The sequence below is a fragment of the Orbicella franksi genome, chromosome 7 (assembly GCF_964199315.1).
Source record: "Orbicella franksi chromosome 7, jaOrbFran1.1, whole genome shotgun sequence".
NCBI lineage: Eukaryota > Metazoa > Cnidaria > Anthozoa > Scleractinia > Merulinidae > Orbicella > Orbicella franksi.
This window is the reverse complement of record NC_138151.1, coordinates 13,157,288-13,229,376: the sequence shown is the minus strand read 5'-3', so window position 1 is coordinate 13,229,376 and position 72,089 is coordinate 13,157,288. Positions and strand designations below refer to the sequence as shown.

At 39.8% G+C, this 72,089-nt stretch overlaps 4 protein-coding genes and 2 pseudogenes across 4 annotated transcripts; 3 read left to right on the top strand and 3 right to left on the bottom strand.

Moving 5' to 3' along the window:
• Positions 1-7,105: 7,105 nt before the first annotated feature.
• LOC145493429 (QRFP-like peptide receptor) lies at positions 7,106-8,077 on the bottom strand. Its single transcript, XM_081472897.1, has one exon. The coding sequence runs from the start codon at positions 8,075-8,077 to the stop codon at positions 7,106-7,108; it is 972 nt and encodes a 323-aa protein (XP_081329023.1).
• Positions 8,078-14,299: 6,222 nt separating this feature from the next.
• On the top strand, positions 14,300-14,924 carry LOC145493813 (uncharacterized; annotated as a pseudogene).
• Positions 14,925-31,028: 16,104 nt separating this feature from the next.
• On the top strand, positions 31,029-32,243 carry LOC145493586 (uncharacterized). Its single transcript, XM_081473077.1, has 2 exons — positions 31,029-31,751; positions 31,944-32,243. The coding sequence occupies exons 1-2, from the start codon at positions 31,029-31,031 to the stop codon at positions 32,241-32,243; spliced, it is 1,023 nt and encodes a 340-aa protein (XP_081329203.1).
• A 12,420-nt stretch (positions 32,244-44,663) lies between these two features.
• Positions 44,664-45,872, top strand: LOC145492186 (QRFP-like peptide receptor). The gene has a single exon (XM_081471527.1). It carries the CDS (start codon positions 44,904-44,906, stop codon positions 45,870-45,872), a length of 969 nt encoding a protein of 322 aa, XP_081327653.1. The 5' UTR covers positions 44,664-44,903.
• Positions 45,873-58,157: 12,285 nt separating this feature from the next.
• LOC145493066 (QRFP-like peptide receptor) lies at positions 58,158-59,354 on the bottom strand. The gene has a single exon (XM_081472470.1). It carries the CDS (start codon positions 59,121-59,123, stop codon positions 58,158-58,160), a length of 966 nt encoding a protein of 321 aa, XP_081328596.1. The 5' UTR covers positions 59,124-59,354.
• Positions 59,355-67,561: 8,207 nt separating this feature from the next.
• Positions 67,562-69,146, bottom strand: LOC145492929 (QRFP-like peptide receptor; annotated as a pseudogene).
• Positions 69,147-72,089: the final 2,943 nt, after the last annotated feature.

The window sequence follows — 72,089 nt, the reverse complement described above, 5'->3', positions numbered from 1 at the left end:
TATCATGATGTCTTGTGACTTCGAATATCTTACGTCGTATGCTTTTCTAATGGTCAGCGCAAATTGTGCCATAAATCCTTGTATCTGTTTTATTTTCAGTAGCAATTATCGTGAAGGACTTAAGAATCTCGTTAGATAATTGTCGTTTGAACAATGTATTACCCTTCTGTATAGTCTGTCGAGAGTTTCAGTGGACCGAAAACTTATATAATCTGTTTTGCATTTGATTCAATGTACCGGCACTACATTGCTTTAGAGAACATTTGCAGATCTGTTTTATTCTTTTTTTGGACACTGAATTGGCTACCATCATTTTGTAGTTATACTACAGAGCCATTTTTAACTCGTGAATTACGTATGCGCAAGAACGAGTTGAAGTGATAATGGGAAAAATGGCACACGCCCACTCGATTGGTCGTCGATTCCTATAAACCTTCTTTCTTTTTGATTTTTTAGGTTTTTTGCGTGTATTTGATAATTTTGGCGGGTAATAAACAAACGAAATGGCTTTGTTGCTGAGAATAGTGGAGTGTTGAAAAAGAAGCCGATGATAATCTCTCAAACTAAATAACCGTTTTTCATACTTGATTATTTTTCCACAAATTATTTCAAATCTCCATATTTTCGCATTTTCTTACATAATTACATTTACTTTTATGGCTTGGACATTTCTATTTCCCAATGCCGATATGAAAAAGGTAAACGCAAAGCATCCCGTAGTAGCTCGGGAAGATTCGTCTTGATTCCAACTGGAGACTTCGCCAACCTGCAACCTATGAACAAGTGTCGAAGAAAAACTATTTTCAACTATGTTCTCTTTGTCTCACTCAACAGTATTTATGAGCTAAATAGGTACATAATTTTACAATGAACCGTCATATTTTGAACGTAAATCTCAAGATGTTCAGCCTTACAACCACAAGCCTTGCATATTCGATAGCTTGCATATTCGAAAATTAAAACTTTCTGGTTTTGGCCTCTGCTAAGCTCATTAAATGTGTATTTGTGTTCCAGCTGTGAAATTTGGGATTTACCGTTCCTGGATGTGACAGAGTAAATAAATTTCTCTTATCCTATAATTTGACATCTCCCTGGGCCTCCCAGACCGGCCATTCGTAAATTAATGTAAGACAACACATATGTAAGACAATAAAAATGTCTTCAAAGGCCCATTTTTTTGTCTTTGTTATTCTTTATCTTCCGTCATTACCTGGTTTCCAGGGTTGCTACAAGAAGATCGCCACAATGGATTTCAACGTTCTTTCGTAGCCTTGTAGCTAGAAACAGTGCGAAATTCAAATGATATCCTGCTATACCTTCTCTAATGATTGTACTTCGAATTAACCCTATTGCCTGGTCTGTCACTTTTTGTTCCTACTACATTTTAGCGTCCTGTTTAGCGTCCGGACCAGCTAGGGCTATATGTACGTGGGAAACACCTCGCGTACGACTCTTGCAAAGAGGTCCCGGAAAGGAGATACGTTAAAAACCATTTTTCAAGTATATATTGTTATTAGCCGGCTGGGTGGTCCGTATAGTGAAAAACTGTGACCGAGGTCTCCAAAATGCTGCCGGAGGCCGCAAGCCGAAGGTAGCATTTTCAAGCCCGAGGTCACAGTTTTTCACTATACGGACCGACCTAAGCTGGACAATAACATGTTTATCTTTTTTTCTCGGAGTGAACTGGCTTACAAGTGGGTTTGTTGACGCAACTTTGTCATTGAATTGGCTTCCGCGCCGTCTACAAACCATTCGTAAAAAACCTAACAAGCGAACGAGCGAGTAACTCAGATACTAGACAAAGAAAGACGTATTAAAGAACAGATTTATTTCGAACTACTTTATGTTAGTTGCATTTAACTCACCAGTTAAGTTCTCCGAAAGTGTTTATCCGGTGTGAAATTTCGTGCAGATTAAAGTTGTACTTCTGAAAACAATTTCTGCCAGTCGTTGCGAATAATTCGAAATCAGAGTTTTCTACCGTAAATTGAGTGGCAGATAGCGAGGAAACTCGTTAAGTGTATTCCACAGAAATTCTCTCAAATACAGCAACGATCCGAGAGGTAAACTCGATTAAAATTGACTCATTTTTTACTTATATATAAAATTTTACAGAGACACTCAGGATTGCGCGCCATTACAGCGCCGAGCTACAAACAACCAAACAAACTCTTACAACTTCAAAAAACTCAATTGAATTTACTTACAGTGAGTTTCCTTGCCATTTAAAGGTGAATAGAGATACACTTGCGTTGATAAATCGTCGACGGAAGTTTAAAAAGGGCGAAAGATTGACGATTACCGCTAATTCGTTCAAGAAAATAGATCAACACGACGGTCCGGATGAGAAAATTCCGCCCGCTCCAGGAACCAATCAGATTGCAGGATTTGTTGAATTCCGCCCGCTCACGAGCTGAGAAAAAGATAACATTAGTAGTTACTGCACTGCTCAAAAATAACTTTTTTGCATTCTTCCCCGCAGGTTTTCGAGCAACTGAACAAAAGAAATGCTCGCATTCTTTTTCAAACAAATGTCGTTTAATTTAAACGCTGTTTCCAAAGAAGGGTTCGAAACCGTTCTGCGATTAAATACAAAGCAGTTTGGTTAGATATTTTTTATTGTTATACTATATATAAAAGCGTTTAAAAAATGGAAAATTCGAAACGATTTTCCCCGAGAAAGAAAGCAATTGTGATAAGGTGTGTAGAATGTGCCAGGTAAATCACAGACGTTGTAAACTCGCTGTGGGCGCCTCTGGGTTAATCCTAACCTTACTTTTGGCAACTATACAACAAAGCCTTGCGTGAATTTGTTCAATTTGTTCAGAATCCTTCTTCAGCAATTGGAGCATTCAGTAACACAGGCAGAGAAATTCATTGCCCAATTTCGACAATCTGGTCGTTTAGAATTCTGGTTAGTGGCGTTATCACCAAAAGAAATGTAAAGCTTCCAGCTTCGGCTATACTCTTAACCAACGCGTGCAGCTAGATCAGGGTGGAAACGGGAGACGAAAATGCGTTTAGCTTGTTTCCTCAAAATGAAGAAGCAACAATAAACACAGTTCTTGATGTCAAATAAAGAACCACTCTATCACTTTCCTAGTGATCCCTTTTCCAAAACATAGATCCGAGTTGCATACACGTGCGGCTTACGAGTTAAAATGTAATTTTTTTCCACAAGAACATGCGGTAATAGTAAATGCCGCTGTATTGAAAATGCATTCGATAATTTGACGAATATTTGAGATTTATTGCCATAGCCTATAACTCTAAAAATTAATCGGGATCTATAAACGTATCGCAGTCCAAACTTAAAAACAAGAATGATTTTTTATCGCCATCGCACCCTACCTGTGGAAGTCAGCAAAAGCAGGAATACTTGCAAAAGATTATCTGATTCATTGCATTATACAGAAGCATTTATTGCTCCAAAAAAATATCATTAAAATGATGGTAATCGGTTAGTTGGGCTAGTTAATGAATGACAATTTTTTGGTGACTGGAGAGTAAGTATCATCCTTCAGGAATCAATCAATCGATCACTCGATCGATTGATCAATCGATCACTCAGTCAGTCAGTCAGTCATTCAGTCAGTCAGTCAGTCAGTCAGTCAGTCAGTCAGTCAAACAATCAATCATTCAATGAATAATGTTTTTTAGCTTCACTACCACCATAAATTACAAGTTTACTATATTAAAGCAGAATCACAATAGCTGTAAATTGAGTGGATTCCCAAGAAAGCCTAGCCCTTGTTTTGAAGCCCGCAAAAGATACTGATGATATTTATGACAAATAATATGTACAAGAGCTTTCCTGCGTAAAGAACCCTACCGATGCAAATATGCATTTCACAACCTTAGTCAGGTAAATGAGATGGCTGATGTTTCTCACTCAAGAAAGAGTCGCGCGCCCGAATGTAAACTGGCGAGATTTTGCTGTAGCTCGCTGTGTTCGTAAATAATCTATGAAACAAGATAAATTTTAAAAGCAAATTGTTGCTTCTCAGATATAGAAGATCTTAACAAAATCGTTGTAATAAGACTAAGATCGTAAATCGCCGGCTCGATTCAATGCTGTTAATTTACATGATAGCCTTGTCGCAATTTGTAATAAAATAAGCTGTCGCGCTTTGTAATAACAAGTTGTCGCACTTTGTAATAAGCTTTCAAATTTCTTTTGAATACAATGTTTATTGGAAAACGTACCTCCAATGCACAAATACGTTTTTATTTTGCATACTAAACTCAGAGAACGTAAAAGAAACACGTGATCCGCGCCTCTCGGAATTATTTTTTTGGAGATCACACTGCAGCTTGTTTAACAATCAGAATGCAATTTTTCTTGAATACGATGTTTGGTGGCAGAAAGACCTTATCTTCCCGAGTAATGACAATTACAAATCGGGTTTTTAGCCGCCCCCTTGGCTAGGTACTAGTCTAGTTTATCTTTCAAATGACCATATTGCATACTTAATTTGTAAAATAAAATAAGTATATATTTATTTATTATGGGATCTTAAGATCTTAAAAAAAGATTTGAATTTTGAATTCACTGGCATCTCCTGCGGATGAATGGGCGTGGTGTATATTCCAGAGGGGCAAGGTGTCTTAATGATGTCTTACTTTAAATTTACTTCTTTTCAGTAAAAAAAAAAAAGGTATCTAAGGGGCTTGGGCACACAAACTTGGTCGAACAAACTGAAAAGCAACTTGCAGGGACATGCTCTATAAAAGAGTAAAGGGCACATCATGCAGGTATTGAAAGCAGCTGCGCAAAGTGGTACGATCCGGAAGTAATTCTCCTATTCCTTGACCAACATTTGCGTCTTCTAAGAAGGTACTGCAAAGTATAATTGAATAGAATAATTGTGAAATAGTATCGTATTTGAATTCAAAAATTGCATATGCTTAAAACATAAGCTAGAACATGGAAAAGCAACCATCATTTAAGAAATAGAAAACATGTACCGTGTTTCTATCGAGTTATAGAAACACGAGTGGAAGTTTGAGAGAACGAGAAATGCTGTGGGAACACGAGCCACAGGTGAGTGTTTCCATAGCTTTTTCGAGTTCTCCCAAACTTTCATGAGTGTTTCTACAACTCGATAGAAACACGGAGAACATGTTTTTTATTTCTTCTGGAAAATACCGCCACGAAAAAAAGGGGAACAACTTGTTTACTTTGATCATCAAAATGTAAATTCTCTTTGCTCGGGCCGTCATCACGTCAACAGCTTCTGCTAGTTCTTTGTTTCTATCGAGTTTTAATAGAAACACACTTTTTAACGCGTAAGAATATCACGTAGTTCACGCGATTTTAATACGTATTGGTGCATCGAATTCATGAAAGGAAAAACCAGAATAATATCAAAATAAAAGGACATTTCAACCTTGAACTAGAACATGAAACAGAAACAATTATGGCGTAATTATTTTAGATGGCCTTTCTACTAACGTATTGAATTCATGAAAAGAAAAACCGCAGGAATGTATTAAGACACCATGAATAAACCTCAACTGAACGAACACAATATTCTCCTCCCTTTCAGTTTAAGGAACGGTTTTTCCTTTTCGGGGACAATTCATAAGAAGACCATGGGTGGTTCTATTGATTGTAATGCTTTTTTTTTTTTTTTGTATCATAAAGGCAAAGCTAATAAAATAAAATAATATAACATAAATAAAATATTTTAGACGACTATACAGAGAATAAGTTATCCATGAGATTGTAGTTCCAGCCACGCTAAGCATTTGCCCAATTTGGACTGGCAACTAGTGACCTTACCTCTAGCACGACACCACTCGATGGAACATCCAGACTTTTGGTGGGCTTATGTATTATAAATGCATAAAGCCCGCTAAGTTAGGGCAAATCTTGTGGATATGTATGTATACGGGATGACAAGTGACAGACCTCTGGGAGCATATTTTGAAGTATAGGTAGACTGGTTACTAGTAATTTCGAGTGATCCTTCGCCAGGTCGTTCATTCGCTTTGAAAAATTATCAAGGAAAATAATATGTCGTTGGATTTCCAAATTACAGGCATTTCTTGTGAAATAAAAATTATCAAAGTATATGGGTGTCTCTCAAACGTTTGTTTACTTTCACAAAAAATAAGGCAACATCTTCTCTCCTTCGGCGGCTTTTATGAAAAAAAGTGTGAAAAAAGCAGGGAAGCGTTTTTCAGACAAACAAATTTTCTACCACCAATCCTAAAATCTATATCACCAAACTCATTTAATATTGTACCTTTATTCTTCTAGTAATTACCAACTCGTAAGATTACAATACTTCAACCCAATGGTATAACACTGGCCATAAACTCACAAATACGTATTGCGGACCCAATTTTAATAAGCTTCTGACGCTGACGCTGCCTAGTTCAGTAAATATTCGGCAGCATCGATCGCGATTGATATCATGAAAGCGGAAATTGACTTTACATAGGTTATTAAACATCCGCATACATGGTTACACCACCAAAAACCTGAAGATAATAATGCCTCGGAAATGATTGTCTCTAAAATTTCATTTGGGAGCCCATTTGCGGTGGTGGTAGCGTCGTTCATGCATGGAAACGATCCTAACGGATGGAAAAAGGAAATCGGGAATTTGCATACGGCATCGATCTTGTTTAAACATCTTTGGTTCCTTTTCTATGTACTGGCCGTGTGTGTCATTCTCCTGAGTGGATGCCAAATCTCGGAAAATATCAATGAAGAGCGAAACATCGTATTCGAAAAACATCGTATTCAAAAGAAATTTGGAAGCTTATTACAACATGCAAAAACTTGTTATTTACAAGGTGCGACAGGTATTACGAAGTGCGACAGAACAGGTGTTCCGATGAAAAACTTCCCTGCATGAAGATAACTTAGATAATTAGAAAAGAGGTCTGCAGAATAACTAAAAAATGATTGTAAACTTAGTGTCCAAATGAAAGTTTTAAACCGATCTCCAAAGTTTCATAAAACCATTATATTGTACATTGAATCGAATGCAATTCAGTTTTAAATTAACGTTTCTTACAAGTTTTCAGTACACTGAACCTCTCGTCAGACTATGCAGAAGTAACATCAGCTACTGCACTGTTTAAAAGTCAACTATCTAAGTAGAGTTTTTAGTCCCTCGCGATAATTCCTATTGAAAGTAAAACAGATACAAGGATTCATGGCACAATTTGTGTTGACCATTAAAAAAGCAACGGAGGAAAAATATTGGAATCCACAAGATCTAATCATATCCGATGCAAAGAAGTCGAGAAAATACCTGATAATAAGGGGCAACCAGCAAATTCCAAACCCTAACACTATAGCAATGGCCATCTTTAACACATTTCGTTCCCTTTGCCGGCGTTGCTCAGCTTCAGCGTAGGTCGATTGCTCGCCAGGAATCTTCTGCGACTTGAGCTTGCAATAGATGATAATGTATAGTATGGCTATCATCACCAACGGGAAACAAAGGAATACGACCAAAATTGCCGCGAGGTAGTTTTTAAAAGACGAAGACTCTCCAAATACTTCGTTCCAATGCATCCGACACTTCAACCCTTCTCGATATTCAAAGGTTTTCATGGCGAAGAGATATGGGGAGAGTACAGCCATCGCAGCGATCCAAGTGGCGAGAATGAAGAACGGGCACAGCTTTGAACTGATGAGTGGGTAACGGAGGGGAAATACCACAGCTCCAAAACGATCCACGGTTATTAGAACCAGGCTCTGGATAGACACAAAAACGGAAACATCTGGTAAGAAGTCTCCCAGCTTACATAAGGCCTGGCCAAGAGGACCACCGATTAGCCAGGAGTCTATGTAGAGCATTTGTATCTGGCGAGGCGTTGTAAAAATCGGATACAGCAGATCGGACATGGCCATGTTTACAATGAAAAAGTTGATGGGTTTTCTCATGGCTTTCGTCTTGTAAACAATTATTCCGATGACGGTGTTCCCAGCCAGCGAAACAAGAAAAATCAAGCAGTAAACAAAGGTTTTTCCGATTTTTTCTGCTGAAGTATCACGAAGGGAGCAACTGGATGGCTCCGTTACATTCGTGGTCGTATTTACGCTTTCCGACATTCCGTCGTTCAGTTTCTTAATTCTGCTCTTGCGCTCACGAACGAGTTTTCTCTTTGATTCGTTATAAGTTCGTTTTTGTACTTGTGTTCTGGGAAAGGCGGGACTATTGTTTCGCAAAATGTCATCATTTACGTGTTGAATGATAGGCAGATCTATTTTCCGCCTTCCGCCGCATGTTCAGTTGTGACAATGGTTAGGGTTTCTTATTTTGTCGGAGAAGCTCAACACAATTACGTGAGGTAGTGGGTAGCAGCTTGTGCCTCAATTTTGTTTTCAGCTAACATCTGAGTAAGATCAACCTAAATTAAAAGGGAATAGATCGTTTGGTATCCCTAGTGTCTTAAGCTGTAATTAGATAAAGTATTTGTAGTTGCATTTATTTTTCAGTTCTGCCTCAAAAATCGGTTGCCAGTACTAAACATTTTATTACTTTTATATATCATGATCTAACGAATAATGACTGATTTTATGTTAGGGGCTTTCTCAAATTTCCCGCGGCTTTGTTCCCCGCATCGGCTTTTTTTCCGCTGTAAGCTACACCATCCATGAGAAACGATTGTTCTTAGTCTAGAGTTTAGAGTTCTTGATCATGTTATGCTCTGAAAACAAAATTTCCTGAAACTAACGAGACTGTGTAAACATCATTTGTATGCAGGCTCATTTTGTAGAATAAGTAAAATCATTTTGGAACCTTGCATAGAATAGGTGATTGCTATTGACTGATATAAAAAAGTGTTTTATTTGCAGTGATTTTATACTCTGTTGGGCTTTTAAAGTCTCGTATGTATGCTTAACAAGAAATTATGAGTTCTTCTTGAACAAGAATGCGTACGTAACACTTCAGGTTCTCGAGATAAAGTGGTAGATTTTTTTGCTTTCCACTGGGCTTTTACTTCAGAGTAGTTTTTTCTTCTTCATTCAACAATATCGCAATTCAAGCTTCATGTTGTATGCAAAGCAGGGGTCCGTGAAGTGAAAACATTTGAGCATCCCACTGACGTGATAACATCGTGCAAATGATTGACAGAAGCTTCCTATTCATGGATCCCACACAGTCAATAAACACGGAGTTAAATAAGGGGTCATTTTTAATAAATATTCTCCGTTTCTATCTAAGATAACTAAACCGACGGAAACATCACCGCAATTGGCTGTTATATATGATGAAACAATATAACATATATCTAGAGTAGTTCCTTAATATCACTCAACATTGCAGACTATGTTATTTCAATTCATAAAGTTCTCAACACAACTGCTATCACATGAATTCCCTAGCGTTAAAACATTGTTTATTTTTCTGTTCCTGTTAAGATTTCGACAGCTGCTTTTCAGGTTCAAAGATATTAAAATTTTCATTTTAACCTTAACATAGTTTATTCAACTAGAACTTCGCGAACCGTTTTATTATCAATTAAGTTCTCCTCTTTATGAACTTTTTCATCATTTGTTTAGTTAACGCCGGCCGTTTAAACGCTGTCATTTTATTTTGTATTAAAAGCGGAATTTCCCTCTCGCTTTCGCAGGTTTAATCACAAATTAATTATTAAAAACGGCAATCCTTTGCTTGTCAAAAAGCTTATACGCGTCGATTTACACTCGGCCACATTTATTTGCCATTAGTTAATTAAACCGGGAGGTGGAAGAAGAAGGGATGTTTACGTTTTGACGCCTCCAAACTGTCGACAAAGTGGAACTGTCAAATAAAACTGCTAGACACCTGTATCTACTCATAATTAAAACCAAATACCAATAATAATCATGTATAATTGTTTTTAATTGATACTAAGCCATCATATAGCGCATTGGGATGGGCTTAGGGCCCTAGCTTTACTACGATAGAGCTACATTCAGATTCATTGCTGCTGTCACACTATTTCAATTGAGCGGGTCTGTCACGAAGCTGTTTAGCTGTCGGTGAAAAGGATTGCCAGTCAGCTGGGGCCTTGGGTATATTACAACTTGAAGAGAGACGTGAAAAACTTGGTACTAGAGGGTATTAAGGTTATTTCTCGACACTTTGAGTGGGGGCTCGCCGCCCGCTGTCTGATTCGCACATTTATTGGCGGGCCTTTATTTACATCTAAATATATGATTTTCCACTGCTTTTAAGATAAGTAAGAACGGACTATGGCAATGACAGTATCTACCATCTTATGTTTTTCTTTAATCGAGCTTGGAGCTTAAAATCACCATCGTTCCAAGCTCTTCCAGTCGAACAAATTTAAGATGGCGGTCTGAGATTCCAGCGACCCTGACGAGGTTGCCCTGAGACTATTACACATATGTGTAGAGTAGTTCTTTAATATAGCTCAACATTGGAGATTTTACGATTTCAATTCATAAAGTTCCCAACACTTTAACAATTGCTTCCTCGCTGTTTAACAATTGCTTCCTCGCTGTTTAACAATTGCTTCCTCGCTGTTTAACAATTGCTTCCTCGCTGTTAGTCAGTCAGCAATCCCACGGCTACCCAGTTGAGCTACAACAGACGGGCCCTTTAGCGTTTCCCAGTCACGGCTTCAATTTTCGCGCCGTGAGTGAAAACGACGTTTTCAGGCCTCTACGAGCCATGGACATATTTAAGGCCACAGGTGCAAACACCATTCCAGCTAAAGTCATTAGGACTGCTGCACCATACATCAGCAATGTTGTAGCTAAGTTATTCAATACATCTTTCAGATGCGGCCGCTTTCCGTCCATCTGGAAAACGGCAAGAGTAACTCCCTTGTTTAAAGGGGGGCACCAGACCGAACGTGATAATTATAGACCAATTTTCATTCTTCCCTGTATCTCAAAAGTGCTTGAATCGTTTGCCAACACTGATCTTCAAGGTTTTGCAGCAGACACTGGCCTCATCAGTGACCATCAATTTGCATATACCAGGTATCCGTCTACCACGGTTGCGCTTATTGCAGCCGTTGATTCATGGAAATTTGCCATTGACAGGGGTGAAAAAGTTGTCTGTACTTTCTTGGACCTAAGAAAAGCTTTTGACGTAATTGAACACAACATCTTGATCAGCAAACTGTCAAAATGCGGAGTGACTGGAAACGAACTTGAATGGTTCAAAAGCTACTTACAGGAAAGAAACCAATTCGTGTCATACGGAAGTGTCGAGTCTGAACGTCCTTTAATCACGCACGGAGTTCCGCAAGGTTCGGTTCTCGGACCTACTTTATTCAACATCCATATCAGCGGTATCACCGACACTTGCACAGATAGCGAAGTAGTACTATACGCCGACGACACGGAAATCCACGCCAGCGCAAAAGATGTTAGTGCAGCAGAAAAACGTGTCAACAAAGATCTAAAAAGTACTGCAACATGGTGGAATCAGAATGGTTTAATCAGTAATCATAAGAAATGTAGGCTATGTTGATTGGATCAAAGCACGCTGTTAAAAACAGACTACTTTAAATACTTAGGAATATACCTCGATCATTGTCTGACCTGGAGCAAACATGTAACCTATATACAATCTAGGGTTTACCCTAAACTAAAACTGCTTAACAGAATTTCATCTTTTCTTAGTCGCGATATTTTGCTCAGAATCTACAAGCAGACTGTGCTACCTTTATTAGAGTAAGGTTGAGTTGTATGGGGCGAATGCAGCAAAGAGAACGCCCAACGTTTAGAGCGCCTGCAAAACCAAGCAATGCGAATACATGTAATATTGCATGCTGACCGTAAGACATGTACTCAGGAGATGCGCGCTAAATTACAGCTATTATCTCTTCACAGTAGACGCCTTTTCATCAAGCTACAATATGTTTACAAGATAATTAACAACATTAACTGCCCTAAGCAGTTGACAGGTTACTTAATGAAACGATCACAGAGACATTGCCGATCCTTTAGAGATCCAACATTATTAAATCTACCACAAGTTAAGACCAAATGTGGACAGACCTCGTTTTCGTTTTCGGCTGCGAGTGCCTGGAACAAACTGCCAAGAGAGATTCGCGAGCTCACAACACTTGCACAATTTAAAGGCAAAACATTCACTTACCTAATAAACATGGATAGTGCAAATCACACGTACAATTTAAATTTAAATTTTTGTACATAATTTATACTTTTTAGATTTGTAATGGTAAATTCTATGCCTGTAATGCTTTATTGACTTTTTTTGATGCTTTTTATACTGGTCACCGATTAATACCAGTCAATCTATATCTTGATCGACTGACCGGTCTTTACCAGGATAAATAAAGATATTATTATTATTATTATTATTATTATTATTATTATTATTACCACAACTACTATCACATGAATGGTCAGCGTAAAACAGTGTTTATTTAACTGTTCCTGTAAAGATTTCGACAGCTGCTACTGCTCGTGAAAGTTTGGGAGAACTCGAAAAAGCTGTGGAAACACTCGCCTGCGGCTCGTGTTCCCACAGCATTTCTCGTTTTCCCAAACTTCACTCGTGTTTCTATAACTCGATAGAAACACGGTAAATGTTTTGTATTTCTTTTAAGAAATAAAATTAAAATTACTGCCCTACTAAAAATTGATTTTTTTTGCATTCTTCCCCGCAGATTTTTGGGTAAAAGAAAAAATGCTCGCATTCTATTTCAAACAAATGTCGTTCCCTTAACAGGCATTGCTCCAATCCTTTAGCGTTGGCTGTTAACTCGAATAGATCGATTGCTAGCTTTATTATTCAATACTGCATTGACATTTTAACGCATTTTATTCCTTCCTATTCAGAAAATTGACTGAGAAATAACAACTAATGATGGGAAACACTGACAAAAGAACGACCAGAAACTGTTCTGTAAAATGTCTTAAGGGTGCATTGAAGGAAATAGAAATTTGATTTACACAGCTAGGGACGACGGAAAACATGCCGTAAATTTAAAACTCATAAATTGACTAATCAATGGAAAATATGAAGAAGTCGTGGATACATTGCCTATATACATTTACTTGATCTATATAATTAGTTTCTGGTTGATAATATTTGAAATGACTTTTTGAAAGCCTTTTTGCAAGCTGAGGTAGTACATGTGCAGTGTAACTAGGCAAGTAAACAAAAATCAAATTACAGGCTGTTTATTCAGACTGCTTATAATTTTGATTGGTATATTGGAACAAAATTATTTTTACATATATTACCTTGTACATGTAGTATCAATTGACTTCTACAGTCTGTTGCACAAAGCCATTAAATAAAAGTTCACCATAATCACCAGTCCCAAATTAACACCCAGTAAGAGTTGTGGGTCATAATTTATATAATATTAGTGAGTCAGCAGTGCATTTTGGGTCAAGATAATTTGGTTGTGGTGCTTCTTCAGTTAACATTTGAGTGTTGCATTGTGAAAAGGCTGTATTGCAATTATGCAGAAAGTATGCCACAGGGTTTCAACATTCATAATTTTAAGGCAATCAGCTTCAGAATTCCAAGAATGTTTTGCACTATTTTACTTTAGCGGGAGACAGATCCACTGTAATTGGCTAGGCTGTAGTGGTCTCCCTGTCTAACAATAAAAATTTTATGTATATAGGTATTTTAATTAGTTAGGCAAAATTGAAGAAATAGATAAAAGATATTGCAAACATGAACAATTTGATTTTAGCTAGCTGGTAAATGGGAACAGAGAGAAAAGTATTTCTGCAAATATTATAAGAATCATTCCAAACATTTCAGCATTCCTCCCAGAAAGGGCTACTTGAAAAAGCTTGGCTGTAAATGATACTCTGCCATGAAATCCCCTGCTACATCTTGTACCAAAAAAGTTCAATTTTGTATTCAAATTTGAACCCAAACTGAAGGGGATGTTTTTATTTACAGTTACATAAGTTTTCTCCATGTAACTATGCCCCGGGAGAGGGAGGAGGGACCTAAACAAGTTTTACACAAGGAGGCTCCGCCCCAAGGTCATTATACTTTCTCTTTTGTATAGTGTTTTTTCCAGAAAAGGTTACCCTTTTATATACATGTAGCTTTAAACTTGAAACCCCTTTCACATATGTTCAGTAGACCCATTAATGCTTAGAGAAGATGCCAAGATGCTTAGAGAATAAAGTTGTTGTGTTGAGCAAGCCTAGTCAACTTGTGTTGTTATGTCACCGAGCCATACTTTAGCTAGTATGTTTCATTTTGGCGACGAGGATGGGATCCTCTACATGCACGAAGACGCATGAGAAATCCAGTGAAGTTTTGATTTTCCCTGTGTGAGGAAAAAGGTTTGTTTTCGACAGAGGCAACTTGATCAAAGTTTGAGCACGTGCTATCAAAATGGCGGGAATTGGATTGTTTGGTCGTGTTGGCGAGTTCAGCCCTGAGCGAGAGACTTTTCGTTCCTATGTGGAAAGAATGGAAATGTTCTTCATGGCAAATAATATCATAGAAGAAACAGGCGAGGGTAAAGAGGAAGCCAATCTCGCAGTTGCAAATAGAAAACGTGCTATCTTTCTGACTGAGATTGGACCCGAAGCATATTCTACCCTGAGCAATCTGCTGGCACCAGTGAAACCAAAAGACACTCCTTTTGCGGACATTGTCAAAGCATTGGAGAAACATTGCAATCCAGCGCCATTGGAGATAGCAGAGAGTTTTCATTTTGGAACTCGCTATCAAAAACAAGACGAATCCATCAGTGACTTTATTATGGCCTTGAAGAAGTTATCGATTCATTGTAACTATGGAGAGTTTCTCAACCGAGCTCTGAGAGACCGTTTTGTGTGCGGATTGAACAATCCCAAAATACAGAATAAACTTTTGAACACCGAGGATCTTTCTTTTGAGAAAGCGTGCCAGATTGCCAAGTCAATGGAAATGGCAGAGAAGAACACCCAAGAATTCCGTCCTGTCAGTGCAAGTGATGACAGCCAAGGCATAGCAAATAAACTGTAAACTGTAAACACTAAGGAACCCTCATGTTACCGGTGTGGTGGTAAGTATGCTGCACCTAAGTGTAAATTTAAGTCAGCAAAATGCTACAAATGTAGCAAAGTAGGTCACCTTGCATCAGTTTGTCGCAGTAAAGATGTTGAGTCTAGCTTGAAAACAAAACAACCAGGAGCTAAAGGTACTGTTCATAGTGTCTTAGAATCAAACACAGAAGGTTATGATGATAATGATGAGTTAGGTATTTATTCCATGTATGCAGTTGGTACAGATAACCCTACCAACAAAAGTTATACTGTAGAAATGACCACAAATGGTTCACCATGTGCAATGGAAGTAGACACTGCAGCTGATTACTCAATAATGAGTAAGAGCACACATTCTCAGAAATTCAGTAATTTTCCACTTCGTCCATCAAAAGTTGAATTGAAAACCCATACGGGTGGAACCCTTACAGTGTGTGGTGAAATGCTGTGTGATGTAGTGTACAAGGGCCATGAATATACATTGCCAATTATTGTAGCTGATTATGAGAAGAAGCCTACTTTGCTGGGAAGAAATTGGTTAAACCATATAAGGCTTGAGTGGGGTGAAATATTTAGTTTAACAAGATCCGAGTTGGAAAGTGCCAAAAGTCAACTTGATGGATTACTAGTTAAACACAGTGAGTTGTTCAAAGATAGCTATGAGGGCATGAAAGGGTTGGAAGCACACATCACCATGAAAGATGGTGCAAAGCCCATATTTATTAAGCCACGTAGGGTTCCATATGCACTGAAAGATGAAGTTGAAAAGGAGTTGGATAAATTAGAGAAAAATGGGGTAATCGTTAAAACTGACAGATCAGACTGGGCAAGCCCAATAGTAGTTGTGCCAAAGGCTGACAAATCGGTTAGAATTTGTGGGGACTACAAAGTAACCATCAACTCAGCTGTTGAAGATGAGCAGTATCCCCTTCCCACCCTACAGGACTTGTATGCTGCCCTCTCGGGATCAAAATTTTTCAGCAAACTTGTTTTGTCGCATGCATATGCTCAGCTAAGTGTTGATAAAGCAAGTCGTGAGTACCTGACAATTAGCACACACAAGGGACTCTATTCCTACACCAAATTACCATATGGGGTTAAATCAGCACCTAAAATATTCCAAGCTAAAATGGATATGATTTTGCAAGGAGTAGAAAAATGTGTGTGTAAGCAGGATGACATTCTTATTGGTGGTGTCAGTTGGCAGGAGAATATCAAAATCCTGGCTGAGGTATTGGAGAGGTTGCATAAATATAACCTGCATTTGAAGATGGCAAAGTGTGAATTTCTGAAGAGGGAAGTTGTCTATTTGGGTTTGAAGATAGATGCTGAAGGTTTGCATCCAGTTGAGGAAAAAGTAGATGCTGTAAAAAGGGCACCAGTACCACAAAACGTCAGTGAGTTGAGATCTTTTTTGGGCGTGGTCCAGCACTATCACCCATTTCTACCGGGTTTAGCAACCACACTAGCACCATTACATGAGCTCCTCAAAAAGGGTGTCCAGTGGACATGGACAAAAGAGTGTCAGTAAGCATACGAAGCTTGTAAACAAGGTCTCACCAGTGATACACTGTTGGTGCATTATGATGGGGACCGTGAACTGAGACTTGCTTGTGATGCGTCCAGCTATGGAACTGGAGCAGTTATTAGCCATGTGATGGATGATGGCCAGGAGAGGCCAATAGCCTATGCCTCTCGGACACTGAGTTCAAGTGAAAGGAACTATGCACAAATTGAGCGTGAAGCATTATCAATAGTTTTTGGTGTAAAAAAATTTCACCAGTTTTTGTATGGGCGTAAATTTACCCTGATCACTGATCACAAACCATTGTTGGCAATTTTCAATCCAAAATCCGCTATCCCCACGCTAGCAGCAGCTCGAATGCAGAGGTGGGCTCTAGCTAGTACTTTCGGCGTATGACTATGAGATTGAATACAAAAGATCTGAAGACCATGCCAACTGTGATGCTCTCTCAAGGCTACCACATGAGGACTCCACAGTGGGAAGTGAGGGTGTGGTCTACAGTGTGAGTGTAATTGATGATGATTTTCCAATCACTGCAGAAGATATAGGAAAGGCAACCCTTGTAGATCCTGTACTTGGTAAGGTACATCAATTTGTGATGTCAGGTTGGCCAGAAGGGTGTCCTGATGAGACCCTCAAACCCTATCATAATAGAAGAAATGAGCTGTCCTGTGAAAAGGATTGTGTCCTTTGGGGCTCTAGGGTGATTATTCCACCAATCTTTAGAGCCAAAATGCTGGGGTAGTTGCATTGGGAACACCCTGGTATATGTGGTATGAAAGCAATTGCTCGTACATGCATGTGGTGGCCAAAAATTGATCAGGAAATCGAGGAAGCAGTGAGAGTATGTACAGTATGCCAAAATGTTAGAAATGCCCCACCCAGTGCACCCCTGATCCCATGGAAGTGGCCAACTAGACCATTTCAACGGATCCATATTGATTTCTGTCAGAAGGGTAATGATTACTTCCTTGTAGTAATCGATAGCCACTCAAAGTGGATTGAAGTGAAACATATGAGCTCTACAACTACTGAACGGACTATTGATGAGCTGGGTTTAATTTTTGCTACTCGTGGTTTACCTGAAGAGGTGGTGTCTGACAACGGACCACAGTTTACGTCCATTGAATTTGCCGAATTCGTGCGCAAAAACGGCATCAAGCACACGTTGGTTTCACCCTATCACTCTCAATCTAACGGGGCAGCGGAGAGGTCTGTGAGAGTTGTTAAGGATGCTTTAGTTAAACAAGTGCTTGAGGGTAAAAAGGGCATCTCTATGAAACACAGACTTGCTAATTTTCTATTTCGGTATCGCACAACCCCTCACAGTGCAACTGGTGTGACCCCCGCTGAGTTGATGGTGAAGCGTTGCCTAAGAACAAGATTAAGTCTGATTAAGCCTAATCTGACACAAGTTGTAGAGAATAAGCAAGAGAAACAGAAAATGTATAAGGATTTGAAATGTAAGAGGGAAAGATCCTTTGTAAGAAATGACAGGGTGCGGGTACGAAACTCGAGGGCTAATTCTAAGACTGATAAGTGGATTCCAGGCACTGTAATTAAAGTTTGTGGGCCCAGAACCTATGTAGTTAGGACAGGACACAAAACCAGATATGTGCACACTGATCACATGATAAGAGCACATGATAATGTACCAGATGATGTCAGTGAGCCAGATGTCGTGGTGCCTGAATCAAGTGGTCAGAAAATAAATGATGATAATGTGAATCCTCTCGATAGTACTTCTGAACCACATGTAGATCTGCCTGAAAACGAGGATACTGTTGTATCTCCTTTAGTTGTAAGTAGTCCACCTACAGTTTTGCGAAGATCTCAAAGGATTAGAAAACCAGTAGTTAAACTTAACCTGTAACTGTAGGTTATCACTATGTCTTGGGTATAAGTGCATCCTGGAAATCTGGGGGAAAGCAGTGTAATATATTCGTAACCGGAAGTTGTGTTAAGCTGTTGTATTACCCAAGATGCTTAGAGAATAAAGTTGTTGTGTTGAGCAAGCCTAGTCAACTTGTGTTGTTATGTCACCGAGCCATACTTTTGCTAGTATGTTTCATCTACATACACCACTAGCCACTGTGCCTGTTTGACATGGTTTGTGTTTGACATTTTTGGACAGTAAATCTCTTTCGCAAAAAGTAGATCTACACAGTCTCTTGGATGCTAATTTGTCTATCTATCAATCAAACTTTGGAGCATATTTACTCAAGCGTCGATGCTGACTTGTATATCATTCATGAAAAAATGCTCATTCTGGTCGAACTGCATAGAATACAGCAGACATGTAGTGTGAAGAACAACAAAATTAAAAGATTAAGCAATTTGAATTTTTTGCTTGAAGTAAGCTTATTTTAAAATACAAAATAATTAAATCACGGGTTTCGAATTTAAGATACCAGCACCGCCAGAATTTCAACGTGTACACAAAAAAATACAACACAGAAACAGGCTAGCCTAGGCTTACCTTGGACTCTAGAAGGAGAGAAAGCGAGTGGAAAACCGACAAATTCTTCAACCAAGAAAAAAGCTATGAGCCACGTCTGGTATACACCATCTCACTTCCTGACTTTCCCTCCTAACAATTCTGATCTTTGACCTCGCCGGCCGCGCTGTTGTGACCACTACATGATCACAGTCATAAAGACCTCTCTCAGCTTTCAGCTACGTGTGAGCAAAAGTCCTAAGCAAAATACTACACATTCACAAAAGCGAAACACACCAACAAAAATGACCGCGCTCAACTTCAAAGGTCTTCGAGAAAATCTCACCCAGGCTCTCCATGTTATCGGCCAAAAGTTTACATCTGAGTGAGTGGCAGATTTGCATATTCTGCCCCATACTAATAGTCATTTCCACGCTTCACGTATCCAGGACTAACAAGGAAATAATTTTTATTTGTTTATTTATTGACATTATATCCCCAATTAGCCAAAAAGTGTTATTTACATTTGACACATATAAAGTTATTTATTCATTTTATTTAAACGTTGTTTCCAAAGAAAGGTTCGAAACCGTTCTGCGATTAAATACAAAGCAGTTTTGTTATATTTTATTATTGTTATAACATATATAAAGCGTTTAAAAAATGGAAAATTCGAAACAATAATCCCCGAAAGAGAAAATAGTTGTGTCAAGGTGTGAAGAAAGTGCCAAGTAAATCACAGGCGTTGTAAACTCGCTGTGGGCACCTGTGGGTAAATCTTAAGCTTACATATGGCAACCATTCTGCAACAAATTTTGCGTGAATTTGTTCAATTTGTTCAGAATCCTTCTTCAGCGATTGGAGTATTCAGTAACACAGCCAGAGAAATTCATCTGGTCGTTTACAATTCTGGTTGGTGGCGTTCTCACCAAAAGAAATGTAAAGTTTCTAGCTTCAGCTGCACCCATAACCAACACGCGCAGCTGGTTCTGGGTGGGAACGGGAGAAGAAAATGTGTTTAGCTTAGGATAGATAATTTTCACCCGTTTGTCTCACGATGGAGTCACTTTAAGATGTAGATCGCGACGTTTGGACTGCTATACTGCTAGTCTTCATAAGGCGATGAGGTCAATTGTTGCGTGTCACTATTTGTAGCACCTTGGTTCGCTGCTATCGGTGCATTTCGATTTTCATTATTATTCTGACTTTGTGACGCTGTTCCCTCATAGGTCCGCATTCTAACTGACCGGCTGTTGTGCTTTCTGATTGTAGGTGCATGTATCGATGCTTCAGGAATTTCGATTCCACTAGCTCTATTGATGTGATTTGGGTGAAATCTTATATGGATAGCTTCCTTGACACTTCGTGTGTACCAGTGAGGGTCACGATCAATAAACTTGACTTTGTCCCAAATGGGTAAATACCCCGTCTCGTTGGCGTGTTCTGAAATTGCGGAGGTTTGTGTACGAGCAAGCCGTTTGTCTCTGTCATGTTCTTTTATCCTCTCTCGCATAGCCCTCGCTGTTTCTCCGATGTACACTTTGACGCATTCGCAAGGAGTCTTACAAACAGCACCGTCTTGTTTTGTTGGTTCAAGAGTGTCTTTAGCGCTAAGCAGGACCTAAAAGTTGTGTCAGATTTAAAGACAGTGGGTACGCCTTGTTGTTGTAGGCAGCAGCGAAGAACCTCTGTTACACCATTGATATAGGGTAAAACCGCAGTTGATTTAAATTCCTGTGTGGGTTCTTGGTTAGCTGTTGCTCTTGTTGTTTTCGTGAGCTTCTGCACAAATAAGTAAGGGTATCCATTAGAAACAAGTACTGATGACAAGTGTTTCTTTTCTTACGCGATAGCTGAAGGCTTCGTTCGTTATCACCTTCCTATTGCTCCCTTTTCCAAAAAACAGGTCCGAGCTGCGTACATGTGCGGCTTACGAGTTTTAAAAAATGTTTAGCTTGTTTCAAAATGAAGAGGAAATAATGAACATAGTTGTTGATATCAAATAAAGAACCACTCAATCATTTTCCTACTGATCTCTTTTCCAAAAATAGGTCCGAGTTGCGTACATGTGCGGCTTACCAGTTAGACTGTAATTTTATCTCTCTAGTACATGCGATAATAGTAATTGAGACGCTGCTGTATTAAAAATGCATTCGATAATTTAACGAATATTTGAAATGTATTGCCTTAGCTTATAACTCTAAGCATTAATCGAAATTTATAAACGTATCGCAATGCAAACTTAAAAACAAGAATGATTTTTCATCGCCATCTCACCCTACCTGTGGAAGTCAGCAAAAGCAGGAATACTTGCAAAAGATTATCAGATTCATTGCATTATACAGAGGCATTTAATGCTCCATAAATCATTAAAATGATGGTAATCGCTTAGTTGGGCTAGTTAACAGGATGACAATTTTTTGGTGACTGGAGAGTATGATCCTTTAGGAATCAATTAATCGATCACTCGATCGATTGATCAATCGATCACTCAATCAGTCAGTCAGTCATTCAGTCAGTCAGTCAGTCAGTCAGTCAATGAGTCAGTCAGTCAGTCAGTCAGTCAGTCAGTCAGTCAGTCAGTCAGTCAGTCAGTCAGTCAGTCAAACAATCAATCATTCAATGAATAATGCTTTTTTTGCTTCCGACAAGTTTACTATATTAAAGCGGAATTACAATAGCCGTAAATTGAGTGGGTTTCCAAGAAAGCTTAGCTCTAGCTATGAAGCTCGCAAACAATACTGATGATATTTATGACAAATGATATGCACAAGAGCTTTCTTGCGTAAAGAACCTTACCCATGCAAATATGCGTCTCACAACCTTAGGCAGGTAAATGAGATGGGCGATGTTTCTCACTCACTATATTCAGTAGTGTAAAAATTCAGTTGGATTACTGAGTTAAAGGAATAAATATAAGATTGCCCTGACACTTTGCGTATGGTTATGTGTAAGAACTAGTATACATGGTAATATGGGAGCAAACGTATACCGATCTTTGCACAGTCCTTATACATTAAGGGTCCTTACACGGACTCCTCATACCACCTTATATTTGTCATTTTACGAAGTGTGAGGTGAGCTACTTCCTGCGGCTGCAGCTGTAGTTTTTCTCATACTGGTCAAAATGTTAAGATTCATTGTTGTTCAAAGAACCATCTCGCGTTTGTGTTTTGGTAGATGTAGCAAACAACTGCAAATCCGTTTGCAGAAACATGACGGAAACGAACAACGGCGGAAATCTGCTAGCTTAAATATGACGGCAACGTGACTTGACATTTCCGTTCCGGAAACGTGACGGAATCACGTAGAGTTGAATTTTCACGTTTCCGCAAGACGTAAACATAACGGAAACATGGAGTTGCGTGTTTCCGCCACGTTTCAGATATACGGAAACATGTGATTTCGTCCTGTGCCAGATGTAAACTGGCGAGATTTTGCTGTAGATCGCTGTGTTCGTAAATACTTTATGAAACAAGATAAATTTTTAAAAGCAAATTGTTTCTTCTCAGATATAGAAGATCTTAACAAAATCATTGTAACAAGACTAACGATCGTAAATCGCCGGCTCGATTCACTGCTAATTTACATGATAGCCTTTTCGCAATTTGTAATAAAATAAGCTGTCACGCTTTGTAATAACAAGTTGTCGCACTTTGTAATAAGGTTTCAAATTTCTCTTGAATACAATGTTTATTGGAAAACGTACCTCCAATGCACAAATACGTTCTTCCTTGATGTTGTATTTTGCATACTAAACTCAGAGAACGAAAAAGACACTCTATCCGCGCTGCTCGGAATTGTTTTTTTCTTTTTTTTTGAGATCACACTGCAGCTTTTGTAACAATCATAGTACAATTTTTCTTGAACACGATGTTTGGTGGCAGAAAGACCTTATCTTCACGAGTAATGACAATTAAAAATCGGCTTTTTAACCCCCCCCCCCCTCCCCACCTTTGGCTAGGTACTAGTCTAGTTTATCTTGTAAATGACCATATTGCGCACTTAATTTGTAAAATTGAAAGCAAAATGTATTTATTATGGGGCCTTAAGATCTTAAAGAAAGGTTTGAATTTTAAATTTGCTAGCATCTCCTGCGGATGAATGGGCGTGGTGTCTATTCCGGAGGGACGAGGTGTCTTAAGAATATCTTGCTTTAGTCAGTCTCTATATATTTTATATATAAACAAGGTGATTTGCAGATCTCTTTTTAGAGTGCTCAGTAGTAACTAGAGCATGATTATAACAGATGACGAGCTGAGCAACTTGTGTGCAGCACTCATCAGATAAAATTGCCAAATGCGAATTTACATCATTACACTGATTTGAAATGCACATGCAACCGTTGGAAATATGATAGCTACAATAAGTGAATGCTTTTACAAAAAAAAAGGAAAGTTGGAAATTATAGATAAATGCTGTTACTATTGTGTAACAACAGAAGCTTTAAAAGTTAAAATTTAGCACTTTTTAGGAAGAATTTGTTTGCGTGTCTATTTGAAGTTATCAGTTCATTCCATTTATTCAGAGAGGCTAACTCAGGTTTACAAAGGTACTTCTCCAAGAGGCATAGGTTACATCGATTTGAAGTGGGGTTATATGGGGCAGTTTGCTTTAAAATCTTTCAAGTGACTTTGAACTTTGATTTATTGTCAAAGTCACTTGGAAGCTGCCCCATATAACCCCACTTCAAATCGATGTAACGTACGCCTCTGGGAGAAGTTTTTTATTATTTGTAAACCTGAGTTAGCCTCCCTGAACAAATAGAATGAACTGATTAGATAACTTCATGGAGGCATGCAAACAAATTCCTCCTGAAAAATGTTAAATGTTAAATTTTAAATCTTCTTTTGTATTTCAATAATAACAGAGTTTATTCGTAATTTCCAACTTTCCTTTGTTTTGTAAAAGCATTCGCTTATTGTAGCTATCACATTTCCAATGGTCGCTTGTGTATTTCAAATCAGTGTAATGATGTAAATTCGCATTTGGCAATTTTATCTGATGTATCTGATGAGTACTGGACACAAGTTGTGTAGTACGAAACAAAATAGTGATAAAATGTCAAGTCAAATCTACATTTGATCAGATCGTTATCTGTTATTATATATATATACATTACATAAAGGTACATGTAAACCCTGTTTTATTGATGATCACTACAAATTTCAAGACAATTTGCTATAGTAATGTCAAACTACAGTTGAACTTTGACAAATTATGACCAACAATTCTGACTGGGTGTTAATTTAGGACTGGTGATTATGGTGAACTTTTATTTAATGGCTTTGTGCGACTGTAGAAGTCAATTGACACTACATGTACAAGTTAATGTAAAAATATTTTTTTCCAATGCCAATCAAAATTGATTAATATATTCCATTTTAAAATTTACAGGCAGTCTGAATAAACAGCGTGTAATTTGATTTTTGTTTACTTGCCTAGTTACACTGCACATGTACTGCCTGAGCTTTCAAAAAGGCTTTCAAAAAGTCATTTCAAAAATTATCAACTATAAACTATTTATAGATATTATATTTCGCCGGAGGGTTACTTACCTGACGAGGAGATGTGGTTCTCCGAACCCCTCGTAGACTGATATGAACAATACTGATGCATATGTCGTGCGGCCGCGGCCTGGATACCACATTATAAAAGAAAAGATGCGCATGCGCTGTGCCTCTGAGTCGTGGTGTGTGAGGCCATGTCGATTGGCAGTACAAGGGTGGGGAGGAAAAGACATATTCCAATGGCCTGGGGACCAGTATTGCTCATATCAGTCTACGAGGGGTTCGGAGAACCACATCTCCCCGTCAGGTAAGTAACCCTCCGGGGAAACATAATTTCTTCTTCACCCCTCTCCAACTGATAGTCGCAATACTGGTGCAGTTTACCAAAGCAATACTGCCAAGCGAAGAGGGCAAAGCAAAGTAACACAGCCATAACAATTTAATAATACAACATGAAGCTAGATGAGATCTTAAGGTCCTAAAACAATACAGTGCCTCCTGCAAATAGGATAAGGCAAAGTAACACAACCATGATGAATAACAAATACTCAAATGAGGCCAGATAAAAACTTAATGTCCTGCAACAATACAAAGCCTCCTGTAAGCTGTATAACAGGGAGGTATACTGCGATTTGATAAATCTAACCATTAAGCACAGCCCTTACGAAGGCACCAGCAGATGACTCTCTGTGATAGAACCGTTCAAAGGTCTGCACAGAAGCCCAGTCCGCTGCTTCCAAGATAAGATCAGCACATAGCCCTGCGGCGGCAGCGGCAGAGGTAGACGCTCCCCTAGTCGAGCGTCCAGTGTAATTCAATTCAATTCCGGTCATACCAAGGCTCTTGACAGCCACCGAGAGACTAATTGACTTGAAATTGCCTTGTGCGGAGAGATAAATGACACTTATAGTTAGGTCGATTTCCGTCATCCTTTTGTCCTCTCCACATAAGCGGTTAGACTACGAACAACACAAATCTTGGGATTCTCTGGTAATTGCAAGAGAAGAAACTTCCGAGCAGGGTGACCAGGTCTGGAGTTCTTCACATGAGTAGGGAGTGAAAATTCCCATGATCCCTTTTTTCTGAGAGAATACGTCAAGTCCAACGCTGACAGTTCATGACCTCTTACTGCTGAAGTCAGTGCTAATACTAAAAAAGTTTTATAGCAAAGCTGCTTTAGTGTCAAACCTTCTAAGGGTTCAAGGGACTCTAGGAATGACAAGGCAGTCTTAACATTCCATGTAGAGCAGTATCTAGGTTTGGGGGGTTTAATCTTGAACACCCCTTTCATAAAACGAGCCACAATGGGGAGACTTCCGAACTGAGTAGAGCCAACTGGGTCATGAGCGTGAGAAATAGCTGACCTATAGAGAGCTATAGTCCTGTATTCCAAATTGCCTTGTGTAACTAGAGATGCAAGAAATGCAAGAACCTCTGCTACAGAAGCTGAAATGGGACAGGAACCCCGTTGAGAACACCAGCGTATCCATGCCTTCCAGGGGCCTAAGTACCACTTCTGGGGGGCCGTTCCCCATGAGGCCAACAGGATGTAAACAAGTTCCTTTGAAAGGCCTGTTGCTTCGTAACGGTCCCTGATAGCGGCCAAACTGTTAGATGAAGGGACTTCCACAGGGGATGGTATGCTGTTGGCTGAAATGGGAGAAACAATAGAGATTGGCGCTGGGTAGCAGCAGTGGGCGATCCACCAGCATCTGAATGAGGTCTGGAAACCATCATGGCTGTCCGGTCCTGTTCGGGGCGATTAGGAGGACTGCAGTTGCTTGATCCTCTTTGATCTTCCTCAGTACCCGAGGTAAAAGGACTACAGGGGGATGGATTAGACAAGTCCATTTGCTCCAGTCCAGGAGGAATGCATCCACAGCCAGAGCCCTCGGATCTGGGTACCTCGAGACATACTTGGGTACTTGGTGGGTTAAACGGGATGCAAAGAGGTCCACTTCTGGTGTGTAGAATCGCTGACAAATGGACTGGAAGATTTTCCTGTCCAATGTCCATTCGGTTCTGGTCTCGATCTGCCTGGAGGCTGTGTCTGCTACCACATTTTGAATGCCTGGAATGTGCTAAGCTGTGAGTGATACTCCATACTCCTGCTGTGAAGGCCACTGCCAACAAATCTAAGGCTTGTGCAGTCAGAGCAGGGGAGCGCGTGCCCCCTCTCTTGTTGATGTGCGCAACCGCTGTGGTGTTGTCTATTCTCAAGTGAATATGTTCGAGCGGCGGATTCTGAGGCTCTTGGAACTGCAGAAGTGCTTTCAGAGCCAATGTTGCTGCTCGTAGTTCCAAGACATTGATGTGCCGCTTCGCCTCTTCCACTCTCCAATGGCCCCCGGTGGAAATCCCCTGGTAGGCTGCGCCCCAGCCCTTTTTTGAGGCATCGCTCCAAATTGTCAGATCGATAGGTGGAAGCTGAATTGGACAGCCATTCAGACGGCAGCTGTTCTCTGAGACTCACAACTCTCGGTCTTTGTGTGCCTGGGAGGTTAAGGGGACTATCACTTTCCTTGCATGCCCATGATGTGATACTGCTTGCAGGTGTAGGCGTTGAAGACCTCTGTAATGAAGTGGTGGAACCAAGATCCCTGTTTGTGCTGTATGGCTCATTTGTCCAATTAACGTGGACAGGGTCTTCACTCAGCCACTCCCTTGAGCAAGGAGGTGATGGCAGGTGTTCAGAATGGTGGTCAGTTTTGGTTGAGGGAGGGACAGGGTCATTGTTGTGGAGTCTAGGAGAGCTCCGAGAAAGATTATACGTTGGCAGGGAATGGGAGAGCACTTCTCCCTTTTCACCAGAAAGCCCAGAGTTTCCAGTAGGTCTACCACTTGAGCAAAGATTTTCTGCAGCACCTTGCTCTGTTGGTGGAGTAATAACATGTCGTCTATGTAGATCACAACCCGGATACTCATGGACCGCAACACTGCCAGCAGTGGCTTCAGTGTCTTTGTGAATGCCCGAGGAGATGAGGACAGGCCAAAGGGAAGGCACTGAAACTCGTATGTTCTGTCCCGATAGATAAACCGCAGATACTTTCTGTGGGAGGGATGGATTGGGAGTGCGTAATATGCATCCTTCAGGTCTAATTTCATCATGAAGTCTCCCTGCTGTATTAGAGATTTCACTAGTTGCAGTCCCTCCATCTTGAAGGACTCCTTCCCCAAGAATCGATTTAGCGCACGAAGGTTGATGACGGGTCGATAATCGCCATTTTCTTTTTCCACTAAGAACAGGGTTGAAGTGGACTGGTAGTCCTTCGGCTTGACTTCCCGGACGGCTCCCTTTGCTAACAAGACCTCGATAGCCATTTCCATATGGTGAGCATTCGAGTTGCATTTCACGCTGGTTACTCTCATGCGCCCGTAAGATTCTACGTGCGAATTTTTATTTTAGCTTGCCATTTATGTATGCAACTTAGGGCTATTTAAACGCTACGGTTTCCTAGCGCGCCAATCTTTTCACCGTTTTCTCTAGCTTCAAGTTAATATTGTTGCGGAATCTATACTCTACCTTGTTTCACCGTCATCGCTACAGTCAGGAAACATTTGTAAGTCTTTATATTCTGTCCTGTATTTTTCTTATCGCACGGCTCTTCTTCACATGTATTTCTATTTATTTTTCTAGTCGAACCTCGCTCGATCTTTCAATTCTAAACGGGCTCCTCGAGTCTCTTCAACAGAGCGTGAGTTCGAAATCTCTAGACGTAGCGTCAACAAGAACTGTAAGCTACATTGTTGGAAAATGGTTCCAGAGGTTGATTGCCTTTCCTAATCGTCGATCGCTGTTCAACTCGACGATGGAAGAAGAAACCGATGGCCAAGCTACCCGTCGCCAAGTTCTACCGAACGTAACGCTTGATCAACAGGGTGTTCGGAATGAAAATTTACTCCGTCTTCGTAGAGGCAGACGAGCCTCAAAGGGTAACTTTACGAAGAAAACTACTGAAATCACTTTGTGTATGTCGCAATCGCCTTTAGCGGAGGAATTGTCATCCAAGACACAAGATTTCAACAAGACAATAGAGGCTTTTAAAACTGCTCATACAAATTATCACTCAATGTTGAGTGATGAAGATGAGATTCAAGACTCTCAAGATTATTACGAATCCGAATGTGCAAGGATTGCTAATGTTCAAGAGACATTACATCAGTTTATCACAAGGACCAGTGTAGAGAATTTCGAAAGTGAAGTTCGACCGGAAGATTCAATTAGCAATGTCGGTTCGAGAACACACACGCGATCGCGCGCGTCGCACGCGTCATCTCGGAAATCAGGTGGTGGCTCTTTGACTCATGTACATAGCCCGAGATTGGCCGCTGCTGCAAAATGGGCAACTCTACAAGCAGATGCCGGAACCCTCCATAAACAGCAAGCTATACAGCAAGAAGAATTACGTCTTCGACGGGAAGTCATTAAGCAACAACAGCTTCAACAAGAAGCCAAGTTACGCCTTGATCAAAGAAAGCGTGAGCTGGATCTGGAAAGGAAAATTGCTAGAGCGCAGGCCGAGGAACAAACGTACGCTAATGCCGAGCTAGAGACTGCTAGCGTCAAACAGCCATCTGGAATTCCTGTCCAAGTGCTCCCTTTTCCGTTGGATCAACAGTCATTTTCTCCTATGAAACCACGCCCTCCCATCGCTCCACAGGAAACCAAGCCTTTGGAGAACAAATACTATGAAGATGTTTGCCTTGCCGGTCATCTTGAAGACGGTATAAAGGAAAGTCTATCATCACATGGCTCATCTACTGGGGAGAGATTCCTACACGAACTAATAGAGATTCAGAGAGAGCACGAGAGACATAACAAGAGTCTTCTTTACCTCCAAGAATCTCGTGATCATCAATTGCAGGAACTACTCGCTCAACAAATCAAGCTTTCCTTGTCACTCACATTTCCAAGGAACGAGGTGCAAGTGTCTGACGGAGACCCCGCCAACTATTACAACTTCGTACGGTCATTTACGAATCTCATTGAGGCGAAGACAACTGACAGCAAGATGCGCCTTCACTATCTTGTGCAATACACTCATGGAGATGTCCACGATTTAATGAAAAGCTGCCTAGCGATGAAACCAGATAGGGGATACATCGAGGCGCGCCGTCTTTTGAAGGAATGGTACGGACAAGGATATAAAATCGCAATAGCTCTGGTAGAACGTTTAATAAACGGGCCACCCATAAAGAATGAAGATTGTAATGCTCTCCAGAAGCTTTCAATTGCACTTACAAATTGTAAAAATATTTTGCAAGATGTTGGTTACCTCAACAAGGTTGACAACTCTGACAGTCTGCAGAAAATTGTGAGAAGGTTGCCACTCCCATTGAGACGAAGTTGGCGCGACAGGGTAGATGACATTACGAATAATGAGCAGAGAGAGATCACTTTCCATGGCTTCGCAAAGTTTGTGGATGCGAAAGCACGCGCAATGACCCATCCGGTGTTTGGAGAAATTAAAGAGGATCCAAGGGTTGAAAGAAAGGATTCAAAAGGGTCAGCCAATAGAAGAGGTGCCAATTTTACCACTTCCGGGAATGAGGGAGACCACCCTGATTTTAAAAACAAGCAGCCAGATTCATCCATTAGCTCAACTGTGACAATGACGCTACCTCCCAAATGTCCTTTTTGCAATAGTCATCACGTCTTAGTCCGCTGCAAAGACTTCGCGTGGAGCAGAGACTTCCGTTCGTTCGTTCAAAGGGTCTCTGTGTTAACTGCCTCCTTCCTGGCCATTTTGTGAGGGAGTGCCCCAAGTCAAGCTTCTGTAAGATTTCTGGATGTCAATCCAAGCACTCCACATATCTCCATCCCCAGAGAGATGCACGGGAACCTGAGGAGACATCGCGTCGTGAGGATACTACTTAGCATGAAGTTTCAATACCAGACGGCAATGCTGTAAGCAACGCCCAAAGCAGCTTTATCAGCGCCGATGGTCAGCGTGCTTCAATTGGGGCCGGCAAATCTGCCACTGCCTTACCGATAGTTCCTGTAAGGGTCAAGGCTAAAGGTCAAATAGATCAACTGTAATCTACGCCTTTCTCGATAGCGGCTCCAAAATCACATTCTGTTCCAACAAGCTCGTGGAGACTTTGGGCATCGAAAGGGACAAGACGCGACTTTCCCTTAATACCCTCGGCAAGCAGGAATATATTTGGTTGGACGGTGAATGGTCCTTCGGTGAGAATGGGTCAGCCACAGCCAGTGTGCAACTTTGTAAAGGTTGACGAGGAACTTAGCCAGCAGTTTCGCACGTTCTGCGACTGAGAATTCTCGGATTTCATTTGCGTCAGCAAACCAGCAATGTCCAAACAAGACAACTGTGCACTATCCATCATGAAGGAGCCGATCTGTTTGAAGGAGGGTCACTACCAGATAGACTTACCCTGGAAAGACGATGTGCCCTGTTTACCAAGCAAGAGAGCAATGGCAAAACACCGTTTGAAGTTACTGCGTAGAAGATTAACTAAGAACCCAGCCTTGCGTTCGAGGTATTCAGCATTCATGGACAGCCTTTTCGAGAAAAGGCACGCTCAAATGGTACTCAAGACTCCATTGGAACACACCGCCGGTGTAGAATGGTACTTACCTCACCACCCTGTCGTAAACCCGAACAAGCCAGACAAGGCTCGTGTAGTGTTCGACTGTGCCGCACGATACAACGGGTGTCCCTTAACTCTCAGCTTCTGCAGGGTCCAGACCTAACCAACAACTTAGTGGGAGTTCTGATTCGCTTTCCTGAAGAGCCCATCGCCATAATGGCCGACATCGAAGGAATGTTCCACCAGATGCGTGTCAGCCTCAAGGATTGCGATGCTCTCCGCTTCCTATGGTGGCCAGAAAACGATTTCAATAACAATCTAGAAGATTGTCAAATGTTGGTTCATTTATTCGGTGCCACTTCGTCCCCGAGTTGCACTAATTTTGGCTTAAAGCAGACGGCAGACGATAATCAAGAAATGTTCAGCGAAGAGGCAGTGAGAACTCTAAGGCGCAATTTCTACGTGGACGATTATTTGAAGTCCATCAAAGGCGAAACCAAGGCAATATCACTGGTATCAGAACTTCGCGCACTACTTCCCAGAGGGCGATTTCGGTTAACCAAATGGATTTCTAACTCCAGAAAAGTCATTGAGTCTGTACCAACGTCAGAGAGAGCAGTCTCGGTGAAGGATAATCTACTCGACCAATTGCCTTGTGAACGTGCTCTGGGAACCCGATGGGATGTCGAGACGGACACCTTTGGCTTTAAGATATCCTTAAAGGACAAGCCTTCTACCAGAAGAGGAATTCTATCCATCGTAAGTTCCATCTATGACCCTCTGGGTTTCGTTGCACCTTTCATCCTCCCAGCTAAGCGTTTACTGCAGAACTTGTGTCGAATTTGCTTAGGTTGGGACGACATAGTTTCAAACTAAGACATCACTATCTGGCAGAGTTGGCTAGGAGATCTCCCTAAGCTGGAGTCACTCAAAGTTTATCTATGTTTCAAGCCGCCTGTTTTCGGCAACGTCACAACTTGTCAGATCCACCACTTTGCTGATGCCAGTGAGATCGCTTATGGCGCAGTATCCCACCTTCTCATCACAAACGCGCGAGGTCTCATTCATTTTCCATTCGTCATTGGGAAATCCCGGCTGTCACCATTCAAGCTTCTTACTATTCCTCGATTAACATTGAGCGCAGCTGTTGTCGCAGCCAGACTGAACAAGATCATTAGAACTGAAAGCGACATAAAGGTCGACAAGTCTGTGTTTTGGACCGACAGCACTTGCGTCTTGGGATACCTCTAAAACGAGAGCAAGCGCTTTTATACCTTTGTGGCAAATCAAGTAGCTACGATACAGGAGGTCGCGGCGGCCTCACATGGAGGCACGTTGACTCCACGCAGAACCCAGCGGACGACGCATCGTGTGGGCTCTCCGCGGAGGCTCTGGTAAATAACAGTCGATGGCTCAGAGGCCCTGATTTCTTGTGGCGACCGGAATCTTCTTGGCCTGTTGCACCCAGTCCCATTCTGGAGGTTTCACCAGCTGACCCTGAGGTAAAATCAACAGCTGAGGTATACTCCCAATCCACAGAAATCAGAGAGGAACCAATGAACAAGATCTTTGAACGATTTTCCTCGTGGTACGGGTTGAAGAAATTCATGGCTTGGATCCTTTGCTATCGTGATAATCTCCGATCACCAGTTGAGCAACGTAGGAGTGGTTACACCGCAGTCACTAAGAAAACAAAGATAGTCCCAATTACCCTTGACATGTTACGAAATGCCGAAAAAGAAATTATGAGACACGTTCAAGAAGAAAATTTCGAAGAGGAATTGGCCATATTGAGAAAGGCATCACCCACGCCATCATCCTCACCCCCCCCCCCCCCCCCTCAGGTGAACAGAACTTAAAGCGTCAGGTCAAGAAATCGAACAAGATCGGCAAACTCGATCCCCGGATGATTGACGGCTTGTTGTGTGTCGGAGGGAGGATAGCCAATGGACCCTTCCAGCAGCACGTGAAGCATCCAGTAATTTTGCCAAAGTCTCACCACATTGTTCCCCTCATCACTCGCCAGTATCATCATGTCTCTGGTCATTCAGGAGTGGAACATGTTCTTATGTAGCCTGATTGGAGAGAAGTTTTGGATCGTCGGCGCCAGAACAGCAGTGCGAAGATATCTATATCTTGCAAGAGAAGACAAGCCCATGTTGGTGAACAGAAAATGGCGGATCTGCCACTAGACAGAATTACACCTGACAAACCTCCATTTACCTATGTGGGAGTCGACTGCTTTGGCCGTTCCTGATTCGCCGTGGAAGAACAGACGTTAAGCGTTACGGGGTGCTGTAAACCTGCCTGGTGGTACCGTGCTGTCCACATAGAAGTGGCCCACAATCTGGATACCGATTCGTTTCTAAACAGTTTCAGGCGATTTGTTGCAAGAAGAGGATCTCCGGAACTGATAAGATCCGATAACGGCGGCAATTTTGTATCAGGAAAACGCGAGCTTAACCGCTCTATCAAAGAATGGGACCAGGAAAAAATCGCCGATTTCCTACTTCAGAGAAATGTCCAGTGGGCATTCAACCCTCCATGCGGGTCCCACCATGGCGTTCCATGGGAACGTTGCATAAGGACAGTAAGAAAGGTCTTAAACGCACTTGTCAGGGAGCAAGTACTGGATGACGAAGGGCTGTCAACATTCATGTGCGAAGCGGAGTCAATCGTAAACAGCAGGCTCTTGACAAAGGCCTCAGCCGACGTCCGCGACCTCGAACCCCTCACGCCTAATCATCTTCTCCTCTTTCGGTACAGCCAATCGTTCCCCCCCCTGGAATCTTTGCCAAGGAGGACATATACTCCAGACGCAGGTGGAGGCAAGTCCAGTACTTATCGGATGTATTTTGGCGCAGATGGGTAAAGGAATATCTCCCAACTTTGCAAGAGAGGCAAAAATGGTTCAGGCCGCGCCGAAATTTTCAAATTGGAGACATCGTACTGCTCACAGATGAGAAGTCGCCAAGGGTTTATGGCCACTTGCACGCATAACAGGCGTTAAGACAAACCAGCGAGACCGTCTCGTGAGAAGCGTCACGCTGAAAACAAAATCAAGCACACTCGAACGTCCTATGGACAAGATAGTCTTACTTGAAGGAGCAGCTGAAGTTGCGGAGGAAGCTTAATTGTGGAACTTTACTGTCTGTCTCGTCACCCAGTGACGCTGTACGAAGGAACAATTAATGTTAACATTGCGTTGTAATCCTTTATAGGCTAATGTAAATGCTTATGTAGCGCATTTAGGGGCCGGGATGTAGGATTCCACGTGCGAGGTGGATCCTGCTGTTCTGGCCCTTTTGGGAGGCTGTGGGTTAAACCTTGAGCCATATCTCCGTTTCCGTTTCCCTCCAACTCGGCTGTTGTCAGTGGTGCGGTAGTTTCCACGAAAGGGCTGGTCTCTCCTGTGTGGTCCTTTGAAGAAGTGTTTCGAGGCTGGTGTGCTGATGAGCTTGCAATTAGTTGAACTATGGTCATGTTCGCTCTTGATCTCTGCATGGAACTTATCCGGGGAAAGGTGCTTATCTGCTGGGATACCTTCCCGCAGAGTACGTTTACCAACTTCAGTGAGGAACTCAGAGAAGCGTTTTCGCCTCCAGGCATTAAGCCTAAAGTTGGATTTCCCAAGGAGGACTAGAGCATCTTCCAGTAGGTCCTTAATGGCACCAGGGCCAGGACCGTCATCCTCATCCTCTCCCCCTGAATTATCAAGGACACTCAAGGCTGCTAGCAAGGGGCCAGCCACGACTAAGAAAGCAGATTGACGTTCAGCCAAGACATCATCAAAGGTGAAGAGTTCCTTTGTTTTAGTGTAACCATGTCTCTTTTTTAATTCCTCTTTCATCCCAGCCTCCATCGTTGGAGCTACCAGCAAGGACTCTGTGTCTTTAATTTGTGTATAGGAAGTGGTCTGTTCCTTCCACCTGTCTTTGGACAGGGACCTGGCAAAGGCCTTATTTGTGAAACTCAACAGGTCCTGAGATGACAGTTTCTTGTTCTGTATTATAGAAACGATCCCCTCGGGAGGTGGTAGGCACCGGCGTTCCATCGGTAGATTTTGTCACCGTGTCAACATTATCCTGCGGTTCATTCTGCCTCGGTATGGAGAACGAGGCAAGGACACCTTGCAAGACCGCTGGTAATGATTTTGCCACAGACTCTGCCACTAACTTTTCAAGGTCTGGTAGTCTATCTCCCCTGCCCGCCATATGGATCGGGTCAGACGGTGACAAAGTGTCGGCCTAAAGACAGGTAAGGCTGTCATTGACTTGTACCTTCATTCGTGCAGTTCTTTGGCTATAAATGCTTCAACAAAACGACAAAACTAATGCAATCAAAACTACTTACATTTAGAGAGGTTTCGTCAGTCATATCCGACGGTTAAACTGCAGTGAATGAAGGAAAACACTCTCAATGAGCAGAGAAAACAGAAAAACGTGGTGGGCCCAAACGCGCCACGAAACGAAGAGGCACAGCGAATGCGCATCTTTTCAATTTTTTTATAATGTGGTATCCAGGCCGCGGCCGCGCGACATATGCACCAGTATTGCGACTATCAGTCGGAGAGGGGTGAAGGAGAACAAGTAAATGTATGCAAGCAATGTATCCACGATTTCTTCATAGTTTCCTTTGATTAGTCAATTTAAGAGTTTTAAATTTACGGCATGTTTTCCGTCGTCCCTAGCTGTGTAAATCAAATTTCTATTTGCTTTAATGCACACTTGCTTTAATGCACTTTCCCATCATTAGTTGTTATTTCGTACATTCTCAGTCAATTTTCTGAATAGGAAGGAATAAAATGCGTAGAAATGTCAATACAGTATTGAGCAATAAAGGTAGCAATCGATCCATTGGAGCAAACAGCCAACGCTAGAGGATTGAAGCAATGCCTGTTAAAGGAACGACATTTGTTTGAAATAGAATGCGAGCATTTTTTCTTTTACTCGAAAATCTGCGGGGAAGAATGCAAAAAAGCAATTTCTTAGTAGGGCAGTAATTAAGAAATAGAAAACATGTACCGTGTTTCTATCGAGTTATAGAAAAACGAGTAGAAGTTAGGGAGAACGAGAAATGCTGTGGAAACACTCGCCTGCGGCTCGTGTTTCCACAGCATTTTCGAACTTTCACGAGCAGCAGCAGCAGCTGTCAAAATCTTAACAGGAACAGTAAAATACACACTGTTTTCCGCTGACCATTTATGTGATAGCAGTTTTGTTGGGAACTTTATGAATTGAAATCGTAAAATCTCCAATGTTGAGTTATACTAAAGACCTACTCTACACATATGCTATATTCTTTCATCATATATTACAGTCAAATGCGGTGAGGTTTCTGTTGGCTTAGTTTTCTCAGAAAGGGAGCATATTCATAAAAATGACCCCTTAATTAACTTAGACTGTGACTGACTGTGTGGGATTCATGAAGAGGAAGCTTGTGTCAATCATTTGCTCGATGTTATCACGTGGGATGCTCAAATGTTTTCAATTAACAGACACCTGCTTTGCATACAATATGAAGCTCGAATTGTGATATTGCTGAGTGAAGAAGGAAAAACTACTCTGAAGAAAAACCCCAGTGAAAAGGCAAAAAATCTATCAAGTTATCTCGAGAACTTGATGTGTTACGTATATGCATTCTTGCTCGAGAAGAACTCACCATATCTTGTCAAGCATACATACGAGACAGTGTAAAAGCCTAACGGCGTATAAACTTGTTATTCTAGTCCTCGCCAGATATTAGGGATAAATCACTACGTTTTCTGTTTGGGTGGGGAGTTGGGAAGTCAAAAGAATATAGGATTTGCCTTTCCTGGGTGTGAGAAAATAAAGAAATTTCTAGAATTTTCATGATATGAGGTTCGGTCACCACCCCGCCATTAGTAATTCAACAAACTAGCAACACTGATGTGTATTCAGCAGTGTACTTTCTCGTTTTATCATCTTTTGGTGGTCTTAAGCTGCAAGTTCTATTAGCGAAAAACATAACATGGCAGATACTTAAATTGCCATAGTCCGTTGTCACTTATCTTAACAGGAGTGGAAAATCATATATTTAGATGCGAATTAAGGCCGGCCAATGAAAGTGCAAATCAGACAGTGGGAGGCCCGTCCCCACCCAAAGTGTTGACAAATACCCTCAATACCCTCTAGTACCAAGTTTTCCACGTCACTCTTGAAGTTGTGATATACCCAAGGCCCCAGCTGACTGGCAATCCTTTTTAACGACAGCTAAACAGCCTCGTGACAGAACCGCTCAATGGAAATAGTGTGATAGAAGCAATGAATCTGAATCTAACTGTATAGTCGTAAAGCTAGGGCCCTAAGCCCATCTCAATGCGCTATATGATAGCTTATTATTAATTAAAAACAATTATACACGATTATTATTGATATCTGGTTTTAATTATGAATGGATTCAGGTGTCTAACAGTTTCATTTCACAGCTCCACTTCTGACGACAGTCTGGAGGCGTCAAAACGTAAACATCCTTTCTTCCACCTCCTGGTTTAATTTACTTAATGGCAAATAAATGTGGCTGAGTGTAAATGTAGGCGCATAAGCTTTTTGACAAACAAAACATTGCCGTTTTTAATAACTAATTTGTGATTAAATCAGCAATAGCTAGAGGATAATTCCACATTCAATACAAAATAAAATGACAAGCGTCTAATAAACGGCCGGCGTTAACTAAACAAATGATGAAAAAGTTCATCAGGAGGAGAACTTAATTGGTAATAAAACGGCTCGTGAAGTTCTAGTTGAATGGACTCAGTATGTTAACAATGAAAAAAAAAAAACATAAGTTTAATATCTTTGAACCTGAAAAGCAGCTGTCGAAATCTTAAGAGGAACAGTAAAATAAACATTGTTTTACGCTGACCATTTATGTGATAGCAGTTAGGTTTTGGGAACTTAGTTTTATGAATTGAAATAGTACAATCTGCAATGTTGAGTTATATTAAAGAACTACTCTACACATATGTTATATTCTATAATCATATATTACAGCCAAATGCGGAGAGCTTTCTGTGGGCTTAGTTTTCTCAGAAACCGAAGATATTCATAAAAATGACCCCTTAATTAACTCAGAGTTTGTTGACTGTGTGGGATCCAAGAACTGGAAGCTTCTATCAATCGTTTGCACGATGTTATCACGTGGGATGCTCAAATGTTCTCACTTTACAGACACCTGCTTTGCATACAACATGAAGCTCGAAATGCGATACTGTTGGGTGAAGAAGGAAAAACTACTCTGAAGAAAAACCCCAGTGGAAAGGCAAAAAATCTATCACGTCACCTCGAGAACTTGAGGTGTTACGTATATGCATTTTTGCTGGAGAAGAGCTCATCATATCTTGTCAGGCATACATACGAGACTGTGTAAAAGCCCAACAGGGTATAAACTTGTTGTTCTAGTCCTCGCCCGAGATCAGAGAAATAAATTACTAGGTTTTCTGTTTGGGGAATTGAGAAGTCATAAAAATATATACGATTTACCTTTCCTGGGTATGAGAAAGTAAAGCAATTTCTCGAATTTTCATGATATGAGGTTCGGTCACCACCCCGCCATTAGTAATTCAACAAACTAGCAACATTGATGTGTAGTCAGCAGCGTACTTTCTCGTTTTATCATCTTTTATTTTGTTTTTTAAATCAAAGCCTGTCCCAATTGTGTAACGATGATGTTTTTAAGGTGCCAGGTCGATTAGCGAAAAACATAACATGGTAGATACTTAAATTGCCATACTCCGTTCTCACTTATCTTAAAAGCAGTGGAAAATCATATATTTAGATGCGAATTAAGGCCGGCCAATAAAAGTGCAAATCAGACAGTGGGAGGCCCGTCCCCACCCAAAGTGTTGACAAATACCCTCAAAACCCTCTAGTACCAAGTTTTGCACGTCACTCTTGAAGTTGTAATATACCCAAGGCCCCAGCTGACTGGCAATCCTTTTAACGACAGCTAAACAGCCTCGTGACAGACCCGCTCAATGGAAATAGTATGATACCAGCAGTGAATCTGAATCCAACTGTATAGTCGTAAAGCTAGAGCCCTAAGCCCATCTCAATGCGCTATATGATAGCTCAGTATGAATTAAAAACAATCATAGATGATTATTATTAATATCTGGTTTTAATTATGAGTGGATACAGGTGTCTAATAGTTTTGTTTGACAGTTCCAATTTTGACGACAGTCTGGAGGCGTCAAAACGTAAACATCCCATTTTCCACCTCCTGGTTTAATTAACTAATGGCAAATAAATGTGGCTGAGTGTAAATAGACGCGCATAAGCCTTTTGACAAACAAAACATTGCCGTTCCTACTAATTAATTTGTGATTAAACCAGCGAAAGTGAGAGGGTAATTCCACATTCAATACAAAATAAAACGACAAGCGTTTAAGGAAGTTCGCGCTAATTGTTTCTGCGCATTCGTACTGCGCACGAAATTCACACGCCACGTCATGCATCGAGCGCGCGCGCTAAGTAGCAAAGTGAACAACAATAAGACAAATCGCCACTGCTAAAACTTTGCGTGGATTTAACGATCTTGGATGTTTGGTGACGCCTGTTTCTCTTTTGATGGGCCACTTTCTCTACCGATTTTCTACGTTTTCTGAAAAAATGAAGAAAATCTATCGTGTAGAAGTTTGAATTTTTTTGCAAAACGCACCATCGAATTCCGTTTATTTGACCTCTTCGTTTAGCTGTGCGTCAGTTTCAAACGCCTCTTGAAGGGTTAAGGTTTGTGAAAATGATGGCAATATTTGGAAATATTAACGCCACAGATCCACTCATGCAAAATATTGTTAGGATAGTTTGCCTCGGTTGACTTATCTAAAATATTTCAACCTAAAAACCCTAGAGACCATGCTGAATTACGCGCAGCGATTTATCACAATCAGACTAGTTTTCCACACGCTTGATCTCTGAAACGAAGTCGGTGAACCCCAATTTTTATTTCATTTCTGAAACAAGTATATCATTATCTGTCCGCAGTAGAAGTTTAAAAAATATCTATCTAGTAGTAAATTTTCGCGCGAACATCCTTAAACGGCCGGCGTTGACTAAACAAATGATCAAAAAGTTCAACAAGAGGAGAACTTAATTGGTAATAAAACGGTTCGTGAAGTTCTAGTTGAATGGACTCAGTATGTTAAGTTTAAAACGAAAATAGAAATTCATAAGTTTAATATCTTTGAACCTGAAAAGCAGCTGTCGAAATCCTAACAGGAACAGTAAAATAAAATGAGATTTTACTGTCACGCCAGTAAAATATAGTTAATGGAGCGTGACGTACGTTCTGAATGAGCCGTTCATGGCGGCATCACTTTCTATAGAGCTATTGAGCAGTTATATTCCAAAGGTCAACAAACTGTAAGCGTTATTGTAGCTAAACCTAAAACATTGTAGCTTTGTTATCTTCTGAACGTTATAACGTACCATAGCATTGGTGCAAAGCATTAAAGCACTATTCATGTTTAAGATGTTACACGTGTTAGGGTAAGCTGTTCGGTAGTACAGCCTTTTCTACTGGCTTACAAGCAGACGAACGTCTCCGTATAAAAGCTCGGAAAACTGTTCGGAGTCCATTCTGAGTTCGTCTAAGCAACGTAGCTATTACTTATTGTAAATCTATCGTTTAATTTTCCCTCCCTCCCTCCCTTTGGAGACGAGGTTGGTCATGTCTTCCTGCATAATAAACAAGGGGTCACTCCTGTGTGGTGCGGTTAAGTCTGCGCAGCGACTTCCCCCAAGCTTGTTGTTTTTTCATCGCCTTTGAACATCGCTTGCTAACCGATACTCTTGTCCGATCCAGCACGTGCTGTCTGTCATTCAGCTCGTAGTGCTGGGGAGATAAGTGAGGTTGTTTTGTCACGCTATCGCCGGAAGTCGCATGGGCTAACCAAACGCAAGGCAGTGTTCCCCCATTAACGCCATCACGAGTTGTTTGTATTTGAGTAATAGCTCTGGTTCAATCGCAAGTCGCCACGGTTAACTTACTTTCGCTAGGAACAACGACATTAACATTGTTTTACGCTGACCATTTATGTGATACCAGTTAGGTTTTGGGAACCTAGCTTTATGAATTGAAATAGTATAATCTGCAATGTTGAGTTATATTAAAGAACTACTCAACACATATGTTATATTCTTTCATCATATATTACAGCTAAATGCGATGAGGTTTCTGTTGGCTTAGTTTTCTCAGAAACGGAGGATATTAATAAAAATGACCCCTTAATTAACTCAGAGTTTGCTGACTGTGTGGGATCCATGAACAGGAAGCTTCTGTCAATTATTTGCACGATGTTATCACGTGGGATGCTCAAATGTTCTCACTTCACAGACATCTGGTTTGCATACAACATGAAACTTGAGCTGTGATATTGTTTAGTGAAGAAGGAAAAACTACTCTGAAGAAAAACCCCACTGGAAAGGCAAAAAATCTATCACGTTATCTCGAGAACTTGAGGTGTTACGTATATGCATTCTTGCTCGAGAAGATCTCATCATATCTTGACAGGCATACATACGAGACTGTGTAAAAACCCAACAGGGTATAAACTTGTTGTTCTAGTCCTCGCCCGAGATTAGAGAAATAAATCACTAGGCTTTCTGTTTGGGGAGTTGGGAATTCATAAGAATTTAGGATTTACTTTTCCTGGGTATCAAAAAGTAAGGAAATTTCTCGAATTTTCATGATATGAGGTTTGGTCCTCTCCCCGCAATTAGTAATTCAACAAACTATCAACATTGTTGTGTTATATTCAGCAGTGTACGTCCTCGTTTTATCATCTTTAATCTTGTTTTTTAAATCAACGCCTATCCCGATTGTGTAAAGATGATGGTTTTAAGCTGCAACCTCGATTAGCGAAAAACATAACATGGTAGATACTTAAATTGCCATAGTAGTCCTTACTTATCTTAAAAGCAGTGTAAAATCATATTTTTGGATGCGAATTAAGGCCAGCCAATAAGAGTGCGAATGAGACAGCGGGCGGCCGCCCACACCCAAATTGTTAAGAAATACCCTCAGTAGCTTCTAGTACAAAGTTTTCCACGTCACTCTTGAAGTTGTAATATACCCAAGGCCCCAGCCGACTGGCAATCCTTTTAACGACAGTTAAACAACCTCGTGACAGACCCACTCAATGGAAATAGTATGATAGCAGCAGTGAATCTGAATCTAACTGTATAGTCGTAAGGCAGGGTTCAAAGCCCATCGCCGTGCGCTATATAATAGCTTGGTATTAATTGTAAACAATTATACATCATTATTATTGATTCCTGGTTTTTAAGGGTGGATAGAGGTGTCTAACAGTTTTGTTTGACAGTTCCAATTTTGACGACAGTCTGGAGGCGTCAAAACGTAAACATCCCTTCTTCCACCTCCCGGTTTAATTAACTAATGGCAAATAAATGTGGCTGAGTGTAAATGGAGGCGCATAAGCCTTTTGACAAACAAAACACTGCCGTTTTTAATAATTGGCATATGCCTTTTGACAAACAAAACATTGCCGTTTTAATAATTAATTTGTGATTAAACCAGCGAAAGCGAGAGGGTAATTCCACATTCAATACAAAATAAAATGACAAGCGTTTAAACGACCGGCGTTAACTATGCAAATGATGAAAAAGTTCATCAAGAGGAGAACTTAATTGGTAATAAAACGCTTCGTGAAGTTCTAGTTGAATGAACTATGTTCTGGTTAAAATGAAACGAATTCATAAGTTTAATATCCTTGAACCTGAAAAGCAACTGTCGAAAGTTTAACAGGAACAGTAAAATAAACATTGTTTTACGCTGACCATTCATGTGATAGCGGTTGTATTAGGAACTTAATGAATTGAAATAATATAATCTGCAATGTTGAGTTATATTAAAGAGCTACTCTTCACATATGCTATATTCTTTCATCATATAACAGCCAAATGCAGTGAGGTTTCTGTTGGCTTAGTTTTCTCAGAAAGGGAGAATATTTATAAAAATGACCCCTTAATTAACTCAGAGTTTGTTGACCGTGTGGAATCCACTAACAGGAAGCTTCTGTTAATTATTTGCACGATGTTATCACATGTTGTTAAGTGAAGAAGAAAAACTTTGTCTGAAGAAAAAGCCCAGTGGAAAGGCAAAAACCCTATCATGTTATTTCGAGAACCTGAAGTGTTACGTATGCATTCTTGATCGAGAAGAACAGTTCATACACCATCATTTCTTGTTAGCATACATGCGCGACTGCGTAAAAGCCCAACAGAGTATAATCTTACAGCAAATAAAAGATTTTTTTTTTTTAATCATTAACTATTATCTATTTTATGCAAGGTTTCAAAATGATTTTACTTACTCTACAACAAGATCCCGCATATAAATAATATTTACACCGGCTCAGTGTCAGGAAATTTCATTTTCAGAGAATAATACTGACAAACGTCTCGTATGCGACCACCCACAATATCAAACTTAGGTGGTCGCTTGCAGAAGGTGGTCGCTTACTACAGCTTAGACAAACTGAGTCAAAATTTTGCCTTATTAGCATACGGTAACTGCAGGGGCTTACGTTATGTTTTAAGGTTTTAATCATAAGAAAAGTCAATATCGAGAAAAAATCCGATGCTTCCTATTGAGATATACCCGTCTCTTGTACTACCCAGAAATACTATAGTGTTACAGCACCGTATTATCCAATTTCCGCTCTATTATGTGTCAAGAGGTTGCTTAGTTAAAAACAGAAGAAAAATTAAATTTCCAGCCTTTAGGGCTAAAAGTGGTTGCGGTCGCTTACGAGAGGTGGTCGCAACAGGAGGTTCGACTGTATGACCAAGAACTCTAAGCCCTAGGATAAACACGGTCGTTTCTCATAGATGGCGTAGCGAAAGGCGAAAAAAAGAGCATAATATACGGAAAAACAAAGCCGCGGGAAATTTGAGTAGTAGTAGTATAAAATCAATCATTAGTCGTGGCCCATAAAATGTTCAAAATCATGTAGCGGAAACGAAAACTAATAAGGTGTTCGATCCAAAATGAACAAATTTACTCCCTTTTACACGTAGCAGTATTTTTGTCACTTGTTTAAAAACAAGACAAGAAATTTTTTGACGTCTTATCATTGATCGTGAAACTCTCAACATCTGTTCAACCGTCTCTTTGTTAAAACACTGACTAGGATACTCGAGAAGACCTCATCACTCTGCAGAGCAAATTCATGACACGTTTGTGCGGCAACTGTTAGGTGCCATACGATTAGCTATAGGTGGTTGACGCTGTCATTATATTGGACATTAAAAAGTATTAATTTGTATTTGTAGTCTTTGGTAAAGCTTCAAGATGATTAATTAACCTCGATATTAGAATGTTTAACATCTTGTCTCCAAATGTTCCATCTTGATGAAAAGTTTGATAGGCGGCAAGTTAATAGAGCATAACAAAAGGAATAATATGTTTAGGATTGGCAACCGAGTTTTGAGTCAGAACGGAAAAATAAATGCAAATATAAATACATGTACTTTATCTTATTACAGTTTGGGACACTAGGGATACCAAACAATCTATTCCCTTTTAATTTAGGTTGATCTTACTGAGATACACCTGAAAACAAAGTTGAGGCACAAGCTGCTACCCACTACCTCACGTAATTGTGTTGACCTTCTCCGACAAAATGAAAAAACCCTAACTATTGTCACAACTGATCACGCGGCGGAAAGCGGAAAATAGATCTGCCTATCATTCGACACATCATGGAAACGCTAAATCGTAAATTATTTCAGCGTTAATGATGACATCATGCCAAATAATAGTCCCGCCTTTCCTAGAACATAAGTAGAAATACGTTACAAACTTAACAAACCAAAAAGAAAACTCATTCGTGAGCTCAAGAGAGGAATTAAGAAACTGAACGACGGAATGTCGGAAGGCGTAAATACGACCCTGAATGTAACACAGCCATCCAGTTGCTCCCATCGTGATACTTCAGCAGAAAAAATCGGAAAAACCTCTGTCTTCTGCCTAATTTTTCTTGTTTCGTTGGCTGGAAACACCGCCATTGGAATAATTGTCTACAAGACGAAAACTATGAGAAAACCTATCCACTTTTTAATCGTAAACATGGCCATGTCCGATCTGCTTCTTCCAATTTTTTTGATACCTTTGCAAATACTAATGCTCTATACAGACTCCTGGCTGATCGGTGGTCCTCTTGGCCAGGCCTTATGTAAGCTGGTAGCCTTCTTACCAGATGTCTCCTGCCTTGTGTCTATTCAGAGCCTAGTTCTAATAGCAGTGGATCGATTTGGAGCTGTGGTGTTTCCCCTCCGTTACCCACTCATCAGTTCAAAGCTGTGCCGGTTCTTTATTCTCGGCACTTGGATCGCCGCGATGGCTGTACTCTCCCCATATCTCTTCGCCATGAAAACCGTTGAATATCGAGGAGGGTTGAAGTGTCGGAGGCTTTGGAACGAAGTATTTGGGGAGTCTTCGTCTTTTAAAAATTACTTTGTGGCAATTTTGGTCGTATATATTTTTATCCCGTTTGTATTGATAGCCACACTTTACATTATCATCTTTTTAAAGCTCAAGTCGCAGAAGATTCCAGGCGAACAATCGGCCAACGCTGAAGAGAAACGCCGGCAAAGGGAACGAAATGTGTTAAAGATGGCAATTGCCATTGTGTCAGGGTTTGCAATTTGCTGGTTGCCCCTTATTATCAGATATTTTCTCGTCTTCTTTACATCAGATATCATTATGTCTTGTGGATTCCAATATTTTTCCTCCGTTGCTTTTTTAATGGTCAACACAAATTGTGCCATAAATCCTTGTATCTGTTTCATTTTTAGTACGAATTATCGCGAAGGGCTAAAAACTCTACTTAGATAACTGACTTTTGAACAGTGCATCAGGTGATGTTACGTCTGTATAATCAGTCTGTCGAGAGGTTCAGTGTACTTAAAACTTGTAAAGAACGGTGATTTAAAACTGAATTGTATTCGATTCAATGTACAATATAATGATTTTAAGAAACTTTGGAGAGAGGGTTCTTAACCTTAAGTTGGACACTAAGTTTACAATCATTTTTTAATTATTCTGCAGACCTCTTTTTTAATTATCTCAGCTATTTTAATGGGAAGTTTTTCATCAGAACGCCTGTTCTGTCGCACTTTGTAATACCTAACGCACTTTGTAAATAACAAGTTTTCGCACTTTGTAATATAAGCTTTCAAATTTCTTTTGAATACGATGTTTGGTGGAAAATATATTTCGCTCTTCCTTGATATTTTCCGGGGATTTGGCATCCACTCAGGAGAATGACAGACACGGCCAGTTCATAGAAAAAGAAAGAGAGATCCATGAACAAGATCAATGTCGTATGCAAATTTCCGATTTCCTTGGTGGGAAACGAGACCGTTAGGATGGTTTTCATGAACCACGGTACCAACTCCTCAATTGGGCTCCCGAATGAAATTTTAGAAACAATCATCTCCGAGGCATTATCATCTTCAGGTTTTTGGTGGTCTAACCATGTATGCGGATGTATAATAACCTATGTAAAGTTAATGTTCGCTTTCATGATATCAATCGATGCTGCCGAATATTTACTGAACTAGGCTTTGTCAGCGTCAAAAGCTTAATAAAACATTAGGTCCGCAATGCGTATTTGCGGGCTTATGGCTAGCGTTATTCCATTGGGTTGAAGTATTGTAGTCTTACGAGTTGGCAAGTACAAGAAAGAATAAAGGTACAATAATAAATGACTTTGGTGGTGTAGATTTTCAGATCGGTGGTTGTGAATTTGTTTGTCTGAAAAACGTTTCCGTTCTTTTTTTCATCATTTTTTCATAAATTCATTCCTCTGGTTTTTCTTTTCATGAATTCAACCAGTTAGTAGAAAGGCCATCTAAAATGATTACGCTATAATTATTTCTGTTTCATGCTCTAGTTCTTTGTTGTTTATTCAAGGTCGAAATGTCCTTTTATTTTGGCATTACTATGGTTTTTCCTTTCATGAATTCAATGCACTAGTACGTAATAAGATCAAGTAAACTTCGTGATACTATTACGCTCTGATGGTTGCTGTTCCATGTTTTAACTTATGTTAAGCATATGCAATTTTTGAATCGAAATACGATACTATTTCATAATTATTCTATTTAACTTTACTTTGCAGTACCTTCTTAGAAGACCCGAATGTTGGTCAAGGAATAGGAGAATTCTTTCGGGATCGTACAACTTTGCACAGCTGTTTTCAATACCTGCAAGATGTGCCCTTTACTCTATTATAGAGCATTTCCCTGCAAGTTGCTTTCCAGTTTGTTCGATTCTAATACTTGCCCAAACTCCTTAGATACCGTTTTTTACAAGAAGCACTGCGCGAAAAGCCAAATATCCGGGCCCGAAATTCGCTCGAATACGGATCGGCGTATGCCGCGTATGCCGCAATGTTCTGACGTATTCGATTATGGCTGACTCGAAATACACCTAGAATATTCTATAAGAATCCGGGCTGTTTTTCCGTATTCAAATTTAATACTCGTGAATGACTCGAAGTGTTCGATAAATCATACGGGCCACGTTTTGGTAGATTAATGTTGCATTAGATGTTCTTCGAAGATATAGTGATCATTTATGACTCGATCATTTTCAAATACTCCCAGTTGTTCGACAGTTTGCGACTGGAAGACGAGATGCACGACGCCACTTCTGACATGAACGTCTTCGAATACTAATGGATAAGTCAAGCATGCTCTAATTTTTGAGAATCGCACGCTATGAATACGAAAGTTATGTCACATTTTTCACAGCCAAAGATGTCTTGCGTCGTCAAGAACGGGTTTTATGTAGGTAATATGCGCTACTGCGTAGTTCAGTCAGACAACAAGCTTGTGTTCCGAAGCGTGCGACTGGAACACGAGACTCATGCGAAGTAGGAAACGTGTTCATGCTTGAATACGGAGGCATACGTGAGGTTTTAAGGTATTCTAAACGACACAATTCAAGTGATCTGAGGTGTTCGACTGGGACACGAGACTCATGCAAAAACGTGTTCATGATGAAGCATTTGAGAAGCAAAGTCTAAAAAACCACTTCTATAACATTTTGCATGCAACTTTCTAACTAGATGCTGCTATGTTATGAAAAAGCACAAGGAACCATCTGAGAAGTAGTCTAAAAAGCACTTACATTTTGTATGCAAACTTTAGAACTAGATGCTGCTATGTTACGAAAGAGAATTAAGGATGAATTAATGAATTGCCACTTTGCATATTTAACATCAGTATTATTTCGTTTCAACAATTGGAACCCTCTTAACATTACCATATACCTTTAGACGTGTCTCACACAAAAGGGATGTAGTGCATCCGATTTAATTTAATCTGTAGACACTGCTGTATGTACACCCCATATCAAATTAAAACTTATAGCGCTGGCTATCAAACTATACCAAGGACTTTCAAATAAAATGAATTGCCAAATTTTTCTAGACATTTTAGTGCTGACGTCCAAATCATTATTATTATTATTATTATTATTATTATTATTATAATTATTATTACATTTTGAAAGCTACATGTACAAGTCAAAGCGAACTTTGTTTCTTGTTAATTTAATTTGTTTCTCAGTTTCTGGACACAAAACGCTAAAAAAATTGCCTGCGTATTGCCATATTCAAGCGCAGTAAAAAGTTACAGAACATTTCCAAAACAGAATTAAAGAATGGTGGAGTGATCGTTCAAAAATCTCTCTCAGAGAAAAAATATTTCAAAATAAAAATTAGCAGATGTGGATGATAAACTAGCTACTGTCCAAAATTTGAGGCAGACTCACTTTGACTTAGCTTTCAAAAAGTGATTTGCATGCTCGCACAGAGAAACCCTGAAAAATGTGACAATTAATTTTATTTCAAAATTCTTGGTAGATTGATAGCCAGCTTTATTGACTTTAATTAGACATGCTAAATGGCGTGGGTGCAAGACACTCTGAAAGATATAGGTTAACCTCAAGAATATGAACTGAAAATTCAAACCAAGAGCTGAGATCAACACTAAATGATGACAGCATTGATGACCAAAAGGTTTTATCACATTTGGAAAGCTACACTGTAAGCACCTGGGTTTCTAATGCATGCAAAAACATACTTAAGATGTCTTTGAGAGAAGAGAGAGTTGTGTTGCACATTAATCAAGTTTACAGTGCAAACAAAGTATGAAAGGATGTGAGGGCCAGAGTTTGTGGGCTTAAAAACATTATAAACGATTCAAGCAACAATGTTCAAGGTTACAGATTATGTTTCATTTTGCACTGACAAAGGTAGGCAAGCTCTAGAAGCTTTTCATTTTTTGCTAGATATGGTGCAAACTTTTTATGCATTAATTAATCCAATCAAAATTCAAGTATCAAATTCAATATTGTTCTGAATTTTCAGCTCTTAACCTGAAATGAGTGGCTAATAGCCACTCTGAACAAACAGAATGAACTGATTAGATAACTTCATGTAGACATGCAAACAAATTCCTCCTTAGGCTAATAACGTTTGGAAGGAATATGGTTAGTATAGTGGAACCTCGATTCAACGAACCTCTATATAACGAGGTTCTCAGTATAACGAACGATTTTCATGGCCCAGTAACAGTAGATTATACGGAAAAGAACCTCAATACAACAAAACCCTGTTATACTGAACATACTTTGCCAATTCCTTGGCACCTCATTATATCATAATATTAGTGAGTCGGCAGTGCATTTTGGGTCAAGGTAATTTGGTTGTGGTGCTTCTTGAGTTAACATTTGAGTGCTGCATTATGAAAAGGCTGTATTGCAATTATGCAGAAAGTATGTCACATGGTTTCAACATTCATAATTTTAAGGCAATCAGTTTGAGAATTCCAAGAATATTTTGCACAATTTTACCTTAGCGGGAGACAGACCCACTGTAATTGGCTAGGCTGTAGTGGTCTCCCTGCCTAGTAATAAAAATTTTATGTCTATAAGTATTTTAATTAGTTAGGCAAAATTGAATAAATAAATAAAAGATATTGCAAACATGAACAATTTGATTTCAGCTAGCTGGTAAATGGGAACAGAGAGAAAAGTATTTCTACAAATATTATAAGAATCATTCCAAACAGTTTTCAGCATTCCTCCCAGAAAGAGCTACTTGAAAAAGCTTGGCTGAAAATGATACTCTGCCATGAAATCCCCAGTTACATCTTGTACCAAAAAAGTTCAATTTTGTTTTAAAATTTGAAGCCAAAGTGAAGGGGATGTTTTTATTTACAGCTATATATGTTTTCTCCATGTAACTATGCCCCGGGGGAGGGAGAAGACACCTAAACAAGTTTTACACAAGGAGGCTCTGCCCCAAGGCCATTATGCTTTCTCTTTTGTACAATGTTTTTCCAGAAAAGGTTATCCTTTAATAAACATGTAGCTTTAAACTTGAAACCCCTTTCACGTATATACAGTATTATTATATCTATTCATGGATAAATTAGCAATGTATGTTTAAAATCCCTGCCTTTTGGTCATACCTCCTGCCCGATAAAAAGTGCACCTTGAGTCAACTTTGGGGAGTCCCCTCAGCTTAGTGCTGATACAAAACAAAAAGGGTATTGCAGATTGTAACGTAAACAATAAAAATAACGATAGTTTCTTTCTTGGAAACAGAGATCACATTATTTTATTCCTATCTTGGCAATTGTTTGTGTTCATTTCATTAGAAAAGCAGAAATATTCAAAACGATTGTTGACAGGTACAATTAATGTCTATTTCAAGTTTTGATTCCAGTTGCGAGTTTACGTATCTCGTTTTTAGACCAAAAATAAGACTATACATACACCACCAGCCACTATGGCTGTTTGACGTGGTTTGTGTTTGACATTTTTGGACAGTAAATCTCTTTCGCAAAAAGTAGATTTACACAGTGTCTTGGATGCTAATTTGTCTATCTATCAATCAAATTTTAGAGCATATTTACTCGAGCGTCGATGCTGAGTTGTATATCATTCATGAAGAAATGCTCATTCTCGTCGAACGGCGTAGAATACAGAAGAAATGTAGTGTGAAGAAGAACAAAATTAAAAGATTAAGCAATTTGGAATTTTTGCTTGAAGTAAGCTTATTTTAAATACAAAATAATTAAATCACGGGTTTCGAATTTAACAGACCAGCACCGCCAGAATTTCAGTGTGTACAATAAAAAAAAATACAATACAGAAACAGGCTACCCTAAGCTTACCTTGGACTCTAGAAGGAGAGAAAGCGAGTGGAAAACCAACAAATTCTCTTACCAAGAAAAACGCTATGAGTCACGTCTGGTAAACACGATCTCACTTCCTGACTTTGCCTGGTAACAATTCTGATCTTTGACCTCGCCGGCCGCGCTGTTGTGACCAATACATGATCACAGTCATAAATACCTCTCTCAGCTTTCACCTACGTGTGAGCAAAAGCTCTAGGCAAAATACTACACATTTACAAAAGCGAAACACATGAACAAATATGGCCACGCTCGACTTTGAAGATTGGAGAAACTCGTACCCAGGCTCTCAATGTTATCGGCCAAAAGTTTACATCTAAGTGAGCGATGCATTTGCATATTCTGCCCCTTACTAATAGTCGTTTCTACGCTTCGCGTATCCAGGACTAAACAGGACAACAATTTTTATTTGTTTATTTATTGACAGTATATCCCCAATGAGCCAAAAAGTGTTATGTACGTTTGACACTTATGGCCACGCTCGACTTATATAGATAGATAGGTAGATAGATAGGTAGGCAGGCAGGCAGGCAGGCAGGCAGGCAGGCAGGCGGGCGGGCGGGCGGGCGGGTAGGTGGGTGGGCAGGTAGGTGGGTGGGTAGGTAGGTGGGTGGGTAGGTAGGTGGGTGGGTAGGTAGGTGGGTGGGTGGGTAGGTGGGTGGGTGGGTAGGTAGGTGGGTGGGTGGGTAGGTGGGTGGGTAGGTAGGTAGGTAGGTAGGTAGGTAGGTAGGTAGGTAGGTAGGTAAGTATATATATGTTATTTGCCGGCTGGGAGGTTCGTATGGTGAAAAACTGTGACCCAGGTCTTGAAAATGCTACCTGAGGCCGCAGGCCGAGGGCAGCATTTTCAAGCCCGTGTTTTTTTGTTTTTTTTTTTCCTGCAGTAAATTGGTTTTACAGATTACAAACGGGTTTGTTTACGCAACTGTTGTCATTGAATCGGCTTGCAGGCCGTTTACTAACGATTTGTAAAAAATCTCGGCAACGAGTGAGTAACTCAGATAGTAGACAAAGAAAGATGTATTAAAGAATAGATTTTTTTCGAACTACTTTATGTTAGTTGCATTTATTTCACCAGTTAAGTTCTCCAAAACTGCTTTTGCGGTGTGAAATTTCGTGCGAAGTTTGAAGTTTTACGACAAAAACAATTTCTGTCAGTCGTTGCTTTCAAAATCACTTGAAATCAGACCTTTTCTACCGAAAACTGAATAGCAGAAAGCGAGGAAATTCGTTAAGTGTATTCCACAGAAATTCTCCAAAATACAGCAACGATCAGAGAGGTAGACTTGACTGAAATTGACTCAAATTTTACGGCGAGAGAATTACAGGATTACGCGCCATTACAGCGCCAAGCTACAAACAACCAAGCAAACTCTCACAACTTCAAAACACTCAATCGAATTTACTTACAGTGACTTTCCTTGGCATTTTAAAGTCAACAGAGAAAAACTTGCGTTGACTAATCGTCGATGGATTCGTAAAAAAAGGCAAAAGATTGACGATTACCGCGAACTTTTAGGAGCGAAATTTAGGCAGCGAAGAAAAAATCCGGCCCGTGAGCCGTATCGTAAAAAGCTGGACCGGTCAAACGCGTATGATTAGCCAATCAAATTCGAGGATTTAGGATTCCGGCCCGCTCAGATGTATGAGAAAAAAATAAATAAAGTTATTTATTCATTTTATTTAAACGTTGTTTCCAAAGAAAGGTTCGAAACCGTTCTGCGATTAAATACAAAGCAGTTTTGTTATGTTTTATTATTGTTATAATATTTATATAAAGCGTTTAAAAAATGGAAAATTCGAAACGATAATCCCCGAGAAAGAAAACAATTGTGATAAGGTGTGTACAATGTGCCAGATACTGATCACAGGTGTTGTAAACTCGCTGTGGGCGCCTCTGGGTTAATCCTAACCTTACTTTTGGCAACTATACAACAAAGTCTTGTGTGAATTTGTTCAATTTGTTCAGAATCCTTCTTCAGCGATTGGAGTATTCAGTCACACAGCCAGAGAAATTCATTACCCAATTTCGACAATCTGGTCGTTTACAATTCTGGTCAGTGGCGTTCTCACCAAAAGAAATGTAAAGTTTCTAGCTTCGGCTGTACCCATAACCAACACGCGCAGCTGGATCTGGGTGGAAACGGGAGAAGAAAATGTGTTTAGCTTAAGATAGATAATTTTCACTAGTTTGTCTCACGATGGAGTCACTTTAAGATGTAGATCGCGAAGTTTCGACTGCTATACTGCTAGTCTTCATAAGGCGATGAGTAAATTGTTGTGTGTCGCTATTTGTAGCACCTTGGTTCGCTGCTATTGGTGCATTTCGATTTTCATTATTATTCCGACTTTGTCACGCTGTTCCCTCATAGGTCCGCATTCTAACTGACCGGCTGTTGTCCTTTCTGAAGGGTAAATGGGTAAATTCCCCGTCTCGTTGGCATGTTCTGAAATTGCGGAGGTTTGTGTACGAGCAAGCCGTATGTCTCTGTCATGTTCTTTTATCCTCTCTCGCTTAGCTCTCCCTGTTTCTCCGATGTACACTTTGCCGCATTCGCATGGAGTCTTATAAACAGCACCTTCTTGTTTTGTTGGTTCAAGGGTGTCTTTAGGTCGCACTAAGTAGGACCTAAAAGTTGTGACAGTGGGTACGCCTTGTTGTTGTAGGCAGCAGCGAAGAACCTCTGTTACACCTTTGATATATAGTGGTAATCGTGAGCTTCTGTACAAATGAGTAAGGATATTCATTAGAAACAAGTACTGATGACAAGTGTTTCTTTTCTTACGCGATAGCTGAAGGCTTCGTTCGTTATCACCTTCCTATTGATCCCTTTTCCAAAAAATAGGTCCCAGCTACCTACATGTGCGGCTTACGAGTTTTAAAAAATGTGTTTAGCTTGTTTCCTCAAAATGAAGAAGAAATAATTAACATAGCTCTTAATGTCAAATAAAGAACCACTCTATCACTTTCCTATTGATCCCTTTTTCAAAAAATAGGTCCGTGCTGCGTACATGTGCGGCTTACGAGTGAAACTGTAATTTTATCTCTCTAGTACATGCGATAATAGTAATTGAACCGCTGTTGTATTAAAAATGCATTCGATAATTTAACAAACATTTGAAATGTATTGCCTTAGCTTGTAACTCTAAACATTAATCGGAATTTATAAACGTATCGCAATCCAAATTAAAAAACAAGAGTGATTTTTCATCGCCATTGCACCCTACCTGTGGAATTCAGCAAAAGCAGGAATACTTGCAAAAGATTATCTGATTCATTGCATTATACAGAAGCATTTATTGCTCCAAAAAATATCATTAAAATGATGGTAATCGGTTGGTTGGGCTAGTTAATGGGATGACAATCTTTTTGGTGACTGGAGAGTAAGTATCATCCTTCAGGAATCAATCAATCGATCACTCGATCGATTGATCAATCGATCACTCAATCAGTAAGTCAGTCATTCACTCAGTCAGTCAGTCAAACAATCAATCATTCAATGAATAATGTTTTTCTACCTTCATTTCCACCATAAGTTACAAGTTTACTATATTAAAGCAGAATCACAATAGCTGTAAATTGAGTGGATTCCCAAGAAAGCCTAGCTCTTGTTTTGAAGCCCGCAAAAGATACTGATGATATTTATGACAAATAATATGTACAAGAGCTTTTCTGCGTTAAAGAACCCTACCCATGCAAATATGCATTTCACAACCTTAGGCAGGTAAATGAGATGGCTGATGTTTCTCACTCAAGAAAGAGTCGCGCGCCCGGATGTAAATTGGCGAGATTTTGCTGTAGCTCGCTGTGTTCGTAAATACTTTATGAAACAAGATAGAAAGTTACTTCTCAGATATAGAAGATCTTAACAAAATCGTTGTAATAAGACTAACCATAGTAAATCGCCGGCTCGATTCAATGCTGTTAATTTACATGATAGCCTTATTGCAATTTGTATTAAAATAAGCTGTCGCGCTTTGTAATAACAAGTTGTCGCACTTTATAATAAGCTTTCAAATTTCTTTTGAATACAATGTTTATTGGAAAACGTACCTCCAATGCACAAATACGTTTTTATTTTGCATACTAAACTCAGAGAACGAAAAAGAAACACGTGATCCGCGCTTCTTGGAATTTTTTTTTTGGAGATCACACTGCAGCTTGTTTAATAATCAGAATACAATTTTTCTTTAACACGATGTTTGGTGACAGAAAGACCTTATCTTAACGAGTAATGACAATTACAAATCGGCTTTTCAGCCGCCCCCTTGGCTAGGTACTAATCTAGTTTATCTATCAAATGACCATATTGCATACTTAATTTGTAAAATAAAATAAATATATGTTTATTTATTATGGGGTCTTAAGATCTTAAAAAAAAGATTTAAATTTTGAATTCACCGGCATCTCCTGCGGATGAATGGGCGTGGTGTATATTCCAGAGGGGCGAGGTGTCTTAATGATGTCTTACTTTAAATTTACTTCTTTTCAGTTAAAAAAAAAAGGTATCTAAGGGGCTCGGGTAGACAAACTTGGTCGAACAAACTGGAAAGCAACTTGCAGGGACATGCTCTATAAAAGAGTAAAGGGCACATCTTGAAGGTATTGAAAACAGCTGCGCAAAGTGGTACGATCCGGAAATAATTCTCCTATTGCTTGACCAACATTTGCGTCTTCTAAGAAGGTACTGCAAAGTATAATTGAATAGAATAATTGTGAAATAGTATCGTATTTGAATTCGAAAATTGCATATGCTTAAAACGTAAGCTAGAACATGGAAAAGCAACCATCATTTAAGAAATAGAAAACATGTACCGTGTTTCTATCGAGTTATAGAAATACGAGTGGAAGTTTAGGAGAACGAGAAATGCTGTGGGAACACGAGCCACAGGTGAGTGTTTCCACAGCTTTTCCGAATTCTCCCAAACTTTCACGAGTGTTTCTACAACTCGATAGAAACACGGAGAACATGTTTTTTATTTCTTTTAGACAATACCGCCACGAAAAAAAGGGAAACTGAACTTGTTTACTTTGATCATCAAAATGTAAATTTTCTTTACTCGCGCCATCATCACGTCAACAGCTCGTACTAGTTCTTTGTTTCTATCGAGTTTTAATAGAAACACAATTTTTAAGCAATCAGCGCTTCCTTAGGGCTGTTTTCTATAGCGTAATAATATCACGTAGTTTACGCGATTTTAATACGTACTGGTGCATTGAATTCATGAAAGGAAAAACAAGAGTAGTATCAAAATAAAAGGACATTTCAACCTTGAACTAGAACATGACACAGAAACAATTATGGCGTAATTATTTTAGATGGCCTCTCTACTAACGCATTGAATTCATGAAAAGAAAAACCGAAGGGATGCATGAGAAGACCATGAGTGGTTCTATTGATTGTAATGTTTTTTTTTTGTTTTTTTTTGTATCATAAAGGCAAAGCTAATAAAATAAAATGATATAACATAAATAAAATATTTTAGAGGACTGTACAGTGAATAAGTTAAGGGTGATAAATCATCCCAATCCATGAGATTGTAGTTCCAGCCAAGCATTTGCCCAATTTGGACTGGTAACTAGTCACCGTACCTCCAGCACGACACCACTCGATCGAGCATCCGGACTTTTTGTGGGCTTATGTATTATAAATGCATAAAGCCCGCTAAGTCAGGGCAAATCTTGTGGATATGTATGTATAAGGGATGAAAAGTGACAGACCTCTGGGAGCATACTTTGAACTATAGGTAGACTGGTTACTAGTAATTTCGAGTCATCCTTCGCCAGGTCGTTCATTCGCTGAGAAAAATTATCAAGGAAAATAATATATCTTTGGATTTCCAAATTACAGGCATTTCTTGTGAAATAAAAATTATCAAAGTGTATGGGTGTCTCTCAAACGTTTGTTTACTTTCACAAAAAATAAGGCAACATCTTGAGTTCTCTCCTTCGGCGGCTTTTATGAAAAAAGTGTGAAAAAAGCAGGGAAACGTTTTTCAGACAAACAAATTTTCTACCACCAATCCTTAAACGTATATCCCCAAACTCATTTAATATTGTACCTTTATTCTTCTAGTAATTACCAACTCGTTAGATTACAATACTTCAACCCAATGGTATAACACTGGCCATAAGCTCACAAATACGTATTGCGGACCCAATTTTAATAAGTTTCTGACGCTGACGATGCCTAGTTCAGTAAATATTCGGCAGCATCGATTGATATCGTGAAAGCGGAAATTGACTTTACATAGGTTATTAAACATCCGCATACATGGTTACACCACCAAAAAAACCTGAAGATAACGCCTCGGAAATGATTGTCTTTAAAATTTCATTTGGGAGCCCATTTGCGCGGGTGGTACCGTCGTTCATGGAAACGATCCTAACGGATGGAAAAAGCAAATCGGGAATTTGCATACGGCATTGATCTTGTTCAAACATCTTTCGTTCCTTTTCTATGCACTGGCCGTGTGTGTCATTCTCCTGAGTGGATGCCAAATCTCGGAAAATATCAATGAAGAGCGAAATATGTTTTCCACCAAACATCTTATTCAAAAGAAATTTGGAAGCTTATTACAACATACAAAAACTTGATATTTACAAGGTGCGACAGGTATTACGAAGTGCGTCAGAACAGGTGTTCTGATGAAAAACTTCCGTGCATGAATATAACTTAGATAATTAAGAAAAGAAGTCTGCAGAATAACTACAAAATGATTGTAAACTTAGTGTCCAAATAAAGGTTTTAAACCGATCTCCAAAGTTTCATAAAACCATTATATTGTACATTGAATCGAATACAATTCAGTTTTAAATTAACGTTTCTTACAAGTTTTCAGTACAATGAACCTCTCGTCAAACTATGCAGAAGTAACATCAGCTACTGCACTGTTCAAAAGTCAACTATCTAAGTAGAGTTTTTAGTCTTTCGCGATAATTCCTATTGAAAATAAAACAGATACAAGGATTCATGGCACAATTTGTGTTGACCATTAAAAAAGCAACGGAGGAAAAATATTGGAATCCACAAGATCTAATCATATCCGATGCAAAGAAATCGAGAAAATACCTGATAATAACGGGCAACCAGCAAATTCCAAACCCTACCACTATAGCAATGGCCATCTTTAACACATTTCGTTTCCTTTGCTGGCGTTGCTCAGCTTCAGCGTGGGCCGATTGCTCGCCAGGAATTTTCTGCGACTTGAGCTTGCAATAGATGATGATGTATAGTATGGCTATCATCACCAACGGGAAACAGAGGAATACGACCAAAATTGCCGCGAAGTAGTTTTTAAAAGACGAAGACTCTCCAAATACTTCGTTCCAATGCATCCGACACCTTAACCCTCCTCGATAGTCAAAGGTTTTCAAGACGAAGAGATATGGGGAGAGTACAACCATCGCGACGATCCAAGTGGCGAGAATGAAGAACGGGCACAGCTTTGAACTGATGAGTGGGTAACGGAGGGGAAATACCACAGCTCCAAATCGATCCACGGTTATTAGAACCAGGCACTGAATAGACACAAGAGCGGAGGTATCTGTTAAGAAGAATACCACCTTACATAAGGCCTGACCAAGAGAAGCACCGATTAGCCAGGAGTCTATATAGAGCATTTGTGTATGGTGAGGGATTGCAAAAATCGGATACAGTAGATCGGACATGGCCATGTTTACAATGAAAAAGTTGATGGGTTTTCTCATGGTTTTCGTCTTGTAGACAATTATTCCGATGACAGTGTTCCCAATCAACGAAACGAGAAAAAACAGGCAGTAAGCAAAGGTTTTTCCGATTTTTTCTGCTGTAGGATTGAAGCAGCTCGATGGCTGTGTTTCATTCATCGTTGTGTTCAAGTTTTCCGACATAGTCGTTCAGTTTCTTGTTACACTCTTGCAAATTTGTGCTTCTGGTATGCTTACTCGTCGGTCTATTTATGTTCCACCGAAGGCGGTATAATCATTGTTTTGACTGGAAGTCACCTTGCTCGATGTCATCTGGCTTGATGTTGTCTTTAGTGCGAAAGCAATTAACGATTTGACATTTTCACGGTGTGTTCGAGGATAGGCGAGATGCACCGTTTTTTTTTTGTTTTTTTTTTTTTTTGTGTGAAAATAATTAGAGTTCAGTTCTTATTTTGTGAGACGCTTTCCCTTCGTTGACGTTATCCCATCTATCCCTATCTATCTTTTTACCGCTGTTCCCTACACCATCCATGAGAAACGACCGTTCTTAGTCTAGAGTTTAGATTTCTTGATCATATTTTGCTATGAAAATAAAATTCCTGAAACTATAACGAGACTGTGCAAATATCATTTATATGCAGGGTCATTTTGTAGAATAATTAAAATCATTTTTGAACCTTGCATAAAGTAGGTAATTGTTAACGATTTAAAAAAAAATGTTTTATTTGCAGTAAGTTTATACTAGCTGTGTAAGGTTTTTACACAGTCTCGTATGTATGCCTGACAAGATATGACGAGATCTTCTCGAGCAAGAATGCACACGTAACGCTTTAGGTTCTCGAAATAACGTGATAGGTTTTTTGCCTTTCCACTGGGCTTTTTCTTCAGAGTAGTTTTTTCTTCTTCACTCAACAATATCACAATTCGAGCTTCACGTTGTATGCAAAGCAGGTGTCTGTGAGGTGAGAACATTTGAGCATCCCACGTGATAACATCGTGCAAATGATTGACAGAAGCTTCCTGTTCATGGATCCCACACAGTCAACAAACTCTGAGTTAATTAAGGGGTCATTTTTACGGATATCCTCCGTTTCTGAGAAAACTAAGCCAACAGAAACCTCACCGCATTTGGCTGTAATATATGATGAAAGAATGTAACATATGTGTAGAGTAGTTCTTTAATAGAACTTAACATTGCAGATTGTACTATTTCAATTCATAAAGCTAAGTTCCCAAGACAACTGCTATCACATGAATGGTCAGCGAAAGACAGTGTTTATTTTACTGTTCCTGTTAAGATTTCGACAACTGCTTTTCAGGTTGAAAGATATTAAACTTATGAATTTTGTTTTTCATTTTAACCTAAATATAGTTCACTCAACTAGAATTTCACGAACCGTTTTATTACCAATTCAGTTCTCCTCTTAATGAACTTTTTCATCATTTGTTTAGTCAACGCCGGTCGTTTAAAGCTTGTCATTTTATTATGTATAGTGAATGTGGAATTACCCTCTCGCTATTGCTGGTTTAATCACAAATTATTTATTAAAAACGGCAATATTTTGTTTGTCAAAAGGCTTATGCGCCTCCATTTACACTCACCCACATTTATTTGCCATTAGTTAATTAAACCGGGAAGTGGAAGAAGGGATGTCTACGTTTTGACACCTCCAGACTGTCGTGAAAAGTGGAACATTCAAATAAAACTGTTAGACACCTGTATCCACTCATAATTAAAACCAAATATCAATAATAATCATGTATAATTGTTTTCAATTAATACTAAGGTACTATATAGCGCACCGGTATGGGCTTAGGGCCATACTTTAGGACTATTCAGTTAGATTCAGATCCTCCGTTGTTGCTATCATACTATTTACGTTGAGCGGGTCTGTCACGAGGCTGTTTAGCTGTCGTTAAAAAGGATTGCCAGTCATCTGGGGCCTTGGGTATATTACAACTTCAAGAGTGACGTGCAAAACTTAGTACTAGAGGGTACTGAGAGTATTTCTCAACACCTTGGGTGGGGCTGGCCGCCCATTGTCTGATTCGCTCTTTTAAAGGCGGGCTTAATTCAGATCTAAATATATGATTTTCCACTACTTTTAAGATAAGTAAGAACGGTCTATGGCAATGAAAGTATCTACCACCTTATGTTTTTCGCTAATCAAGCTCGCAGCTTAAAATAATCTTAGTTCCAAGCTCGTTTGGTCTAACAAATTTAAGATGGCGGTCTGAGATTCCAGCGACCCTGACGAGGTTGCTCTGAGACTATTACACAATCGGGACAGCCTTTGATTTAAAAAACAAGATTAAAGATGATAAAACGGTAAAGTACACTGCTGAATATATACACATCAATGTTGCTAGTTTGTCGAATTACTAATGGCGGGGTGGGGACCGAACCTCATATCATGAAAATTAGAGAAATTTCTTTACTTTGTCATACCCAGGAAAGGTAAATCCTATATTCTTATGACTTCCCAACTCCCCAAAACAGGAAACCTAGTGATTTATTTCTCTTCATCTCGGGCGAGGTCTAGAACTGAAGCGAAAATCGAGCACAAACAATACCCTCGTATATCATACGTAATGACATCAAAATTAACAAAAGAGATTTGCCACCCTGTATCCGCTATCTTGGGTAAACGTACACCAAACTTAATGTTTTTTAATTTCTAAAATATTTGCTGCGTGGCTCGACGGTGTCATTGATAACCACCGTAATTATAAGAATTGATTAAGAAATAAAAAAAAACAGTTAGAAACCACTCTGCGTAGCCTATTACGCTTAGATAAATAAAATATTATTTACGCGCCTTCTCTACAACGAAAATCATCTTGTGAATCATAGAAAATTACAAACGGAGCTTACAGAAAGTCCTCAACTTGATTCCACATTGAAAATTCTACAAAGTTTCTTTAACTATAAAGTACATTTGATCAGAACGAAGTTTATAGTTTTTAGTAACAGTTTCTTTTATATCAGTTCGACTGGCAGCCACGACTATACAGAAGTATCTTTAGCGACTGCGCTGCTCAAAAATCATTTATCTATTAGGAGAATCTTGAGTCCTTCACGATAATTTCTACTGAAGATAAAACAGACACAGGGATTTACGGCACAGTTTGCTCGAGTCATGAAATGGGCAACAAAGCGAAAGTTTTGGAGGCCACAAGACGATGGGATGTTGTTCAATCTAAAGACCATGAGTAACTAGCGGAGATCGAGCGAGGGGAAACAAGCAAACTACAAAACCTAACACGATAGCAATGGCCCTCCTCAACACATTTTGTTCCCTTTGCCGGCGCTGTTGGCTAAGGTTGGCCGATTGCTCGCCTGGAATCTTCTGCGACTTGAGCTTAAAATAGACACAAGACTGGATACAAGTGGTAAAAAGTAAACCAGCTCACATAAGGCCTCGCCAAGAGGACCACCGATCAGCCAGTAGTCTGTGTAGATTCCTTGTATCGACTGAGGGATCGGGAAAATCGGAAGCAGCAGATTGGGCATGGCCATGTTTACAATTAAAAAATTGATAGATATTCTCATGGTTTTCGTGTTGTAGACAATTATTCCGATGAAGGTGTTCTCAGCCAGAGAAACAAGAAAAATCAGGCCATAGGCAGAGGTTTTTCCGATTTTTACTGCTGTAGGATTGTAGCAGCTCGATGACTGTGTTCCATTCATCGTTGTGTTCAAGTTTTCCGACATAGTCGTTCAGATTCTTTTTCCTCTCTTACGGTCTCGCAAATTAGTTCTTCTAGCTATAGTTTGTTCACTCGTCAGTCTATTCGTGATCCACCGAAGGCGGTGTCATTGTTGGGTTAGTGTCAGCTGGCTTGATGTTGTTTTTTTAGTGAGAAAGCAATTAACGATTTGGCTTTTTCACGATGTGTTTGAGGATAGACAGGATCCACCGTTTTTTTGCGAAAAAAATTAGAGTTCAGGTCTTGTTTTGTGAAAAGCTTAGCCTGCCTGGAGAAAGAGTGAGGAAAGCGATAAGGGCGAATTGATCGGAGGAGGACGGAGGGGAACGCCTGCATGGACGCTACTGTTTTGTCGTTTTACTCTCTAATTAAATATGCAAAACCCAGAAAGCTGTGAAACGTCTGGCGTCCAATATGAATAATTCAGAATCAGGCTGCTTGTTTTTCCCACCCACTTGCCATGAAAAAATAGTAGAACGTATTTAGAAAAAATTAACATTTGAAGGATGGAAATTATTAAGAGTTTGGCCGAAAAAGGAAACGATTGTAATTAACTAATAACGTGTGTAGAATGTGCCAGGTAAATCAGGCGTTGTAAACCCGCTGTGGGCGCCCATGGAAAAATGGTAAGCTTATATATGGCCACTGAACAATGAGACCTTGAGTAGATTTGTTCAATTTGTTTAGAATTCTTCTTCAGCAATTGGAGAATTCATTAATAATTATATCGAATTTCCCTTCTTTGACATTCTCCAGTCTATCCAGCTTTAACGCCATATTAAAGGCAAAACAAATTTTGGCCCGACTTCGACAATCTTGTCGTTTGTAATTCTAGTTAGTGGCGTGATCACCAGAAGACATGTAAAGTTTTTAGCTTCGGCTCTTCACATAACTAACGCATGCAGCTGCGGGATTTGGGTGGAAACAGGAGAGGAAAGTGCGTTTAAATTGTCTTCTCATATTGAAGGAGAAACCACGAATAAAAGTAATGATGTCAAATAAAGAACTGCTCAATATACTTTCCTATTGATCTCTTTCCCAAACAAAAGGTGCAAGGTGCGTACATGTAAATGTGTGGCTCACAAGTCAAAACTGTTATTTTATCCTACTAGAACTTACGCAGTTCAGTTTAGTTATTCTGCTAGTACTTACTTAGTTTAACCAGTGGTCTTTGAGTTAATTCAGTCCCAATCCCTGACAACGAAAACTGCTTTCCCATCATTTAACTTGAACTGCATGTGTTTCATGGCGATTAACCTTCACAATATGGGGGTCCAGGAGTCTGCTTCGCTGCTATAGACTTCACCGAGAAAAGAAAAGTCGACCTTTTCAACATCTGTAACTTCGTTGACGGACGTGCGCTTCGCTGCCTGTTTTTTGGAGAGAGAAACAGTTTTATAATTGAAGGTGGCCTCTTTTGTGACAGCTGTCACAGGTTACATCTTTTGCTGAGCATGACTGCCGCTTGTGTTGTGTCCACCACGCCACAGGCGTTTACTTTCGGGGTTTGACCGTGCCCCGGTACAGGTTTCGGGTTTCATGGTTGATTTCGTATCTTGCGTGTGCATTTTCACCAAATCCGGCGGTGTAGTGTCGGTAGCCTTTTCGGAGATCCTTGTTTTTCTATCGCGCTTTGCCGTGTCGGAAGACTCATTTGACTGCCATTTCGAGGGTCAAATCAGCTTTTGCCTCTGGTCGATCTGACAACGAGTCGTCAAAAACGCCTTTAACAGTTCGATCCCGAATTAGGACATCTTTCAAACAACCGTACTCGCAATCTACTGCAAGCCTAAATAAAATTAATCGTGACTGAATATGTCCACTGACTGGCCTACCGACTGCTGCTCGTTAAAGATAGCTCGTTGCGCAATTAATTTGCAGCGGAAAACTTGTAAGAACCATTGAGGGCGGCGCGAACGTCATCATACGTAGCTTTAGTTTCACTGAGGCGGAGAATCATGGCTACACGAATGTTGTCTCTACTCTCTACAATTTCCCTTGGCATACAGTTAGGTACTCACTTGTTCGTATTCGGGTTAATTTTTGTGGCCAGAAGCTAATCTATAGCGTTCGAAACGTCGTCCCCACCGAGTCCAACACTCTTCCTGTTTTGGTCAGTTCACCCCAACAAATCGAGCGGGGAGTGGAAGTTGACACGGTTGTTTTTAAAGAGTTTTATGTTGCTCTGTTCCATAGGTGAATCCTTCTTGTGGTACTCGTTCTTTTTTAGGCATTTTCAGGAGCACCATTCACAAAATAAAATCGCAACAGCTCAGCACAGCACAAGTTTGAACAGCAAGGCGACCTCTGAAAGCACGAGGTACAAGCCTGCATTGCAAGCAAAGAAAATGCAAAACAAACGCGTATATGGGCATAACCATACTGTTAAATATGACCCTACTTTTGAATTTGATGGTTTGTTCTGAAATAATAATAAAAAAGAGTTTGCTGCACCTATACAGAGACTTTTTTGTTAAATTCTTTTTAGTGCAATTTACAAGAATGTTGCGACAAAGGAAGCTTTTAGAGAATAGAGTGATTTCACAAACCCCGATTCTTATATGCTAATCCTCCAATGCTAATGAGTGTGTACAAAAAGATAAAACTTCCGCACGTGCGCCTACAACAGACAAATAAACACGATGCTTTTAAACTCTTTTTCACTGAACAGATCTACAAGCAATTTCCGTTTACATTTCAGATGTCGCTTGGAAACGTTCATAAAGCTTAGCTTCAACAACTGCAATATGTCTGTTATTCGATGACCAGAAGAAATAAGTCGGATGATTACTTGCACACGCTAAAACGTGCCTAAACAAGAACTAATTTCGTTTTGGCATTCAAAATTACTGTGCATCTATAGACAGTTCAGTACGTAAATAGAACGTGTGCGCATCTGTGGACATTTTAGGAGAACTGTTGAAGTTACGCTTCGCCGTATCTTCTATACTGTTTTGAAGAGTCTCATCCTTCTTTCAGATAAGAGGGCAACTAACTTCATGCACACAGGCATGAGCCAGCGTGGGTGCCGCCAAATCTAGCCTCTCGCTTTGTAAGTTTTCATTTCCTTAAAAACGTGTTCTATTTTGACCCTCCTCTCAGACAGAAGCTTGTTAAACCTTCGCGCTCGCCTTCTGTCCCTGTTATTTAATAAAGGCATCCGGTTAGCTCTTACGGGTGTCAGTAGTGACCCACCATCTGGATACGCCTTATCAGCCAGAAGCTTTGCATTGGGTGGTAGATCCAAGTTACACCCTGGACCAATAGGTTCCATCAGTCGAAAGGAAACCGCAGCGTGCATGCTCCCGGCCCTAGGAATCCAGCCTGAACAAAGCGGATATGTCCTTCATTGTCCATCACTTGTTGAGTATTTATACAGTGATAGTGCTGATATTAAAAGCAACAAAAATGCCAAAATATTAAACACCACAGCTTGGATCTCTTGTACGTCCATTTTTATTTACAACAGTGATTCCACGAATTTGCATATTTTGCACGTATGCAAATTTTTTTAAAAAGAAACATCATTTTGCGCTGGCAGTCATCCTTTTAGGAAGTCCCAAGCAGGGCTTTTCTCAAAATGTCAAGTTTATGGCACCCATGGGACGCAGAAATCGAAGAAGAGTCGGTGCGTTCTGAAAACAATGAACCAGGATAAAGGTAAAAGCTTCAGTAAAAGTATTCCGTGCTGATGACTCCTTGTCAACGAAAAGCGGAAGCTGTTAAAAGAAAACTTCACAATGAATTGGTCACTTCATCATTGGATAGTTCGGAAGAAGAGAATGGTAGGTACGAGGAGAAGAAGCGAAAGATTGATCGCGCAAAAGAAGCACAAATTGCCCATCAAAAAAGGTGTCAGAAAGCCATGGACGCCATGAACAATGTGAACGACTTGCTCACAAAAGTGAATACCTATTTAGATAAGGCCAAGAAATAAAGAAGAAAAAAGCTATGTTCTTGCTCAACACTTATTCTAGTCGGGCAGTTCTCAGCTATTTAAATGAACTGTTTAATATAAGGTTTGTTTAACGTATTTTGACCATTAAAATATGATTTCTATTTGAACCTGTTGTGCTCGGTGCACATAGCTGAGCTTTCTAAATCGGTTCAAGTTTCAAGCGAGACCTAGATTGAAATGAGATCGAGAGCGATTCTGCTCGATAAACACAGATTAAAACATTGGAAGCATTGTTGTTTGTGTTTGCGAGGAACCATCTGGAAATTAGAACGGTGTATTTTAGAACGTGCTGGCTCCATTGTTCTTGCACATTAGCATTTAAGGATTCCAAGTAGCATATAAGAATCGGGGTTTGTGAAATCTTTCTAATATTGGCTTTTCAAATTGTAAAGGGAATTAGGCTTTACCATTCAATAATGTCTTCAAGTTTTCAAGCACTTTATTGCTTTCCTATTAGGAGATTACTACAAATCATGAAGGGGAAATGTCAAAAGAACGGTTAGAAACCGTTCTGTGAAGTTTATCAAATGTTGTTTACACAAATATTATTTTACACGTTTTCTGACAACGGAAAACTACCCATAAAAATTGGAAATTGAAATTGGCCATTGGGGTCTAAAAAATAGCTATTAAATGTTGTGAACCTAGTCAGTGTCCAAAGAAGGATTTTAAAGTAATCTGCAAAGTTTCGTTACGCCATTATCGTGTACATTGAATCAAATAGAAAGCAGTTTTACATTAACGCTTTTTACAAGTTTTAGGTCCTCTGAACCTTTCGACAGACTATATAAAAGTAATATCGGGTAAAACACTGATCAAACATCATTTATCTAAGAAGAGTCTTTACTCCTTCGCGATAATTGCTACTGAAAATAAAACAGATACAAGGATTTATGGCACAATATGCGTTAACCATTAAAAAAGCAACAGAGGAAAAATGTTTGAAGTCACAGGACATTACGATGCCTTATGCAAATAAGACGAGAAAATGTCTGATAAGTACGGGCAACCAGCAAATTGCAAACCCCAACACAATAGCAATGGTCATCTTTAACACATGGTGTTCCCTTTGCCGGCGTTGCTCAGCTTCACTGTTGGCCGATTGCTCGCCAGGAATCTTTTGCGACTTGAGCTTTAAAAAGATGATAATGTAAGTATGGATATCAACACAAACGGGATAAAAATGAATGTAATCAAAATTACCATGAAGTAATTTTGAAAAGTTTCTCCAAAGACTTCGTCCCAATGATTCCAACACTCCAACCCTCCTCGATATTCAAAAAGTTTCATGGTAAAGAGATATGGGGAGGTTACAGACATCGCGACGATCCAAGTGGCGAGAATGAAGACCGGGCACAGCTTTGAACTTATGAGTGGGGAACGGAGGGGAAATACCACAGCTCCAAATCGATCCATTGCTATCAGAACCAGGCTCTGAATAGACACAAGATCGGAGACTTGTCTTACGAAGGTCACCAGCTTACATAAGGCCTGGCCAACAGGACCACCGATCAGCCAGGAGTCTATATAGAGCTTTTGTACCTGCCAAGGTATCAAGAGAATGAAAGATAGCAGATCGGACATGGCCATGTTTACGATTAAATAGTTGTTGGGTTTTCTTATGGTTTTCTTCTTGTAGACAATTATTCCGATAAGGGTGTTCCCAGCCAGCGAAACAACAAAAATCAGGCAGTAAGCGAAGCTGTTTCCGATTTTTTCTGCCGTAGGTTTAAAGCAGCTCGATTGCTGTGTTCCATTCATCGTTGTCGCATAGTCGCTCGGTTTTTTTTTCCGCTCTTGTGCTCGAAGATTACTTCTTCTGGTTTGTTCACTCGTCAGTCTATTTAGAAAGTTCCGGCAATAATGTGTATTTAATGTTCCACCAGCATAATTGCCAATGCCACTTGGCTTCATGTCGTCTTTACTGCGAAAGCAATTAACGATTTGGCATTTTCACGAAGTGTTTGAGGATGGGCAGGTCCACCACATTTTGCGACAATAATGAGGGCTTAGCTCTTATTTTGTGAGTAGCTTAGCCTGCGTAGAAGTCGCTCAAAGGAGAGTAAGTAGGGAAAACGATAAGGGTGAACAGCGATCGGAGGCGTACGGAAGACAACGTCTGCGAGGACGCTATTGTTTTCGTTCTTCAACCCTCCAATAGGCCCTTTGCAGGATCCGATCACATGGTACGGAATTAATTACGCTGGGACGCAAGTTACGCAGTGGGACTTCCAAAACAAAGGAAAGTTGGGCTGGACTGGTTCGAGTTCCTTTGTTTTGGAAGTCCCACTGCGTAACTTGCGTCCCAGCATAATTGATTCCGTACCATGTGACCGGATCGTGCAAAGGGTCTATTAAATATGCAAAACCAGAGAGCCGTAAAATGTCTGGCTACCAAAATGATCCGATCAAAATCACGCCGATTCGCTGGGTTTCTTCGCTCCTATTTCTTGCTTTAATTTTCTCGCCACCAGGCGTGAAAAAATGGCAGAATATACATATATATATAAACGAAGGAGGGAAGGAAAATAAAAAAAGAGTTTGCGCGTAAAAGACGACATTTGTAATAATAAAGTGTGTACAGTGCCAGGTAAATCACAGGCGGGGGTTAAGCTTACATCTGGCAGCTATGCAATGACATCTTGCGTGAATCTGTACAATTTGGTCAGAATCTTTCCTCAGCGATTGGATAATTTAGTAACAATTATATCGAATTGCCTTCTTCTACATTCTTTTATCTATTCAGCTTTAACGCCAAGTTACAAGCAGAGAAATTCATGGCCTGATTTCGACAATCTGGTCGTTTACATTTCTGTTTTAAATAGTGGCGTTATCACCCCGTTCGTACCAAAAAACAAGTAGAGTTTCCAACTTCAGCTCAGTCTTCTTGCAACCAATGCGAGCTACTAGATTTGGTGGAAGCGGGCGAGGAAGAGGCGTTAGATTGTTTGTTTGTGTTTTTTTGTTGTTGTTGTCGTTGTTAATGAAGGAGAAACCATGAATATAGGTATTGATGTCAAATAAACGAATCAGAAAATTACCTTGTTATCGATCCGTTTTCCAAATTAATAGGTTTGCGGTGTGTACCTGGAATATTATCCCACTAGTACTTGCGAACTTATACCTGACCATTGCGAGTCCGCCGGCCTGCAATTTGTGACTGTTTAAAAATCATCAGAGAGAGAGAGAGAGACTGGGACGAGCTGACGCCAAGGATGGACGCACGTTTTCAAGTTCGCTCGCTCGAGAGGCAAAATGCTTGAAAATGCAGGGGATAGTTGAATATGACAAGAAATAGAAGAAGAAAACGCAAGAAGTTAAGTAGTTCCTCGAGTTTAGAAGGCTCTTCAACATTCCAAGACGAAGTTTCAGGCCCACAAATGGCGTCCGAAGACAGCATCGACGAGGCGCCATCACTGGCCGATGTGTGGAAAGTTCTCACGGAAATCAACACAACACAATCAACACAGAGAAGCTAGTAAATGACGTGGACTTATTAAAGTTAACTTACAAAGAGCTGCAAGAAAATTTAGCTTCCACAAAGGTCCAAGTAGATATTTTGATGGAAAAAAACAAGGGCTTAAAATCCAAAGTAAAATCACTTGAAGATGACCTGTCGAAGTCCAAAGCACATTCGAAAGAAATAGAACAAAGATTGGACGATGTTGAAGCAAGACATGACGATTTAGAACAGTACAGTACACTCGAAAGTTTAATCTAGTGATACATGGGATCGCTGAACGCGAAGAAGAAGATAATGCGGAGAATGTAATTGAATTGGGAAAACTTTTGAATGTGAATTTAACACGAGGCGACATTGACATTGTTCATAGACTAAACACAAAATCTAAGACCGAACCTCGTCCAATTATCGTCCGTTTTGCAAGTTACAACGCCAAGAACAAGTTATATAAAGCTAGATCGTATCTTAGAAATGTGACCTCACATGGCTTAGGACCGAGCAAGATTTACATCAATGAGAATTTAACATCATGGAGGACTGAGCTCTTTAAAGAGGTAAGAAAAGTTAGGAAAAAATATCATAACGGCAAAGCGTGGACTGTAGACGGGAAAATTTTCTTCAAACCGGAACTCACTTCCAAAGCTCAAAGGATTGACTCCTACGAAGATCTAAAGGCTTTATAAATCTAAAATGATGAACTATAAACAAATTTTTAGCTTTGTTAATTTTGCATACTTAAATACGTCAAGTTGTCGACCTCTCTAGTAAGCACCTAGGATTTCGAGGCTCAGATAGCCGGTTAGTTTGTTAATTCCCAGCAGTGAGAAGACGTTGTTGTTTAGTTGTGCCAAACTTTCTTTGTTGAGCTACTAGGTACATTATTCTGTTTTTTTGCTAATTAATTCTTTAACTTTGATTTGTCTTGTACTTTTTTTTACCTTAATTAAGCAGTGTTTTGTTAGCTTTATGTCTTTTTTTGTCTCTTTTTACGTAAAGATTTTCAGCCTTTGGGTCACGCATTTCTTTAACAATATAGGTTATGCAATCAACCTTTTCACACAGTAATGGCATGCAAATTAAAAATTCTCTCGCTAAATGTGCGAGGTATAAGAAATCCAAACAAAACGAGAGCAATGTTTTGTTATTTAAAACAGCAAAAAGCTACTATCTTTTGTTTACAGGAGACGTATTCGCAACCGGATGATGAGAAAATATGGTCGGCGGAATGGGGCGAAAAAGTTCTCTTTTGCCACGGAACTGCGCATTCTAAGGGCGTATGCATTCTATTGAATCCAAATTCATCTGTTAACTTCGACGTCGTTCAATCGGATCATCAAGGCAGAATTTTGATTTCAAAACTTAAAATCTTCGAGGAAACATTTTTCATTGTAAATATCTATGCACCAACTGATTCTCGAGAACAAAACGAATTTATAAAGAATTTAAGTGAATTTCTCGTGAGAAAAACGGACACCCCTAGGTTAATTATCGCGGGTGATTGGAACTGTACACTTTCTAAAGCAGATAAAAGTGGGGGTGTAGTTTGGAAATCCACAAACTATAGAGACGCGGTTAGCAATCTTATGAACGAATTGAACCTTATAGATATCTATCGAAAATTGCATCCAAACACAAAATCCTTTACCTACGAATCTAAAACTATAAACTTGAAATCGAGAATAGATTTCATTCTCGTTTCCCGCTCGATCTCCATTGAAGTCCAAACTGCTGAGATTCGAATGTCAATTGCACCGGATCATAAAGCTACCTTTTTAAAAATTAACATTAGAAATGAGTTCAACAGAGGTCCGGGCACCTGGAAATTCAACAATTCTCTTCTAGAAGATGTTGATTTTAAAGAAGTATTGTATTCTTTTATCCCCAAATACACGAGAAATACGTCTATGTTAAAGATAAGCAATTATTGTGGGAATTAATCAAAATGGAATTACGAATGAAAACAATTCAATATTCTAAAGAAAAAAGATTAGAACTTAGGAAAAGGGAATCAACACTT

Coding starts and splice junctions, on each gene's coding strand:
- LOC145493429 (XM_081472897.1), bottom strand. CDS start 8,077: ATGTCGGAAAGCGTAAATACGACCACGAATGTAACGGAGCCATCCAGT.
- LOC145493066 (XM_081472470.1), bottom strand. CDS start 59,123: ATGTCGGAAAACTTGAACACAACGATGAATGAAACACAGCCATCGAGC.
- LOC145493586 (XM_081473077.1), top strand. CDS start 31,029: ATGGTACTTACCTCACCACCCTGTCGTAAACCCGAACAAGCCAGACAA. Junction 31,752..31,943: donor GAAGAGGAATTCTATCCATC/GTAAGTTCCATC, acceptor CTATGTTTCAAG/CCGCCTGTTTTCGGCAACGT.
- LOC145492186 (XM_081471527.1), top strand. CDS start 44,904: ATGTCGGAAGGCGTAAATACGACCCTGAATGTAACACAGCCATCCAGT.